This window comes from Astatotilapia calliptera, chromosome 15, assembly GCF_900246225.1.
Source record: "Astatotilapia calliptera chromosome 15, fAstCal1.2, whole genome shotgun sequence".
Lineage (NCBI taxonomy): Eukaryota > Metazoa > Chordata > Actinopteri > Cichliformes > Cichlidae > Astatotilapia > Astatotilapia calliptera.
The window spans coordinates 5,553,037-5,624,166 of record NC_039316.1 but is presented as its reverse complement, the minus strand read 5'-3'; the positions used below and the strand labels follow the sequence as shown (position 1 = coordinate 5,624,166).

At 40.9% G+C, this 71,130-nt stretch overlaps 5 protein-coding genes across 7 annotated transcripts; 2 read left to right on the top strand and 3 right to left on the bottom strand.

The window, feature by feature from the left end:
* The first annotated feature begins 28,827 nt into the window (after positions 1-28,827).
* Positions 28,828-30,958, top strand: pou3f2a (POU class 3 homeobox 2a). The gene has a single exon (XM_026143613.1). It carries the CDS (start codon positions 28,966-28,968, stop codon positions 30,361-30,363), a length of 1,398 nt encoding a protein of 465 aa, XP_025999398.1. The 5' UTR covers positions 28,828-28,965; the 3' UTR covers positions 30,364-30,958.
* A 9,442-nt stretch (positions 30,959-40,400) lies between these two features.
* Positions 40,401-47,413, bottom strand: faxca (failed axon connections homolog, metaxin like GST domain containing a). Its single transcript, XM_026143092.1, has 6 exons — positions 46,941-47,413; positions 43,637-43,772; positions 43,260-43,456; positions 42,951-43,168; positions 42,202-42,318; positions 40,401-41,263 (listed from the first exon to the last, which is right to left on the bottom strand). The coding sequence occupies exons 1-6, from the start codon at positions 47,198-47,200 to the stop codon at positions 40,959-40,961; spliced, it is 1,233 nt and encodes a 410-aa protein (XP_025998877.1). The 5' UTR covers positions 47,201-47,413; the 3' UTR covers positions 40,401-40,958.
* Positions 47,414-48,746: 1,333 nt separating this feature from the next.
* On the bottom strand, positions 48,747-56,693 carry ccnc (cyclin C). The gene is made up of 12 exons (XM_026143105.1): positions 56,532-56,693; positions 56,073-56,179; positions 55,806-55,890; positions 55,517-55,586; positions 55,363-55,414; positions 55,204-55,259; positions 53,858-53,893; positions 53,676-53,767; positions 53,506-53,573; positions 53,330-53,409; positions 52,678-52,796; positions 48,747-50,023 (listed from the first exon to the last, which is right to left on the bottom strand). The coding sequence occupies exons 1-12, from the start codon at positions 56,561-56,563 to the stop codon at positions 49,969-49,971; spliced, it is 852 nt and encodes a 283-aa protein (XP_025998890.1). The 5' UTR covers positions 56,564-56,693; the 3' UTR covers positions 48,747-49,968.
* A 693-nt stretch (positions 56,694-57,386) lies between these two features.
* Positions 57,387-63,967, top strand: ngs (notochord granular surface). Of its 3 annotated transcripts, none has more exons than XM_026143325.1 (11): positions 57,387-57,617; positions 57,748-57,913; positions 58,146-58,295; positions 61,444-61,563; positions 61,669-61,764; positions 62,041-62,175; positions 62,264-62,374; positions 62,452-62,562; positions 62,654-62,778; positions 63,306-63,575; positions 63,691-63,967. In XM_026143325.1, exons 1-11 carry the CDS (start codon positions 57,421-57,423, stop codon positions 63,782-63,784), a joined length of 1,575 nt encoding a protein of 524 aa, XP_025999110.1. In that variant the 5' UTR covers positions 57,387-57,420; the 3' UTR covers positions 63,785-63,967. The 3 variants fall into 3 exon arrangements, with proteins under 3 accessions (XP_025999110.1, XP_025999111.1, XP_025999112.1); XM_026143326.1 differs by having other exon boundaries at positions 57,751-57,913; positions 63,691-63,963; XM_026143327.1 differs by having other exon boundaries at positions 63,696-63,750.
* A 43-nt stretch (positions 63,968-64,010) lies between these two features.
* Positions 64,011-69,486, bottom strand: pgm3 (phosphoglucomutase 3). The gene is made up of 13 exons (XM_026143324.1): positions 69,338-69,486; positions 67,173-67,381; positions 66,887-67,071; positions 66,717-66,784; positions 66,395-66,528; positions 66,055-66,250; positions 65,815-65,972; positions 65,633-65,716; positions 65,445-65,543; positions 65,220-65,339; positions 65,013-65,135; positions 64,607-64,780; positions 64,011-64,483 (listed from the first exon to the last, which is right to left on the bottom strand). Exons 2-13 carry the CDS (start codon positions 67,377-67,379, stop codon positions 64,394-64,396), a joined length of 1,638 nt encoding a protein of 545 aa, XP_025999109.1. The 5' UTR covers positions 67,380-67,381; positions 69,338-69,486; the 3' UTR covers positions 64,011-64,393.
* Between the last annotated feature and the right edge of the window lie 1,644 nt (positions 69,487-71,130).

Below are 71,130 nucleotides of genomic sequence, written 5' to 3'. Positions count from 1 at the left end.
GACCGCATTAGATACAGATGTTGTGATTGTGTTTGTGTCAGTGTGAAATATGATTAGTGTTCTCTCTCATTAGGGAGCTGATCACCCTCTTGCCTGCCACACACACTCACACACGCACACAAACAAACAGACACAGACACACACACACACACAGTTACAGTGGAGAAAGCAAAGCTGCTAAATGGGTAAGAACCTTCAGATGTGTTGAGTGTGACCCGTGTGTGTGTCTGCAAGCCTGCTTTTTGCACATTTTGACTTGTGAATGGGCTCGTCTGCATCTTAGCGTGCGCGTGCACACGTGCGATGTCTCGGATTTTTGTGTGCGCACGCCGACAAGTGTACCTTCTCTTCCCACCCCCCCTCCACTCCCGTCGTGGTAGCTGGTAAGTGATTCCACAGGCTGTTGGCGGAGCTCCAGCACGGCTCAGAGTGAGGGAGAAAAGTGAAGGGAATGGAGAGGAAAGGAGCAAACAGAAGCGTGTGGGAGAGAGGAAGAGAAACAGTGAGAGAGAGGGAGGCAGTGGCTGTGTAATTAGTAGCAGGTTTTCGCAGCCCTCTGCTTCTGTTTAATTAAAAACTGAAAGAGGGAGAGAGGAAACAAGGAAGGAGAGGGAGTCTGCAAGAGTGGAAAAGAGTTTTGCATAGTTATTCTGTTTTTGCCAGGAGCAGGTGCGAGGCTGGCGCTGGGAAAGATGCCCAATAGCTCCAGGCGTCTCCCACTAGGCTTTCGGAAGAACAGTTAAAGGGGTGAACTCCACCAACAATTTCTGATTCAATCTGAAAGTGGTTTTATAAAGTGAGTGTTTGGATTTTCTCTCATAGTGAATGATGCACGTGATGATACTGACAGTGACACGGCTGACATGAAATAATCAGGGTGATGGTTGGGGAGGCTTTCGGTTTCTTTTTTGAATCCTGCAGTTGAGCAAAAGAGGACGATGATGACTCAGCGATATTGGCGGCAGTCAAGGTGCTGATGAAGAGTTCCCTCCGTCTTCTCTAACCCAGGGCTATGGATCCATATTGCTGAGCACGCTCTTTCTCTTTCACGGCAAAACTCCATCTTTTGTCTCTTTACTCCACCTACAGCCAACTTTGTTCCTGTCATCCATCCCAGCTCGTTGGGGATCACTGCCCTGTTTTTTTTCTATTTCTATTTGTCCTCCCCCTCCCCGACTCTGTCCCGCTGCATCTTTCTTTATCTCTCTCCCTCTGGCCTGCCTCGTATATAGAAGCTTCCATTATCTCAGTTGTTTTGTCACACACTGTTTTCTCACTTTCACACAGTCTTCACCTTAATGAAATGCAGTGGCAGGAGCTGGTGTAGCGTTGCTTTCGCAGCCACACGCTGACGAGAAAATTGATTTTTTCCTCTTTTTTTTTAGTCCTTTAAAGATGCACTGTACCTGATTTGCCACACATATTATCACGTTCGTCACAAAGCGGACTCTTCGCTTTGGATTTATTCATTATAACAAAACTAAAGTCACAGAGGAACCCACGCTGATCAGCTGGAGCACTTCTAGTTTTCATTTTGTCCTGTGTGGATCCTTCTGCAAGCGTTCCTGCTTCATCCCACAGTCACAGGTCATGACTGTTAGGTTTGCTGTTAATTCTAAATGGGCCGTAGCTGCACGAATACGAATGTTTATCATCTTTCATCATTCATGTATTGCTCTGTTTTGGTCTCCACCAACTCACAAGAGAAATGCCACATACTTTAGCCTCAGGGTGCTGTTAGGATGGTTTGTTAGGTAGGTGATATCCTTTTATTCAATGAAAGAAGCGAGAAAGAACTCAAAGAAGAACTCATCAGTACTCTCATTAATTATAAGATTTTGCACAAAGAACTAAAGCGCTCTATTATCCACTCTATATAAACATCTCAGCCAGAGGAACAGGTGGAATTCTAGTGGAGAGGAGTGAAGCAAAGCTTTTTGTAAACCACTCACAAGAAATATCCTATCATCTGAACGATCTGACCTGCTGCTTCATTTCTGAGTGTCCTCTGTGCTCATGTAAATGTGTGGGGTACTGTAGCGGTATTTTTTGACCTTTTGGAAATTTCATTTGTGTCTTGTGGTGCCTGTCAGTCAATATAAGAGTAACAACAAAGACATCACAGCTACATTAGAGACATTGGTGACAAGAAAAGGTGCTGCAGGAATGTAAGCATCATTTTATATAATTTTTATTCAACAGTTACGCTACAAGGTATAAACAGTCTCTGGGTGTGAGATGTTTGCAAAGGTGGTACCCTGTTCCTCTGGTCTGATAGTAGCCGAGATATGCTTGTGACCTTTCCAAAATTGGCTGAAGTGTTTCTCTTCCATTTACTTAATAAATAGTCTACAAACTCTAGCAGCTACTGCTCTGAACAGACAAAAAGAAAGCCGTCTTTTGGCTGCTGATCAGTGTCAGACAGATAAGATACCAACTAAGGAAGACAAATGCATCTCTTATTTATCACCTGTAGGAACCTGTCTCTCTGTTCCAATACCTTTAAGTGTGTTTACAGATGTAAACAAGCAACGCGTGTTAAAAATACTGCTAAAACCAGTCCATCTGAAATCTCCAATTATCAGGAAGAACATGTGCATGTAACTGCATCCAGAGACAGTGATAATTTATTACAAGCACTTTGCTTAGTAATGTGATTTATTATTAACGCTAAAAAGCTTTAATACATATACACAGAATCACAAATATATGCCTTAAATATAGATGTGTAGATAGTGTTTAATTCATTTGTCCAGGTTGGACACTATACTGTGTTTGTATTTGGTGGATTTTCAAACACCGGAAGCTGTTGGCTTCATTATTACTGTATGTTAGCTTCATTCCAGTAACACAACCAAGACACACACAAAAATGTGCATTTACAAGCACAGCTTTTTACCTGCTCCTCCACTCTGCTTTCGCCCTTCATTGCTTCTGTTTTTCTTTTGGTCGGTTCAGTGCATTCCCTCAACAAGCCATGTTTTCCTGTTTCATACACCACCCTTTTTTTTCATTGCCAAATGCCTTCGCAGGTTGTCTCTATGATGCGCCCTGCCTCTCTCTCCCATTCTCTTTCATCTTCCACTAAGTCCTCCTGTCTTGAAAAGGCAAATGAGAGCGAGATGAACTGACATTTGGTCAGGTAGGAAAATAAAGACAGGAAGAAATAGAAAAAAAAAAAAGGGGGGGGGGGGGGCGAGTAAGAGAGGGGAATAGAGGCGCAGGAAAGGGGAGATGTGTTGGGGAGTGAGGAGCAGCTGCCAAAGCCAGTCAGTTGGAGGAGAGTGAGGAGCAGGGAGATAAGGAAGACAGCCAGAGAGCGGGAGCTAGCAGGCACCCGGAAGAAAGACACTGATACCCCCCTCTCACACCCCAATACCACAGCCACCACCACCACCAACACCACCTCCTTTCCCTCTTCCCCTTCCTCCCTCCTCTCTCAGCCTCCTCTACTCCTTTGTGCAGTGTCTCAACGGAGCTGCGTTTGAGTGGCAGGCTGTCACAGATCAGCTAGCAACTAAAGCAGAGGGCTCCGAGTGTGTGAGTGTGTGTGTGTGTGTGTGTGTGAGTGTGTATGTGTGTGTGTTTCAACCAAGGCAGGGGGCTGCCAGCCCAAAGCGAACAGATCAGGGGAGAGTCTAAGTGGGTTTATCAGTGCCACCAAGAGCCAACGCACACACACACACACACATCATAAACTTGAGCACACAACTGTCGCACGTTAACACAAAGTAAAGAAACAAAGAAGTGGTGGGTATAAGACACACATGCAGTTGGATTTAGGCATATGCTCACGTGCATACACACACACACACACACACACACACACACACATACAGAGCGAGAGAAAGGGTATTAGACCCAACCAAAGCAAACCTGTGAGCGTGAAAGCGCCTTACTGCCTGCCTGCTAGCAAGAGATGTGACTGGATTCTTAAGCAGCAGCCAGCTAGAGAGTGAGGGCTGCTACACACACACACACACACACACACACACTGCTTATATCCCAAGGTTCAGACGAAGGCTGGTGCTTCATTCTTCTTGTAGCTCGGTGCCTCGGAGCCCCACCATGCTTGTTGAGGTAATGATTAGGTGCGTCTGTGCAGTTGTGTCTGATTTCCCATGGTGTTGTATCTTTATTTTGATCACATTTATTAACTTTTTTTGGTTATTTTAAAGGTGGTAACTTCTCCCTTTTTTGTAGAGAGAGTGTCATTCAGAAAGAAGGAACAGAGGAGGAGGGAACACTAAGCAAGATGTCAGAAGTATAAAGTACACCTCAGCATATGTAAGGGCATGCTGACTGAAGCGGTTTGCTAGATATTGTTAGATATTGTGCCTAAAAGAGCTAAGTACTCAAATCTGCTTCAGTCAATATTTTTAGGTTTGACTGTGTGTAAAGTTAAAGAGGTAGCTTTTAATTATTTCAGTTTCTTTTAGATCTGTGGAATGTTTTAGCCTCCCAACACCCCCCGAACAAGACTATAATTACTTCATGTTTTAAAAAAATAAAGCAAAAAGATTAATTAAATAAACATGTGCATGCATTTCTTTAAAAATGCTGCCAGTAGACCAAGGCTGTAAATATAACGAACATGAGAAAGATGCAAATAATTGCTGAGTGGGAATTTTTGGCACATTTGATGTTTTAACGTCTTGATTGTGCTTCACAATTGTGTGTTTAGGTTATTTGCTGACAAACATTATATGTAAGCCTGAAAGTCATGAAAATGTCTGTGTACTTATAAATGTGGATTTTATTGAAATTAAGATGAGTATGATGAGCTTTTTATGCCAACTAAAGCCACAGCAGATAAAACAGATTTGTTGACATATATGGCCTGTATTTATATAGCGCTTTACTAGTCCCTAAGGACCCCAAAGCGCTTTACATATCCAGTCATCCACCCATTCACACACACATTCACACACTATACAGTTAACATGTTTCAGATCATAAACCAAATATTAGGCAAAGATAACCCGAGTAAATACAAGATGCAGTTCTTAAATAATGATTTCATTTATTAAGGGAAAAAGCTATCCAAAACCTGTGTGGAAAAAGTAAATGCCTCTTAAACCTGATAACTGGTTGTGCCACCCTTGGCAACAAGAACTGCAATCAAGCTTTTGTGATAACTGACAGTGAGTCTTTCACATTGCAGAATTGTTTTAATTCAGCCACAGTGTTGGGTTTTTCAAGCATGAACAGCCTGTTTAGGGTGATACTAGAGTATCTCAATCAGATTTAAGGCAACAACAGTTTTTTTTTATTTTGAGCCACTCTGAGGTGGACTCGCTGGTGTGCTTTGGATCGTTTTCCTGCAGGATAACTCGAGTGACTTGAGCTTCAGGGCATGAACTGATGGCCGGACATTCCCCTTCAGGATTTTCTGGTAGAAAGAAAAATTCATGGTTCCATCAATTACAACAAGTTGTCCCGTGAGATGACAATGTGGTGTTTTTAGTCAGCAGTGGGTTTGGTCTTGGACCTCTCCAATAGATGCCATATTTGCCCAGTCATGAACACTAAATTTAACTGAGGCAGGTGAGGCTTGCAGTTCTTTAGATGTTGTTCTGGGCTCTTTTGTGACCTCCTGGATGAGTCACCGATGCGCTTTTGGAGTAATTTTGGAAGGTTGGCCACTCCTGGGAAGGTTCATCACTGTCCCATGTTTTCTCAATTTGTGGATAATGGCTCCGACTGTGCCATTACAACTGTGACACAAAGCCTTAAAAATGGTTTTGTAACTTCTTCCAGACTGACAGATGTCCATGACTTTGTTTCTCAGATGTTTTTGAGTTTCTTTAAAACGTGGCATGACGTGTTGCTTTTTTAAAAAAAAGATCTTTTAGCCTGTTTCACTCTGTCAAACAGGTTCTATTTAAGGGATTTCTTGATTTTAAAAAATACATTTTGTATTTACTCTGGTTATCTTTGTTTAATATAAACCTGAAAAAGTATGCGTGACATAAATGCAAAAATAAATACATTAAAAATTACATTTAAAAAAATCAGGAAGGGGGCAAATACTCTCACTTTCTATTGTATGTTACGTTAGCGTATGTTCGTTAAAATGCATCTGTGTTTGCATATTTGCCTGACCACGGGTGAACCCTTCCCTCTCCGCAGATGTGGCCTACTGTCATGTCTCTGTGTGCAGCACTCGAACAAGCAGGCCTAATTACGTCTTTAAGTGCATAATTAGGAGCAAGTTAAATTGGCGGGTAGCACACAAGGCACACTCCTGACTGGAAAACACAAATCATGTGTGACACTATGCCTAACATGGCTGTTTACTGCAGAGACGACACGGCAGGCGAAGTTTCTGCAGTAATGCACACATAAGTACAGATTACGCTTCGCTGAAATAAATGCAAAGGCATCTTTACATTCATTTTTTAAAAAGTGAATTAATTAAGGGAGAAAAATGTGGATGTAGGTGTAGGATAGGGGTGCAGGATGCAGCAAATACAAGGTTGTTTGGTCACCTTTGCACCACCTGTACACACAAGTTTTCTTTCTTTTAAACTAATCCTGCATAGTGCATCGAAGAAAATATAGAAACAGATGCTTACATTTAAGAAGCGCAAATATTTGTTTATTTTTCTTTTACCTTATTTCTGCACCTTAGCAGCCATTCACACTCAAAACAGCTGCTTTTTTTCCCCTCCAGATGTTCACAGCAGTTTTCAACATAACACAAACACTGCTCTTGCTCTTTCATTCACAGCACTAATACGCATAAATAATGCACACTCCTCCTACTCACACACACACACAGAGAGAGGCTCATAGAGGAGATAAAGAAGGACAGAGGGAGGCAGAGGCAGAGGAGAGAGGGGAGAGATTGACAGGGCAGACCTTCAGCCTCTCTCATGTCCACAGAAGGGCTGTTTGTTTAGAGGAAATGACACGTGCTGCCGAGGAGGAAATGATCTGCTTGGCCCCCGTGTAAGATCCTCCCTGGCACCAAGACCACTGCACTCAGCTCTTTTTCTCTCCTCCAACGCACCCTCACCCCACCCCTCCCACCTCCTCTTCCTCCTCCACCATCCCTTTCTTCCCTTCATCTTCTCGGCTCTCCATCCATCGCTCGTCTGTCACGGCAGGAGTGCAGCCAATCCATCACGGGTCGGAGCTGGGCGAGCCGTTAGGGCGTGCGTAGGTGTGTGTGTGGATGTGTGTGTGAATGACTGAATATGTGAATCTGAGTCATGTTTGCGCTGTTGTGGCCCACAGCGAAGACCCAACTGTGCTCGAGTCCATTTGGTGTTTGCATGCAAGCTTTTGTACACAAACACACACATACACACACGCTTCCTCGCTCTTTCACCTTTAATAAACAGTGTGACTGGTGCCTGTGTGTTTGTGCATGACACCACGGAAGTGCACCAGCCCTGCCTTCCCCGTGCTCTGCTCACAGATTGTTGGACCATAGCAGGCTACAAAGGAGCACATCACGCTGGGATACAGACTTATGATGAAATATCAAATCATGTAGTGGAGGAGTGTGTCTGCGTGGGGGCTTGCCTGCACACACACACACACTCATGTACACCTAATCGAACTGTTGCTGTATTCAACTGAAGGTCTCCCACTGAGTCATTATGATCTGCTGGTAGCAACAAGGCAGCATTACAGACGGCATGTTGTTTTATTTACATAATACATCTCCTTTAGGCCGCTGATGTGGTCTCTGTAAAATCACTTTAGATTTATGAGGCCACTTTCACGCTTGTTACCACAGGAAATATGAGTGTCTATCAGCGTGTGTTAGTGAGGAAAAGAGTCCTAGCTACGAGCAGCACTGACAGCTTCACACAGGTCGCTCGTGCTTTGTTTTTTGGTGACAGTGAATTGTGGCTGTGTGCCGAAAGCCAAATTCAGCCCAATAAAACATACTGAAGCTTTGTGAGGAGTGTGTGTGTGTGTGTGTGTGTGTGGACATGCACGTACTTGAGTGTATGTTGCAGGTTAACCATAGAGTAGATCTTCAGAGTTTCCAAGCCATCAGGGGCACACTGGGATCAAGCTAAGCCCAGCGGGGAGCTCTTGGCTAGGCATCAGTATGCACCACCACAGCCGCACTGTGCTGGCTTTCATCAGTCGAATGTGTGCAAGTATGGGTGTGTGTGCGCGTTGTTAAGTACCTGAGCGCAGATCAAACGTGTTTGTCTGTAATTAGTTCATATAAAAGCATTAGTGTGTGTTTTTGTGTCCATGTGCTCATGAATGTGCACATGATTTTGCCTGTAAAGGGCTCATTAATGCTGTGAGCTGTGTGGTCATAACCGTGATCAAGAGGCAGAGTGATGCTCTTTGTCCAGAGTCCTGATAGAATTAAGTGGTCAGCTGAGAAGCAGGTCACAGCATCCAATGACTGAAATCCCATTAAAACATTTCATATGATTGCGTGTGACCATGTTCAAATCATCCAAACAAGGGTGTGACTCTGGGCACAAGAGGTGATCATATTTAGCTTGAAGATAAGACGTGCTACAGCAGCCAAGACAAAGCATGCAGTGTAAGTATCTGAACATATCATCCTCGTCTTGACGTCCAAAAGAGCACCCCGGTCACTTTTTCACAATAGATGTCTTATTTTTAAAAGATGTTATCAGGCCAGGCCTATTAACATTTACTTATCACTTTAAACACAGCACAAGTGTGCAGTGTATGAAAGAAGAGGCACACGCTGTAACATTAGGACAGTGCAAGTCAATCATACAAATCTGTGAGTTGGTTAGCACGTTAGTGAATACCTATAAGCACTTTCACCCTCCCTAAACCAAAAGAGCTCTCTAGTCTGGGAGAGGGAGGGCACAGCTTTCCCACCAGTACGATGAAACACACACACACACACACACACACACACACACACACACACACACACACACACACACACACACACACACACACACACACACACACAGAGTGGGAGATCCTCCCATTGTCCCATTGTTTAATATATGGAGCCAACCAAATTGTTTATAAGTAGGGAAATTTTACTGGGGTTAAAACTGACACTGGTTTTGCATGTATCTGAAATACTGTGGATACTCTGGCTTCCTCCCACAGTCTAAAGGCAAGTCTGTGTCTCTGTGTTAGCCCTGTGAGAAACTGGCAACCTATCCAGGGTGTACTGCAGCTCTTGTCCTATCACAGCTTAGTTAGGCTCCAGCCCTTCTTCTTGAATTGGATAAAGTGGGGATAATTGTGGAAATCCTGTTGTTTAAATAGTGCCAATTCCCAACAACAGCTTTATACTGTAAGGTACAAAACTTACAATATTACAAAGGAACCTCAACAATCACATGACCCCCTATGAACAAGAACTTGGCTAGAGTGGGAAGGAAAAACTCCCTTTTAACAGGAAGAAACCTCAGAAACCAGAAACCTCAGGTAAAACAGGCTCACGGATGGGCAGCTGTCTGCTAAGACCGGTTGGAGGTAAGGAGAGGAAGACGAAACAAAGATACACTGTGGGAGATAGAGATGAAAAATGATGGATGATTAAATATAGTAGTGTTGTGTAAACACACAAGAAGGGAAAACACATGGTAGGAAGAAGAAATGCTCATGGGAAGCCCCCAACAGCCCAGGCCTATTACAGCATAACTAAGAGAGGATTTAGGGTCACCTGATCTAGCCCTAACTGTGTGCTTTATCAAAAAGGAACGCTTTAAGCCTAATCTTAAGAGTAGAGACGGTGTCTGACTCCTTAACTGGGAGATGGTTCCACAGAAAAGCGGCCTGGAAGTTAAAGGCTCTGCCTCCCATTCTACTTTTAAATACTCTATGAACCACAAGGAAACCAGCAGTCTTAGAGTAAAATGATCTAATGGAGTGATACAGTACTATGCTATGAGAGCTTTAAGACAAGACGGGGCCTGATTATTTAAGATCTTGTATGTGCGAATTCGATTTTGAATTTGATTCTGGATTTAGCATGGAGGCACTGAAGAAAAGCCAATGTGGGACAAATATGCTCTTTTCTTTCTAGTCCCATTCAGTACTCTCACTGCAGCATTCTGGATCAGCATATTTAATATTTCAGACCAATTTAAATATTTTCAGAACAATCAGCAGAGAAAGTGTATCACAGTTTACCACTGGTTTTGTAACACTTACGTTCCTTATTCTCATAAGCAGCCTGCTACCTGTAAGTCGTATGTTGTGTATCTGGACTTTTTCCAGGTTCTCAGTGTTTTCATATAGTAGAGTTAATGAAGAGTGGAACTGAGCCAACTGTGTCAGTCAGTGATGAATATGATCATTTTAACAGCCTTAAAGCGTAAGGAAAAACACGGGGGCGGTTTGTACGTTAAGGAAAGAAATAATCAAATTCACAAATGTATAATTTGATTTGATAAAGATTCTGTGATACGATCAAAACTCTCAAACAACACCCACTAGGACTTTAAGGTGTGACTGCTTTCGTCTGTATAGGTATTCAGGTCTGTTACATAGTCTGTATAGAATACCATTATTAACCTGGTCGATAAACTTCAAATTTCATTAGTGTTCACTTTCAAAAACAATAGTTGTCGCCGCTGAAAGCGGAGCCAATTTGTTTATTTATTTATTTTTAAATATCTAATATTAATTTGCTTCAAATGAAACAGTTTCTCTAATATAATTCATGAGGTTCTGGATTAATTTATGTGTGCCACAACTGGAAATACAACAACAAGATGACTTAAGTGATAATCAAATCCAGCCTGCACCATTCGCTGGGGAAACATGGGCAAAGAAACCCCATGAATCAAAAGCAGTCTCGGTATTGATGGCTCATGTTTCAATAAAAATCAATGGTGCTTGCCTTGTGTCAGGCGGGGTCAACTCTCCAATTCAATTTCCTCCTGGGGTAGAGCTACACAGGCAGGGGTTACAGAGAGCAGTGTGTGTGTGTGTGTGTGTGTGTGTGTGTGTGTGTGTGTGTGTGTGTGTGTCTGTCCTAATATCACACGTGACGTGGATGTAGCTACTGCTGCAATGTGTGAAATCGTCATAACAGCTTCGATAAAGCTAAAGTCAGCAACAAGCAAACTGTACTTTTTTATTGAATGTACAGCTAGTTTTTAAAGTAGTATGTTTTAAAGCACTTCGTTATGATTTACAGCTGTAGTTCGGAGTTTAAAAGTGGACATCAGTCTGCACTTTTTGTCTGTGTTTCTTCGGTTGCGTATGATTGATGTCGTTTCAAGTTGACTGCACAACCGGCGGTTGCCGTCTTCACTCAGTCGACAGCATTTCATTGCTCATCGTTAGTCTGTTCTGGGAAATCGCTGTGACCAAAAATGAATAAATAAATAATAATAATCTGCAACTGAACTGTCCATTAACATCTGCTTCTGCATTAATTTGGTCTTTCAGTTTCGATTACTCACAGTTGTTTATTCAGGGGCAATTACGAGCATCCACATATGATGGGTCACGTGTTCGGCTGGACACAACAGTTAATGTTTGCTCTCTGTCCCAGTTTGAGGTCCATAGTGGAATTACAAATGTGCAGGCACTTGTGTTGTGAATGTTCCTTCAAAGGGGTGATATACAAATAGAATAGCAGGAGCAATGTGACACACATAAGGAGACGACCTTGGAAGAGAGTTCAAATTCAAATCACGTGTTCCCTGTTTGCTTTATAGGCAACTTTTTTTCTTTCTTTTTTTTTTTTATCACAGCTTGCATTTTACTTGATATTTCAGATGTAAGTAACTCTGACCTTAGCCTACATGCGACACGCATCTTCAGTTTTCTTCACGTACACCATGACTTCTATTCAGAGTAACAACAAGCCTCACAGAAAAATGTTGAGTCACATTAAACAAAAGAAGCGAAATGTGCTGTGACAAAGTTCCCATCGTCCCAACCGCTCATCAGATCGTCAAACAGCCTCGAAAACACGCTTCCTCCACACATTTCTGATTTTGATTTGATCAGATTTTCTGAAGCTTCTTTTTAGAAATGTCAGAAAACAACAATCTGTAAGTTCTGTTCAATATAAATGTCTCTGGTAATGTCTGAAATGATGCGCCACTATGCTTTAACATTTAATTAGTCCATTCCCTATTACATCCTGAATCTTCCCTCACCTTCAAACTCCTTTTATTTGTCATGTACACAGTCACATCTTTACCTGTAAATCCAGCACTGCCCTCCTAATACATGCTTCTGTTTTTCCAGTTCTTACTCAGACTTACATTTTGTAATATCTCATTAACAACAGCCAATGGGTTTCCAGATTTCCAGCTGAGTCTTTAAGAAACTTTGTATGAATGAATGGTGTGTGTGTATGATGTAGGTTAAATGGTGTGGGAACTAAACAACTCCAGTGTGTGAGAACTACCGTCACGAGCACATGGCCACAGCCACTGTGAGGTTCATGCCAACTGTTGTCACAGCTATAAAGAATTTTGTGTACCAGCTATCAAGATGTTGTTAACGTAAAATATTTTTTCTGCTTTGTATATATTGTCCTAAACATTATTCAGATTAGGTAAGGTTAGGTTATTATTTATTTAATGTTTAACATGATGCTTACTTCATGCAGTGGCTTATTATTTATCTTAGATTGCATTGGAAAGTGCAGACCAGAGATTACCGGAAAGTTCTTATAACAGCTAAATGTCTGTTAGCCAAATTTATGTTAAAGAGGAAGTCACTATAGTTTCACTCTTATAAGTTAGAATTTGGCAAAACTCTAGGTTTTTGTAGAAAAAGAGAAACTGCTAGGAGTTCAGAAGATTAACTTTGGGTTGTGTTCACAATAATCTCTGAGATATACCTGAAACAAGTTGAACACAGTGCACACACATTAGTGTAAGAAGGCTAGCGATTAGCCAAGAAATTATGCTGATTTGACTGAAAAAGAGAGGACAGGTGTGCTGTGTAGAAACAAGTAGATTAGCCTTGCTATCGCTAGTTTACTTGCATCAATAACAATGAAACAACAATGTACCATTAGAACCTATTATTTTTTTAAAAACACATGTCCACTTGTGATCACTGCAGAACATGTAAGTTTCTTTGAAATATTAAATAGCTCATCAGAGACTGTGTAAAGATGGGGTCTCATTTCGGGTGCAAAATGTGTTTAATTTCCAAATTATTGCTTATTTAAATGATTTTCATGATCTTAAAAAACATTTTTTGAACATATGTGTTAAACAGCGAATAATCTGTCTTGTGATACAATTATTGATACTAGTATCCGATTTTATTATTTTTATAAATGTTTGCAGACAAATACAGTCACATCTTCATGAGTCAATGCAATGTTAACTTGCAGAAAAAGAAAATGAAGCTAAGTAACTGAACTAACACATTTAATTAAATAGCAATATTAATACAGGCTAACACAGCAATGCCGTTTATCTTTTCTTCTTCAGCTACACAGATACTGTAATGTAATGCAGGTTATTGTGTTGCAATGTATCACTTACAGATACACAGATGACACGGGGTTGTAATGTCACTCAGTGTTAATCTATGTTTTCCATTCCTGGTAAAGGTTACTGGCTAATAACCCAGTAATGGTAGTGGTATGGTAGAACTTGAATGAAGAAGGGTGGCTGTAGCTAAGGAGGTTAAGCGGGTCGTCTATTTATTGGAAGGTTGCTGAGTTTTTTTGCACCATGCCAAAGTATCCTTGGGCAAGATGCTAGCTAGAAAGCAATGAGGCATAAAAAGTGTTTGCGTGAATAGGTGAATGAGGCATGTTGTCTAAAGAATTTTGAGTGCTTGAGTAGAAAAGCACTATATAATAATAACGAGCACATTTACTTGACATTGGTAAGTTGCATAGCGATTTTACTTTACCAAGATTTTAATTAAATGTTTTGTTCATTGAAGCTACAAGCTGTTTAAAGTGAAGTTTTAAAGACTGTCACAAAGAGCTTGCTTTACACTGAAATGCACATTTGTTGAAAAAATTCATAGCAGCACAACCTTACATGAAAATCATTTTAAAAAAGGATCTAGTATTTGAATCCTGCACTTAACAGTGGAATCTGACTTCACCATCACATTTGTGATTGAGGTCAGCACAGATGACGTAGTAACAGTTTGTTCCAGCGCTTGCACCAGCAGAAGGTTTTAAGAAGTTAGGGCATCTCTAAGAATTATTTGCATTTCTTTCCTGGACAAGTTAATTCATCTTTTAATGCCTGAAAATGGTTGTTTTTGTATGAGTTTGAGATGATTCTTTCCTTTTTCTTTTGTTTGCAAGATACATTTGTACTATTTAAGGTCAACCATGGGTTCCCATAAACCATAAGGGATAGAGGTACTCTAAAACTTTTTGCTGGTAAGATAGAACTTTTCTTTTGTCTTTTCCGTCCTGTTTGTTCAGTCCCTGCAGAAAAAAAATGAGGCTTTCTCGAATTCAGCTTCTTTCACATCCCTAGCAAAGCTGATACCATCACTCTGCCCAATTCACTGCCTGTCAAAGCTAAAACAGCATTGGACACAGTCATAAAAGCCGGCATATTTAGGGGTCAGAGTTGAGTTTAGTTAAAATTCTCTGGCAGTGTGCACTGAAACGCCTGACGCAGACACTGGAGAGCTCCACTTTTCACTGAAAATAAGAGTCTTCCTGTTACAATTGATTGTTTAGTAAAAAAGGCATTTATGTGACTATTTTCAATTAAATGTAAAAATCTGGGAATTAATTTTCTCCGCAAGTGGTGAAAATGCCAACAGTTCTTTAGCTGCTGTGCGATTTTTATTAGCTGTACATTCTCATCCAAATATGAAAATGAAGTATAACCCTTCAGAGAGAAGGCAGGAGATCACCTCGTACCTCCACTCATAGCCTCTTCTGTCTGCCTTTCACACACACATACACTTTACACAGGCTACGTGCTGATTGGACACGGGCAGGGGTTTGCAAACAGAACTCACACACCACACACACATGCACGTACACAGAGATGAGAGGAGCCCCTGCAGTGCTGAGGATTGCTACACAGTCCTTCATACTCTTAACTATAAAAAACATTTTTTTTAAAAGCAAGACAAGGCACACAGACAGCAAACATCTTAATACACATATAAAGAAATCTTGTCAGTGGCCTTGAGGCTGGTTGAATTTCATGTCTACGTCATATAAACTGCATCGCTCTGATCATGTGAGAGTTTATTAATGTAGAGGCACTTAACGGACACAGGAAAAAAGAAAAAGAGCGTAGCAAGAGGACTCAAGAAGCATGGCTCACTGACCCTCCCAAACCCATCCCATCGCATTCAGATTGTGCTGCTATTTCCCGACTGATCTATGCCATCTGGCTATGGATCTAAATTTTTGGCACCCCATCCGTGTGGAATGCCCCGGCACACGGCACAGCTCGCAGTGAAATGAAGGGAAAATGAAAATGAAATGAGCTGAGCTTCTCTCCTGATCCTGGTCTCAGCTCTGTCCTCTGCTCAATCTCATCACCCCCCCCTCCTACCCTTCCACTCCCCTCCACTCCTCCCCTCTGTATCATCATCCTCCTCCTCCCACCTCCTCCTCCCCCTCCACCTCCCTCCCGCCACCCCCTGGGTAATCAGTGTGCTCTCTCATTCTGTGGCACACGGAGACACATTGATCTGGCAGCGCGCACTCACGCTCGTGGACACGCACTTGCGCACACACACATGCACACACCCCAGGATTGTCTCTCTCACACACACACACAGACACACTCACACATACATTGATCTGGCCCGCAGGTCAAGTTCAATAGGAACAGCCAAGCCCCCCCCCCCCCCCTTTTTTTTTAACTGACTAGCTCTGCAGTATACTGCAAGGAGCTCTCATTCCTTATCTATCTGTCTCCCTCACACACAAACACACACACACACACACTAATACAAACACACTCTGTCACACTCTTTTACACATATTGATAGTGGCACCTGAATCTGACAATAAAAACTGCACAAAATAAATGAATTCTCACACGACCACATGATTAAATCCCATTCTCGAGAATCCATCACGTCTAATTTTCAGCATGAAACATGTTTAAAATGAAGTTTAACTCACGGTCAAAAGACAAACTGTAAGTTAAAATGAGGTTTGGATATGGTTTGTAACACGGTTTTTGTAACGTTAATGTAAAAAACAAATAAACATAACTCGCCCAGATGGTCTGTTCCGTTTTTGTTCACATCACACGCTGAACATGACTTTAATTTTCCTGACAAATAAATGTGAATTTTCCTGTGAGATCATGCTGATCGAGACACACAAATCCTTTAAATGCATGCACCGTACAACCAGAGACACACAGGGAAACATGCAGAGCAAGACAGCCGAAATCAGAGAAATTCTCACAACACGCTGGAGACGCATCTCAGTAAGCAAAAGCATGCCGGGATTGTTTGGGAGGGGGAATCCCACTTGACTAAAATCTCTCTTTTCCTCTCTCTATAATTTTTTTTTTTACTCTTTTATGATTCTGGAGTAATTTATCCCTCAGAGAGAAAAGGAGACAGACAGACGGACAGACAGAGGCAGAGACAGCGGGGGAGAGAGCGCGAGAGAGTCCCACATTTGGCACTACACTTTGATTTAGCGAAGCAAATTTAATTTTGTTTGCTTTATGCAAAAAGCGGAATCGGCCTCGACTTCTGTTGATTTCCACTGGAGGCAGAAACATCGCTAATGGGAGCTAGCGCCGCACTCACCACAGCTACAGGGCTACGACACTAACTGAATTAGCCTCATGCATATATTTAATACAGACCTACTACACAAATTAGCCTGGTGGTATGTAGCCTAGCACCTCTCCAGTGAGGCTTTGAGATCTGAGCAGCAAATTAATTGGCTAGGTTGCCTCCAAGAGTGCCTCCTCTGTTTTCCCTCCACCCTGAATTATGCTTTTCAATTGCTAAAGCATATTTGATATGCATGGAGGAGAAGCGTGTAAAGCAGTATTCCTTCACAAAAAAATGCAATGTTTGCTTTCATTTCTTCGCTTTTGTGCATCTGCCAATCATATAATGAGACAGCTGCAAGAGAAAAGTTTGTGAACCCTTTAGAATTACCAGGATTTCTGCATTAATTACTCGTAAAATGAGCCTAATCTTTGTCTAAATCACATTTACAGACAAACACAATTTCACTAATAACACACAAAAAGTTCTACTTTTAAAGTCTTGCTGATCTCACTGAGTGATAAAGTGCAGGCTGAAAAAAATAAGTCAATATCTTTGCTAATAACATTACTTGAATTCAGGCATTCCAATGCAGGAGATGAAATTAAGCTCCATCCACACAGGAAGTGAACTGTTTAGTCGCTAGGGGACATTCCAAGTTCTGGTAGCCTAGGTAACCCTATAATATATTTACTACCAGATTATATGGTGGTAATTCATAGTTCTCTCAACCCGTGTTAAAAGGACCCATTTGACGTAGTCTATGTATCTGGTTAGGATCCTCATAAGCCCGTCCCTTTGGAGGTGGTTTGGGCACCTCAAAAGGCCACCTGGGTTAGACCCACAAGTCAGAGCAATTGTGTTCCTCATATGGCTTGGGAATGACTCGGGAATCCCCAGGAGGAACTGGAAAGTGTAGCTAAGGAGAAAAATGCCTGTGATCCTGCAAAGATCACATCAAGAGCACAATAACTGCCAGAAATCTCTACAACTAGCCCAAATCTTTGATTCAGTGTCCACTATAAAAAATACACTTAATAACAACGTTGTTAGTGGCAGATACCACAAAATCACCTGGATGTTCCACACAACACACAAAACCTGGGACAACGTTTTGTGTATTACTGTGACAAAAGTGAAATTCCTTGGCATTTTGGCATTTGGAGGGGAAAAAAGAAAACCTATGGCGCATGGTAGAGGAAGCATGATGGTTTGAGGCTGTTTAGCATATAGTGCAGTCGGGTTGCTTTGTAATCACTGAGGGAACAATTAATTCTAAATCTGAGAATGTCATCGCAGCAGTCTCTGACTAAAAGCTCCGCAGAGTTTGGGTAGACAAAGCAATGATTTATAGCACACATTTAAAGCACAAGTAAAGCAACAATAGAACGGTTGAAAGAAAAAAAATCCTGTTTTTTGTATGTCCAAGTCAGAGTCCTGACCTTAATTCATTAATATGCTGCAACATAACCTGAAGAGGGCTGTTCAGTTGAGGCATGACAGAAATATTGATGAACTGAAACACTTTTACAGGGAGGAATGGTTCGAAATGACTCCTCATTTTCAAGCAGCTATATGAAACTTTCATTGCTGTTTCTTTCTGCCAAAGAAGCTTCTGAAAATTCAGGAGTTCGCTTTCTTTTTCCAACCTGTACTTCAAGTTATTACTTAAATTGGTGAATAAAGACAAATTGTATACTTGCGACTAAGCTAAAGATCAGGTAAGATTTAATCCGTGCAGAAATCCTGGTACCTTGTCTTCAAATTTCCAGTTATATGGTTGCATATGCACAATTGTTTCATTAAATAAGCTGTTACACATCGGAGTACAGCCTTCAATATTAGAGTTACTCCACAAATACATATCCTCTTGGCAAATACCACGTTGCTTTCATGTTTTATTTGACAGTGAATTTGTCTGTTCATTATGAAATTCCACATGCTGAGAGACACTGTAATGAACTTGAGCACATCTGTATCCCATGGTAACTAGAGACTGGAAACACTGGGGGACTAATCCTTTGACGATTTCATACTCAGGGAAAAAAATGGAGGTACATGTAAGGAAAGCAACACAGGAAAGCAAAAAAGAAAAAGAAAAACTTGATTTAAAAGAGCTTTAGAAAGAGAAAACAAGTAAGAGAACAAGACAGAGATTAGTTTGATTACCACACTGAGAACAACCATTACTGCTCCCCAAGGCCTTACCCCTATCCATCTTGGTTCGATTTCTGGACATGCATCTTGGGTAAGTTTCAGGAAAAGATCTTTAAATGTAGTCATGCCTCACACCATCTCTCACATGTTATCCATTCGAACACACAATGTCCTCTTTATCTTAACTTCATGAACATAGCAGCGTGACTGATTTCAGCACAAATTATTTAAAACCAGGAGATGCGGTTGATGCTTCTCACATCACACACTGGTTTACTTATAAACTCGGGGAAATATATGTTACTTGGCCCAAACTCTAGCCTTTGCATCTGGGTTTGGCGTGGGTGCTGCACTGGAGGGGGGGCCTGTGTGTTTGTTGGGTGTTTAAAAAAGACACACAAAAGTAAGAAGTCTATTGAATAGCCCTCCCTCTGCCCTCGTTTCACAACCCCCAACAGCTCGTAGGAGTGATGGAGGACACAGGGGTTAAAGGCAGTTAGATTCTCTGGTAAAGAGATGAGATGCATGCAAGTGACATGATCCACAATAAAAGCACATTTTATAGAATAAATGTGGAGTCCCCTTTTTAATATATGAAATATGCATTATAAATATACATCTATATATTGTGTCCTGTATCTAAAATAGAAATCTAAAATGTTTTTTTTGTAAACTCAACTGTGAGATAATTTAATCTTCTTTAACTACACTCGTTAAAACAAAAGGCATCACAACAAGGCAGTAAACAGAAACCTTGCAAAACCAAATGAAAAGCAGCTCCTCAAACATTTTTGTTGATAAAAATAAAAATGTCCATCTTTCAATTCACCCAAACTTACCCAGCTGTTTTCACAATGCAACTCCCTCTTTATCTTTTATGCCCTTTTCCTCTTTACCCTCTCCTTCCATTTCTCTGTGCACCATTGTCATCCCTTCATCTCCAAAGCAAGAGAACTCACCTTCGCCCCTCTGTTCTGATTTGTAATTGACCAATTTAGTAACTAGTGTTTGCACCTGTGAGTCATCAGTGTGGCCAACTGATCCTTTTGCTTCAGCGTTTTGACAGACAATGCTTTAGCACATGAACACAAGAGAGCTGAGTTGTGAAGACTGTGCCAAATATTGTCAACTGTGTGTTGTGTGTTCGGTGGGGGGAGAAAAAAAAGTATGATTTCACATTGGAGTCTAAGTGAAAAGCGGACAATGTGCTTGTATTTTTTGGTTTCAAGGGGTTTTAGACAGAACTGTCAGGTTTTTGTAAGCGTGTGTTAAATTTAGTTGTTAACATGTAAACAAGACAGAGAAAAAAAAGTATAAAAGCAGTAGAAAAATAACTTTTTGTCTCTTTTGGGTACTTTTTTCCTACCTTCGTGTATTGCACAGAGTATTGAGATTTTGCAGACAATCTCTTAAGACTAACTTTTCCGCTATTTTGGATGTGTGACAATCATGGTGATAGTGCAGGGTCAAGTAATTAAAGCTCAAGTCTTAGAGACTGACCTCCAACCAACTGGCAACCATCTGGAACACACCGTCTTGTTTACACAAAACGCACCAAGCAGATTTTAAAAGGTGTGGCTGTCTCAATTTAATTATTAACATTTTTTGAAGTTTTACCACTGCTTAGCTAGTAATTAGCAAATATCTGCAGACAAGTCAGAATTTTCCATGAAATCTATGGGCAACTGAGGCAATCTGCTGGCGACTAAAGCAATCCTAAGGATATTTTTGGTCCAACACACTTGTTTCCAACTTCTTTGAAATAATAAATTTTTCTTAGTGGCCAGTGGTTGTTTCACTTCCAATATGGTGGATATCTCAAGCAAAACACACATGACCACAAGAAACTTCAGTACTTACTAGATTAAGGTCTGAATTTCACAAACTAGCTGTGGACTCATTGCGAATAATAATAGCAACATCTCATGGATTGTTAAGCTAGCTGCATTAGCAAACATTTGCAAATTGCTAACTCTTTGACCACTCATAAACCTAATTTAACACCACATTAAACAGTAATGTTTGATAAAGACAAAGTTGTTGTTAGCTAGCTAGCATTGGCTAGCAAGTTGTTTGGCCCCCCAATTATACTGAAATTGTGATCAGAGTAAGGTTACAATATTCAACCTTCAAATCTTTGACTGTTAAGGACATCCCAGTAAGAAACTGGTATCTGTACATTTCACTGTGAATCCCCAAATGTATTGAAAATAGCAAATAAAAGTATACTAGCACACAATTTAAAGCTAATATCTCTATATACACATAGTAGTATACACTAAATGTGAAAATAAATGCTAAATGAGACTCACCATAAAGTCTTCTCATCTAATGGCCTAATTGATACGTTTGCTGTTTCACACACAAACAATGACATCACCATAGTCCCATCACAACTGTAATCTTCTCCTGAACACTTGGACTCACTACACAAAGAAAACCTTCATATCAGTGCTGATATAGGAGTAGAAGGAATTGCAAAGAGATTTTTTTCCAGAGTTTTCTACAGAAAGTTTAATCTTTTTAAGCTGTTGCAGCATCTCCCTCTGAATAATCTGAGAGTCTCTGAGTTCTTGTACTGATACATCATTGAAAAGTACAAATCGATTGAAAATGGTGTCTTCAACCTGGCGCATTCCACATTACAAAAAACAAAAAAAGCGTATGACAAGCTGAAACAACACCAAATCACGGCTCACGCTAGCTGATGCGATGTCACTTTTGGTTGACCACCATCCACCCCCATCCCAACCGTCAACATAGTCTTTAACCCTCAGAAACTCCTGACTTAATATAAAATATTTCCCAAACTATTGCTACTATAGCAACAGTTATCAGTTTTTATTCATTTTACTTCTGTTGGTTCCTGTTTTTTTGTGGTCTGTGATCTGTCCCCAATGATTAGAGGAAACCGATAACCATTTAAGAAAGAGACATTAAACTTTACACTAGAAAAATTAGCTGATTGGAATATCGAAATACAACATCCTTTCCTGTCAATACCTGCATTGATCTGTATTAGTAATCAATAGAGAGACCTATGTTTGTAAGATCAGTCTAGACAGCAATGTCCCTCCTCGGTTAGGGTGCAAAGCAGTCAGTCATACATTTCAGCTCTTTAAATTATTCTCTGATTGTGTGTACGCACAAACATGGAAACTTGCTGTTTGTTTCTCAATTTAAACACTCTGCACCTCTTTATAAGGATTTTACTCACTCTGCTCATTTTCATCGACAAACTCCAATTTATTACTTCAATCTTTCACATAAACAGTGTATACCCAGGTACAAACAACCAGTCTCTGTCTTCGCTGAAGGCCTATACAGGACTCATTCATATCGACTGTGCTCACACAGTAACCCATTGTGTGTCCATTTGCATGGATAGCTGTAGATTTATTTGTACTGTAGGGCGCAGTGCAGATTTGTGTATGGACGTTTATGGAGATTTACTCCTGCTTTAACCCCAGGGTTAGCCATCAGTATTGATTGGAACAGACTTAGCCTGATTTTAATCCCTGCTTGGCCCAAGACTATCGATCAAGGCGCTGAGCTTTCAAGTGGGTTTAACGACCTACCTGCCCCTTCTCCCGTCCCGCACTCCCCCTTTTCCTGATGTGCTCTTTTTCTGCTTGAGGAGAAAAGGGAGAGGTTTGTTATCACCCCCCAAAGCAGAAGTGACACGAGGCTTTAAGCTTGTATCCACGAGGCCACACACTCCAATACAACCCTACACCTCCAAACCATTACACCAGGCTGTGACAAGTAGCTGCTGGTAAAATACGACTGCTTCCCCTGACTGGAGTTTGTGTAGGACATTTTAAAGAAGGAGGAGAGATGAATCTGTGCACCTCTACAGCAATGTCACAGTAAAAATACCTGCCGGTGAATTATGACCACTCAGCTAGAGGTAGGAGCATCCCTTTATGTCTTTATAGGTTCTCTGAAGACAGTTATATGGGACAACATGAGAAGTCTTATAGTAGCTCTGGTGTCTTGGGACTTGAGGAGTGTTGTGAATTTATAGATCCACAGAATGGTCACCAGTCTGATTGGTCCACCACAGAAACACTGGAAATCGAGATCTAGGCTTTAGAGGTATTTGACTATATGTGTGTGTTGGCTTTCCACCCCCTATACAGAAATATGAATTTGAGTATTTGAGTGTATTCCTGTACTTTGAAACATTTGTCACTTTTTGTGTAAAATACAGCTAGTGGTGTCTGCATGTGTGTGTGAGATAGTTACTGCGCTTGGTGTTTCTCCTCCATTTGTCCTCCCAGAGGCAGATCAGGCGAAGGGGAAATAAATTGGAGAAAGAGAATAAATCAATGCTAAACTGAGCACCAGTGAGACCTCCCAACCCTGACACCACCTCTTACACACATAAACACACACACGTACACAAACGCACAATGTGAAACGTGTCCATGGAAATTGGTGTATATGTCCATATATCAGTACTTACAAGCTAGGAAAAGAGAAATTGGCTGTTTATATACATGCAAACCATTAGCACTGTGCAAAAGTCTTGAGCTACCCCCTCATTTCTTTGTATTTTGCTAGAAAAATTTAAAATTGGTGCAGTGATTTGTTTACCTCTCAGGCAAGATTTCTCATCATCTCATTAAGTAGTCTTCAGGAATAGTTTTCCAGGCTTCCTAAAGGGCATTTAAAGCTCTTCACTGGATTTTGGCTGCCTTTTTATTCCATCTTGCTCCAGTAATTTTGAGGTCCAAGCTCTGGAGGAAGATATTGTTTGTTTTTTGATCCAGCTGTGTGTGTGTACTGCAGTGTGTTTGGGGTCATTGTCATGCTGAAAAATTAATCTGGTGCCAATCAGACAGTTTCCAGACACTCACTCTTGTACCCCTCTCTTGACCTCTCTATATATTGGCAACAACTTGTACCAAAAATTTCTAATTTGTATTCATCAACAGGTCCAAGAAACCTTTTGTCACTGATTTTCAGTCCAGTTCTTGTGTAATTTGGCATAACTCTTCTCTGCCTTTTCTCCCTGTTTTCCTTCCTTAGAAGCCCACCTTGCATTGAGACCATTTCTGATGAGGTTTCACTGAAGAGTCAATGGATCAACTGATGAGTCAGTTGCATGTCTCAGGTCTTGTGTCATGCCTTTAATGTATTTCTTCATATTTCTTAAAGACTTGACTTTCAGATACGGCTCATCTGCAGCAGATAGTTTTTCATCAGCTGGGAAAAAAACAAGACCTCCTCCAAAGACAGGAAATTCTTGAGAAAGGTTGTTTCCCTATATGCTTGTATATGTAGCATGGAAGGACCAAAGTCTAAGTTATTATAGTCTTCTTGTATGAGCTGTTGGTATGACTGTTTGCACAGCAAGCCATGCCCTAATTCACCCTCAACCAGTCATGGCAGCCTGGTCCTGCCAGAGGTTTCCTCCTTATAAAATAGAGTTTTTCCTTTCCACTGTCACCAAGTGCTTGCTCAGAGAGTCGTTTGATTGTTGGAGTTTTTTCTACAATCTTTACCTTACAATATAAAGCCCCTCAAGGTGGCTGTTGTTATGATTTGGCTCTATATAAAAAACTGAATTAAATGTTATTTACTAGACGACTGCAGCAAAATGACCCAAATTAAACCAACCCTGCAAATATGTTTGATAGGTCCGGTTCAGCAAAAGGTACCTAGTCGGCATCAGTCTGCAACTGAAAACTGCAATGCCCGTAATAATAAAGCAGACGTTTAATCTTTCATAAAATGTAAATGAAAAGGTTATCTTTACAGATTGGTACTAGGCTGTAAACATGGATAATGCTGGTATTTAGTTGAAGATTTTACAATTGATATTTAAGGCGACCAACTCACTGATATGAGTTTTGGTGCCAGCCTCAAATGGCCATTCAGGGAACTGCATTTTGGCACTTCTGCACTGGCTTCATGTTTCAACCCTCCAGGTGACTACACATCAACTGACTCTACAACTATTTACGATGCACTTAAACTATCTGCGGTAGTGGTTTCAATTGCTTTCATCCTTCACACTTCATCTGGCATTTTCAGTGCCCACATGCACACCAGCAGATTAACAGTCATTAACTTGACATTAAAGTTTAATAAACAGCTTTCAGCCTCTGCATGTTAACTCACTACACAACTATACTCCAACTGACATTTCTGTCATTTAGTCCAAACTATCATTGGCACTTCAACTTCAGATTAAAAGTCATCATTTACAGATTAGCTGACATTTTAACGGCTTTCATCTGTAAATTTTCTGAACGACAAACCCACAGCCGTCGTCCTTCACTATTCAACTCGCACACCAACTGCTTTAAATGCCATGCTAAAAATTTACATTTTTTAATTCTCGGAGCAAATGATCATTGACTGATTTCAGCTGCTTTTGGTTCTTGCATTTAAAACTCTTTCAGAGCTTCAGCCTAAATTCCAACATCCATTCAAAATCTCTGATGCAAGCAGTAAACTCTTCCGGACATTTTTAAAGCCATTTACTGTGTTTGTACCTGCACTTTCTAGTATAAGCCATCACAGCAACACATTTTTTCTCTGTCTTTGCTCTTTTTGTTTCAAACACCCGCATTCACTGCAGTGCTCATCATACTGGAGGAAATCCATATCAATCCAGCTGGATGTATTCTCTGACTCCAACCCCCAAAAAACAACCGAAAACACTAAAACATCACCTCCTGACATGTAGTTTTAACAGACCGCACCGAACGGAGCCCAGGCCACGTACTTCAGGCTGCAGATGGAGTCGAGCACTGGTGGTTGGGGGCGCGAGGGAGGGTGTAGATTGGGATTTTGGGGGTGCAATGGGGAATGGCTCTTCTCTGTGTTTTCTATTCAACCTAAGTCCTCTAAGACCTCCTCATCTCTTCTGAGAGGAGCAAGCTGAGATCTGATCTAATGCTGAGTGCCACATCTGAGTGAGTATGTGTGTGTGAGAGCAAGTGAGAGACACGAAACTACGATAAGAGCCTGCTGGGGACAAGAGTGTGTATGGGTAATGAACGAGGCTTGAGTGTGTGTGTGTGTGTGTGTGTGTGTGTGTGTGTGTGTGTGTGTGTGTGTGTGTGTGTGTGTGTGTGTGTGTGTGTGTGTGTGTGTGTGTGTGTGTGTGTGCGCGCGTGAGTGTTTGTGTGCTTACATTTAGGGGTAATGAATTAGTCCAGGGTTTATATTTTTCTGTGTGTGTGCCCCGTGTCTGTGCACTCTCCCTCATCTCTGAAGGGTTGTTTGGGGTATTCTGTTCAGGTTTCACTCAGGGGGGAGGTGGGTTCTCCGAGTCTTGCATTCAGATGTAATTAGCCCAGACAATGGGCTGGTTAAAGCTGGAATCCTCCGAGCCCCCTCTTCCTTTGATTGTGTGGGCCAGCTGTGGAGGAATGGCCATTATCTCCCTGTGTCCGGCAGCATAAAGGAGCCCCCCTTGCCCCAGTTACCCCTGTGTTAGAGTTCCCACAGGGGGAGGGACATGGGCTGGTCACATACTGGTCTAGAGAAAGTGAAAGCAGCCAGAGTACTGGTGTGCTTGCAAACATTCGCTCACATTAATGGCTTCACCTCACACTTGAACTGTTCGTTCTCAAAGCAGTGTGGGAGAGCGGGTGGTACTGTTTACACAGGAGCCAATAAAAAAAGGCTTTTCACATCTGGATTCAAAAAGTGCTGGCCTTTAATGTAGTACTCCTGCTGCACTGCTACACCCAAAAAAATAAATAAACAGAGAGAGTAAAAACAAATTCAAATACAGCAAAAATGTAGGAAATGTAAAAAAAGGAACAGATGCCTTTCTTCTGTGGGTTTTTCCGTGTGCGTGTTTGTTTTCGTTCCATCTCAATCATAATCATTCAATCATAAATATCTCATAAAGAGTTGTGCCTGCGCACAGGGACACTTTGGCCCATTAGACTTGGGAAGAAATTGAATCTTTACAGCACTGGGGCCATAATTACTGTTAATTTAACGCTCAGAATCTCCATCATTAACTTTCACTCGTGAATACAGACAGGGAAACGAAGACTGCATGTGTGTGCAAAAGCGCTGCCTGTGTTGACAGCATAGCCGGCCCTTTGACTGAATTAACAACGACCTCTTCGTCTTGTAAGAACAGGACCCGCATCGTTTATGCGTTATTAAGTCCTGTAATTGGGCAGCCAGTAGTTTGCATATTAGTCTATTAGGGTAATATGTTTTGCCTCTCTCAACACACGGCTTGCCAGAGCCCCTGGCGACACATTTGGTAATTCTCCGAATTACACCCTAATCATAAGCCAGTGTTCTTTCGATCCCTATAAATCTGAGCGCGTCAGTTTATGTCTATGCATCCTCGGCTCAATCAGTTGAAGGATTTATTGGTTAACCTATCAGTTCTTATACGAAATTTTATTGTAGGTCACCTTGGTCTTCAATAACCTTATAAATGCTATTTTCTTTGCATGCCTTAGAGTCCCTCTGGCTTTAAATTTATTTTATATATATATATATATATATATATATATAAAAGATTACACAGATGTTCCTTGATGCCCATGATGCTGCACAGCATCCCTGTTTGAAGGTGAAACATTGATGTTTTTTGGTCCTTTGAGGTTCCTTTAACCTCCTAATAGCTATGATATCTTACAGTCAGTGCCCCACTTTGAGCCAATAAAATCACATCTCCTAAATACCAGTAGTTGCCAAAGTAGGTCCAGGGACCCCCGAGGGGTCTAATAGGGTTTCAGGGGGACTCAGCAGAATTAAGAATAGTTTAATTTCAATATTATTGCATTAATTTAAAGATAGGACCAGCAGATGCTGCAAAAAAATTAGTGCTTTGATGAATTTTCACTAACTTAACTGATATTGTCTTCCCAACACCTTAACGATCCTGTGCTACAATGATAAACGAGGTACTGAAAGCCTTTAGTGAAAGCTTAGTTTCCATTAAAAACACTTTCATGGAGAATTCAAAGTCTTCAAAATGTACACAAAGTAGTGTTTATATGATAATATACATTAAAATCGTCATTACAGCACAGCTTTAATCAAACATCAGTGCATCAGATTATGTTTAAAAGCTCAATCTTCATAGTTACAGGTAACATTAGCTGTCAAATAAGTGTGGGATTTCCTGGATTAGTCTAAAGTTGCATTAATTATCAGCTAAGAGATTTTAAAGTGCAATAAAGTGGATATTTTAAATGGTATTTATGGGACTTGTGGGTATACCATTTAAAACTCATGTTGGAGAGCACAAATTTGCTGAAGGAGGAAATATTTTCTACATTTTGTTCCTCATCCGCACATTAAAGGTCGAGGCCTGCTGTCTGAAAAGCCAAGCCTCGCGTGCCACATCTCAAAGTTTACCCAACAGGCAGGTGGAGGTGGGGGCGGGTGGTGTAGGGTGGAGTGGGCTCAGAGCAGGCAGAGGGATCCATTCTTGTAAGCCTCCTCTATTTTCGGCCCCGATTTGCCCTCTCCTCCTCCCCCTCCCCTCCTCCCTATTATTTGTCCCGTCGGCCGAGAGCGCGGCCCCAATGAGCCCTTTAGAACGGAACGAAAAGAAGGAGCGAATTGCAGCTGTGACGTGGGCGTTGTTGTTCCATTCACTGCGTTCGCCATGGTAACGGGGCAGAAGCTGGAAGCACGCAGCCCCTCTCTCTGGACAGCGTCCTGGGGGCAGAGAGGCAGCTGGAAGTTTCTCGTCACGATCGCTGCTTTGTTTTCGTGGCGCAAAATAACCTCCAGATATCCAACTTCACGCGCGTGGAATCAGACGTGGTCGGAATGTTTGGTAATTTTAAACATTTTGCTCTCTGAAAGTTGCGTTTAAAAAAACTATTAAAACGGGAGTGATGGCTATCCTACAATAAATAATATGTAAAGTCTTCATCTCGTGTGTAACTTTTACGCAGCGTTTTGACGCACAAATCCAACACTTGTGACCCAGTGACCCAGATCAAGGTTATAAAAGTACTTTAAAACAAAGACAGAAACGTCAGACACCCCCCCCCCCCTTTTTTTTTTTCTTTTAGTACAACCCAGGTTCTTCTGCCTATTCTGTGTTTACACTGCCTGATTTCTCCCTCCACTTTGTAGTACTCTAGCATCCTGCAGGACTGCCTGTATTGTTGGGCAGAGTGATTGGGGTTTCTGTACAATCTCCCGTGACCAATGAGCGGGGTGCTGTCAGGGGTAACCACATCTGTCAACCGTTCTTGGCCAATAAAGAGCGGAGCGAGGCGGACCACAGGTGCGCGCCTCTGCGTCCCCTTGGCACAGCGCCCGGGAGATGCTGGAGAGAGACGCCTAGCTGCCCCGTGGCGCAAAAGAGTTACTGTCAAAGGCAGCCTCCTTTTAACTCCAGCTATCACTCTGGCTCCGATAGTTATGGCGACCGCAACGTCCAACCACTACAGCGTCCTCAGTACCCCCAGCAGCGCGCCGCCGCCGCACTCGGAGTCCGGGAGCATGCAGCAGGCGGCAGCGTACAGGGACGCGCACACCCTGCTCCAGAACGACTATAGCACGTTACCGGGCGCTGGGCATCCGCTCAGCCACGCGCACCAGTGGATAACGGCGCTGTCTCACGGTGACAGCGGGGCACCCTGGCCGTCTAGTCCCCTCGGAGAACAGGACGTGAAACCCGTATTGCATGACAGTGACCGAGAGGAGCTGCAGAACTCCAGCAGTCTGCAGCAGCAGCAGCAGCAACAGCAGCAGCAGCAACAGCGACACCCTCACCTAGCGCACCAGCAGGCGCATCACGACGCCAGAGCATGGCGAACCAGCACAGCCACAACGCACATCTCCGGTATGGCGACATCTGAGGGCCAGAGCCTGGTGTACTCTCAGTCCGGCTTCGGTCTGATGCCGGGGGGAGAGCAAGGGGGGATGCACCACCACCCTCTGCGCGAAGAGGACCACCACAGCCACAGTCCGCACCTCAGTGAACACGGAGGCGGCCCCGGGGCCCACCAGCAGTCTCTCACACACCATCACCAGCACGGGGGCCATCAGGATCAGTCTGACGAGGACACGCCGACCTCTGACGAGTTGGAGCAGTTTGCCAAGCAGTTCAAACAGCGGCGAATCAAGCTTGGCTTCACCCAGGCGGACGTGGGACTGGCTCTCGGGACACTGTACGGGAACGTTTTTTCTCAGACGACCATTTGCAGGTTCGAGGCGCTTCAGCTCAGCTTCAAAAACATGTGCAAACTAAAACCGTTGTTGAACAAGTGGCTGGAGGAGGCGGACTCCACCTCGGGGAGCCCCACCAGCTTGGATAAAATCGCGGCACAGGGACGGAAAAGGAAAAAGAGAACCTCCATTGAGGTGGGCGTCAAAGGGGCTCTGGAGAGCCATTTTCTCAAATGTCCAAAACCGGGAGCAGCGGAGATCAACTCCCTAGCGGACAGCCTGCAGCTGGAGAAGGAGGTGGTGAGGGTTTGGTTTTGTAACCGGCGGCAAAAGGAGAAGAGGATGACGCCCGCTGGGGGACAGATACCTGGAGGAGAGGACATGTACGGGGACACCCCTCCTCGCCACGGAGGACAAACTCCCGTGCAGTGACCTCAGTTCTCAATCCCGAGTAAAAACACGGACCCCTTAAAGGAGGTATAACGCCTCCTTATTTCTTTTATTCTCTGTGCTGGACCGCTCGGAACTGGACCTCAGCCAGTTTAGATGTTGGACCCACGGACAGACACAGTGGGGACACGCAGTGGCACGCGAGCGCTAAAAATACTCATAGCAGAGCCGTATGGAGAGGTTTCATGCCGCAGAACTGCCAAACGTATCGGGGTGGTGTGTGCTAACCAGAAAAAAAAGAATAAGAAAAAAACAGCGACATTTTCTTTATGCCAGACCCAGGCGCCAGTGTGCCATCATCAAATATGTTATTTAAAAAAATAGAAGAAGAAGAGATGAAAAAAAGGCAGAGTGTGACACGGACGAGACGTGTCCGCGGGGAGAAAAAACATAAAAACTCGCTTCGGGCATGATGATTTAGTCGCAGTGAGTGTGGGTAAATAAACGCCATCTTTCCATCATAACAAAAGCAACAGGGGTTCTTCGCGGCTTGTGGCAAGAGAGGGCTGAAATGGCAGACACCTGCTGTACAATGTTTAAAATTTTAAGCCAATACCAGCCAGATAATTTATTATTATTATTATTATTATTATTATTATTATTATTATTATTGTAAAATTGTAGGTATTCGTCTAAATTTATTGTGACGACCTGAACTTATTCACAATAAAAATACAGTATTGCTTTAATATAATAAAATGTGAAAGTATTTACATTTTTACATTCCTAATTTATCAGCAAATAATAATAATAAAATAAATAAATAATAATAATAATACAATTGAGACTGAGTATTGGTGGACTTCAAGGCTTTTCCTTTTGTGCAGAAATTTCTGTGCGCCTGTTTACAGTGTGTTTTTGCTGTTTGTTATTTCTGTACTTTTCCAAAATGCTGTGACGAGAAAGACCGAGACTGTCCGGCTGGAACACTCTGAACAATCCAGCCCATTTTGCCTTCTTTTCCTGAGAAGAAGAAAAAAACTGAATATATCCTGGTACCAGCTCTGGCCACAGTGGCTATACTTCTACTACTACTACTGTATGACTCATTCATTCACGGAGAAGGCGATCTGTGGGATGTATCTTCATTCGTTTTTGTATTGCTTCGTTCGTTCGTTCGTTTGGTTGTTTGTATGTTCAGTTTCTTTTCTGTCAGTCTGTGCCAAAGCACAAACACAGACACGTGTTCTTGTGCCACTGAAATCCTGTGATTGATAACCTGATCTGATAGTAGGAGTGTATGTGGGAGGAAAAACCCACTAAAAGGTTCTTTTACCAAATTATGAAGAATAAATATACATATATATATAAAACAGAAAAAAAGAAAGAAAGAAAGTGGAAACTCAAATAAAGCTGAGGAATACTGATGACTGGAGAGGAACATTTTTAATAGACCAAAGCTTGTTAATGTGAGACAGTGTACAAAAAAAATAACAAACCTGAATGTATAAGTCTTACCTAACAACATCAAAGTAGGTCTATAACCTCCCTTTTCATCGCCAATCATAAAAAATAACCATAGCAATATTTTTATGTAACGTTTTGCAATACGCACATGGCATTTTTTATTTATGGGTAGGTATTACATAACAATTCGCCCTCGATTAAAATAAGGCCCCATATTTGTGAAATTTAAAAAAAAATACTGTAATCACACCCTGTTTAATCTTCAGCTGAATTTGAGTTTCTGATGGGTGGAGGGGAAAAAAGAGGCAAACCAAAACAAAATAGCAGTGACCTGAAATCTGTGATCAAACGAAGAGGAAAAAGAAATCAACGATTGCACAATTTCTAAATGCTTTTTGTCATTAAAGCGTATTTGTTTTCTAAAACTCTGCAGTCCTGCACGTTCATTGCGCTTCAGGGTGGAAGAAAGAAGGGGAAAAAGTCGCATTTAACTGTATTTTTTATTGTGTGCGGACTCGCATTAAAATTGGGGATTTTATCAGTACGTCTCGGTTGTTTAAAATGTTTCACCTGCTTCGCTGAAGTGTTTGCTACCGCTGATGTGCTCTGATACTGCTGTGTGATGGATGTTACAGAAGATGCTCAGCAAGTGACTTCAAATTATTATTATTAGGATAAATGCGAAATGTGATCGACAAGCACGGCGAGATAAATTTCTGACCATCGAAGCAAAATTTAAAAAAATGTTATTAGGCAATGAATAAATAAATAAAAAGCAGGCCTGTCTGTAAAGGATGTGAAATGAAGGTATATAGGCCTCACTGCAGGTGAGGTACAGAAGCTGATGTAACAATAGTGTTATTATGTATAACTGGGCCTGCTGCCATCAGCATGCACACTAAAAATAACCATAAACCTGTCCTATTTATCATTTTCATGTACGATGAAGTAATATACAAATAGTTTAAATGGGAAACGTGTGCAAATAAATTAACACTGAAATGTTGTGCAAAAAAAGGAAAAAGAACATATCGACAGGGTTTTTCAAATAGAGATTAAAAGGTTGTGGCTTCAGTCTAAATTACAAAAAAAATGAAGCTTAAACTGTTGTTTCAGAACCTGTGCGAGCCTTCACCAGCTGGAAATGCATTTAACAGTACATCTCTGCACTGGGTTTGTTCACCTCGTGTCTGTACTGTATGTTTTATTACACCTTGGCCTGATCGGTGGTCAAATCGGAAAGTGTCCTGACGCCACCTGGTGGTTTAAAGGAAGCCTCAAGAGCCTTAAGTTGAATGTAAGGTGGTCGATTTTTGAACGGTGAATGCCGATGTTCAAAATTATTATTTTTTTACAGGCCAGTGTGTCCATTATTCCATAATCATCGATTTTCATGAATAATCATTAGGCAATTAGTTATGTGTTGAGGTTACAGAACAAGAGAAGACACACAAGCTTAAAAATGGCATTAAATTTAAAAAAGTAGGTAAAAAGTGAAGAACACATACAGATTTTGAATTTTACTCATTTTTGAGTGAAATTATTATTATTATTATTATTGTTATTATAATTCCTTCTTTACTATAAAGATTCACAATTTTCCCCTAATTTTTAGATCCAGTTATTATGTTATTTTACTAGATTCCTGCATTTCTCCACCACAATCTTGATCAAACATACTCTAAAAAAAAAAGGTTTATTGTAGTATCAATTAAAGGGGAGATGGAGGCAAAGTTTATTTACCTGTGTTAAATTTCTAGGTGAATGGTGGTTAAAAACATTCTGACACTTTGCATTTTGAGAATGTGGAACTGGGATATCTTTATTTAAACAAACTGACAATGCACATTTTTGTAATTTCGAATATTCAATAATAGGTCAAGTTAAAGTAAATGAAAAAATATGTAGATATATAATTTGCTATCAACCTTAAAATAACAAGGAATCTGTCTAACTGTGCACCTGTATTTTATTTTACTATCATTTGATATACACAAGCTTTTATTTTGACACCACTTGAAACTGGTGTGTGCAGTTGAGGGGCAACAAAAGAGAGTGCCTGAAAGAGAAAGAAAGAGATAAGCGTGAATATTTGTGTGTGTGTGTGTGTGTGTGTGTGTGTGTGTGTGTGTGTGTGTGTATGTGTGTGTGTGTGTGTAAACCTGGTTTGAACCCAGCTCTCTGGAGGACCCCGTTGCCTGGATTCCGTCCTATCAGCAAGCGACCATCAGCCCTCCTCCCGGCCCTCACGCTCCTACAGGCATCCTCTGCATTTTTCATATTTTTACACACACACACACACACACACACACACACACACACACACACACACACACACACACACACACACACACACACACACACACACTCAGACACGCTTAGTTCTCACTACACACATTGTCTCACCTCACATATCATGCATTCAGCCACGTGTTAGACACACACACACAGCTGCTCCCTCTGACACTGTATGCCATCTTTGACTCACCAGAGATGATTTATACTCTGGTGTCATTGTCAGTCCTGAATTGTCTCCCCTATCTTGTGTGGAAGCGATCTCCCAGGGATTTTGCACAATGGTCTCAGAAACGCAACCAGCCAAAGCTATCAAATATCATTCATCTGTTCTCGAGCTGTTTGTCTCTTCCCCTTTTCAAGCCCGCTTCGCACCCAAACCCACGCTCCGTCTCTACATTGGTGCTCCCGCAACTTGCCTTTTCTCTTTCTATACCCTGCTTTTTCCTCTCTGTTTCCCTTAGAGCCCAAAGAAAAGGGCAGAGAGCTAATCCTTCAGCATTGTTGGGTGGGCTTAGTATTGTCGTATGGCAGCAAGCACAGAGGGAGAGGGATTATGAGATAGATATGCCAGAGTATACCCAGTTCAACATGTTGATACTGAACAGTTCATGCAGAAATATTCTAATTTTTCATGCATGCAGCAATCCACACAATGACGGAAACAAAACCAGAGGAAAATATGGCAGTTATATTTAATGAAATATTAGAAGTAATCCATTGTCATACAGCATTTATCTCTGTTTATGATACATTCATAAGAATCTCTTTTTTTTTAACCCTTGCAGAGCATGTTCTTTCAGGTCATATTCATTTATCTCACTCTCTCTGTCTTTCTATATATATATCTATATATATATATACATTTATAAATTATATATTTAGTTTGGCTTTTTTCTGGCTCACTTATTTACAGTCCAACAAGATACCACAAGTGTTTTTCCGCACGCACAACATCAAGACAACAGCGCAATGTGGCCTCTACAAGTCTACAAGCAGGAATCGGGGTAGAATGGGAACTGTGACGCGCAGGGCGGGGCTTAAACCCTGACTTCTCACCTCGAAATGCAGAGGAACACTGAGACAGACAGAGTTGGCAACAGACTCTTATCAGGAGGACTTTTGCAATTTGTACTGCCAGAGGTGAAGTCGCACGGGAGAGAGGAGACACTGATGATCAGCCGATCAGCAGGATGACTCACCTCACCCTGCTTACAGAAGATCGAGTGTCAGTTTGGTATCTCGGCTTCAAGTGAACATAAATCACTGCAGGGTGAAGCTGAGTTATTGTGTCTTGTAAAGGCAGAGTCTGCAGCAAATGTCAGACATGCAGCAAACCGCATGTATGAGCTGGAAAACTTTCCAGGTTGTGGATATACATGCAACCACTGCTGTGGATGGACATGTGTAGCTTTTATAAGAGTTATATGTCAGCAGAAGCCTGAAGAAAATCTAGCAGTGCACTAATACACCAATGCATATCATTAGTCTGACAGTGATTTTCAGACATAGAAACGTAACACGTGTAAACATAACTAAAGTGCAAAATGTAGAAAAAAAGTAGAATTGCTTATCAAATTCAAGCACATCAGCCATCTTAACAAATTAATAGAAATAGCATAAACTAAATATAATATATAAATAAATGTAACATACAAAAACAGAAGTCATACACTGGCACTGGTATGAAGTAAACAGTTTAGCTTCAGCGTCCACAAGGCTGAATCTGACTACTAACATTAAAAGGCAATAGCATGCAGGCCAGGGGTTTTAAGACACCAAACCAAACTTTTCAGTTCATTAGCTTCTTAGTTTCAGTCTGTTACTCCACTGAAATTCAGCTGCTGAACACACACACTTACACATACACACACCCATAAAGGCTTCAGTGTCTGCTGTGTCCCCACAAAAGACTTAGATCAGACTCAGAGTTTGGACTAGCAACTTATGGCATTGTTTTATCGAGCAGAATTCAACAGCGAGGCATCATCACATTCAAACTCATGGTTTTAAAATGACATCAGAATCGTAATAGTGCCTTAAGGATCAAAAAAATAAATAAAAAGCCCTCTCATCCTTTGGACTCTTTCCTCATCAGTTCCCTTCGTTATGTAGGATTGTTGCTTCTTCTTTCGAATTAGAGGTAAGTTGATGCTACATCTGTTTTTAATTCTAGTCTTACATACATGCAGCATCCCCACAAACGAAGCCACGCTTGCACATTTTGGAGACAATTCTGAGCATTTGAAAAACTCAAACATACAAAAACAACTTATTATAGCATAAAAGACATTTTTAATGTTATCCTATAAATGTGGTTATTAGAACTGAGAGCAGCAGGAGTTGTGAGCATATTTGAAAAAATTGCTTCCAGTGCTCTCTGGTGGACAAATGACTAACTGGAGACGCAGTTTTTAAAATTACGCCAAATATATTTTAGTGTAACTTACTGGCTGACATCATGTATACACCCATTAAAGGCCTCACATCAGGGTTTAAATTACAGTTTTTCCAACTGTAATTACTGATCACATCCACAATTTGTTTACTGTGAGATCTGTAATTTCCCCTAAAGTTCCCTAACAGAACTTTTAGTTTCAGCAACTCTGTAACTCCGTTATGGACAGAGTGTAGGACAGGTCGAATAAAATGTCTGGGACTGACTGTGATTGCTGAGTTCACCTAACTAGCTCAGGTACAGTCGTGTGAAAAATAAAGAACACCCACACTAAGTTTTACAGTTTTGCACATCTGGTCCTTACCAGATCCTTAAATGAGGTAACTACAACCTGATGTGAAAAATAACACATGCATTATTACACCATGTCATTATTTACTTAACTAAAACTAAGCCAAAAATACAGATGCAGTGTGTGTACACCCTCACTGCTTCCACAGAAGTAGCAACCGGATGCTGTTAATCAAATGCACTTCATTAACTGATCATCAGGAAGTGTGAGCAATTCTCTGAAAGGAAAAGGTTTTGCCGCTTGTTTGCATTAACACACTGCCAAGGAGCAAAGACTTCTGCAAAGTTCATAGAGAAGAGTTATAATGCGATTTCCAAACAATTTGAAGTCTGTCATTCAACAGTGAGAAAGATTAATCTCAAGGGGAAAACATTTTTCAGTCGTCCCAGGAGTGGACATCCTGGCAAATTCACCCCAAAGTCTGGCTGTGCCGTGTTTACAGAAACTGAAAAAAACAAAGAGCTAAATCTGAGACTCTACAGGCCTCAGTTAGCATGTTAAATATTACAGTTCACATGTAGATCACAGATCACAAGACATCTGGAACAATGCCGTTTGGACAGATGAGACTAAAGTGGAGGTGTTTGGCCATAATGCACAGCACCATGTTTGGAGAAAACCAAACAAAGCAAATTAACACAAATATGTCACACCAACTGTCCAGTACAGGAGTGGAGGTGTGATGATGTTGGTCTGTGTTGCAGCCACATGAAAAGATTTTCACCACAACAATGTGAGAGACTGATTCCGTCATGGAGAAAACAATTACGTCCGATTACTGATGCTTAAAGATGGCTACTGGACCATGGGGTATACTTGGTTATTCACATCCTGCTTCTGCATTTCAGCTTATTTTTTTTAATAACAACACAGTGTAATACGTCATGCGTTGGTATTCACCTGAGGCTATATATACATTATTTTAGAATCTGGTAAGACCATGTGACTTTTTAATATGTCCTGACGTGTTTTCTGACCTTAGAGTTGAAAGAGGGTGTGCTTTCTTTATACCAGGACTGTAAGTACAGACAACAAACTTCTAGAGCTAAATATTTTTAAAATGATGTGAGGCTAATGTGCACAGGAACATAAATAGTATTTCGCCCTTTCTTCCATGCAGAGGTGGGACCAAGTCATTGTTTTGCAAGTCTCAAGTAAGTCTCAAGTCTTTATCCTCAAGTCTCAAGTCAAGTCTCAAGTAATGTCAGGCAAGTCAGAGTCGAGTCTCAAGTCACTGGTGTAAAAGTCCGAGTCAAGTCACAAGTCTGAAACTTTGAATTTCAAGTCCTTTCGAGTCATTCAAAAAAACGAAAAAAAGCATGTTGCAGTTATATGCTAAATGTAAATATTAGACCATGTAATTTTTAAATCTGTGTTTTTCTCAACACATGACAAAATAGTGAACTTAGAAAATATACACAAATTGTGAAATTGCACCTCTTTAAAATGCAGCTCAATTAAACTTAGCTCCAAGAATAATTTTCACCGACAGTTCTGAGATAAGCTGCATGTTATTCTTGGATGCGCTTGTAGGACCGGCTTTAAAATCGCATGACAAAAATATCATACACATTAAAAAAAACTGCATCACCAACGTAGCCTGGACAACATTTGCTAGTTAGATGAAGTCAGCTATCTCATCGTAGCATATTTATATGCATATTTATAATCATACGGTTCTTGGAGTGAGTGCATACACTCATGAAGTTTAGTAACTTCCGGTCACTGCAACAAGCCCAGGTACAGTTTACCGACGGATGGGTGCAGGACCAAGAAACGCACCGTGTAGAACGAAAGACCATCGTACGTATCATAAGTTTACCAGTCTCACAAACTGTCGTCATAAATACACATTCCTTAACCGTTTATTAATAGGACCTTTGAGCTCAACGATAATTAATTAGTAGTGGAAATAATTTCTGGTAGCATCACAGAAATGTAGCAGTGACAATAATATTGTATGCTGTAATCGTACTGGGCAATTAGTGATACAAAAACCTGTTTTATCCTGTGAATAAAAGTATGTGTTTTTGTCAATGTACCATAATAACAGAAGCGAAACGCAATATTGTGTCAGGACAATTCACTATTTATGCACAATAAATAAAGGAGCATAGCGCGACAATTTCTGTTCAGTGCCAGACTTGCTTGTAACCTATATCACCAATTATGTTATGAAAATGACGTATTAACTACTAAAAAACACTGACCTTCGTGTAAATGCTTGGAGCAGACTAACCTGTGAGCTGGAGGGTTCTGGGACGTTATATTTGATCTTTGAATGGCTGCAATCCAGGCCATCCGTCGCGTCTTTGTTACTTCGGAAACATGGCTCGAACAATTTCTCTTCAACGACGTAATCCGATAACAACCGATCTCTTTACCCGTCGGCTTCCCGTGGCTGTCATGCGACCGGCTATTGCAGTTAATAATACAACAGCTTCTTGACATTTTTGTGTTTCTTTTTATCGCTGTATAACTGATTTCAATTGAAAGTCTGTGTGCGCTAGTACCTCTTGCCACGAGTTCCCAGAATCCTTTGCGGTTCTACCCGTGAATGACGTCACATTTTCAATCTCTATATAATATGCATGTTAAATTTTATATTTGGGGTAAAATATCAAGTCTTTTCAAGTAAACAGGTTCAAGTCCAATTCAAGTCCCAAGTCATTGGTGTAAAAGTCCAAGTCAAGTCACAAGTCTTAGAACATTTTTTCAAGTCAAGTCTAAAGTCGTAAAATTAATGACTCGAGTCTGACTCGAGTCCAAGTCATGTGACTCGAGTCCACACCTCTGCTTCCATGCATACAAAACGTTGTCGGTACGTGCGCTTGATGAACGACAAGCGCACATAGAGCCTGCTCCTTACCATCACACACCACAATTATCACAGCCTGGCATAAATTGAACCTGTGTCTGTGTCTCTTATTGCTTTACGTAACATTTTCTGACAGAAATGCTGAAAGAAAACAAGTGCTTTTTTTCCATAATCCATTGGATACATGCTCGCACGGCTGATTTGGCCAGAGGCACCGACAAACAAGCTACATCGTTCCATCACACTAGGCTTACTAAGAAATGTAGCTAAAGATTATCAATGTGGGGTGCTAAGAGAGACTTATGGGCCTGAATCAGCCATGCACTTTGATTCAGACTGTCTTCTATCTATCGCTCTATATCTACACGATTGTTTGGCGTGCGCTCAATGCTTGAATGCATGTAAAATCTCCTAAAAACAGCAGCGTACATTAAGATTTGGGGGATTTTTTGGAGGCAAAATAATTGCCTCAGTTAGACAAGATGTTAATGGAAACTGGGAGTTTACTACCTATTATGTTTTATGAGTTTTCTTTTCTCAACTGTTTAAATACTGTAATATCCCTGTAATCGGATACATACAGTAAAAGAATTCACAGGGTTCCTCTAGCTGATCTTAGACCAGCAGGGTAGGAATTCATAAGATAAACACCTAGAATATTTACACCATATGACAGACGACATAATACTATAGTTCCAGCCTATCTATATTATTTATACTCATATATAATACAGTTTTTATCTATTAAATCTGAGAATGAAGTCAGATTCGTTTATATATTTACACTGAAATGTTTTCTTTCTGATGGATTCTGTACAGATCCTTTCATGTATTAAAGGTTCATTTGGTACACGCACACACACACATGCACTCACAAATACTCACACACACAGACGCAAAACGCTGCTGGGTGGTGCGAGCTGCTACGAGGGACAACAGTGGGCACGCAACAGACAACAGGTAGAAGGTTGTGGTTGCAGTTGATGTGGAGGAGTTTCTCGGCAACTGCGTCATTTACTCCTGATTTGAATGCGTCTAGTTCTCACTTTTAAACCTACATTTCTTTTTTTTCTCTTCACTTCTTTTCCAGTTTCATCTCTGTTGTACCTTTTTTTCCTTGTTCTGCAATCTTTCCTCCACTACAGTTGGCACTTTACCCTCCTACACCCTCAACGTCCCGGCCGGCGAACACCGAATACACCCCCCTGTTGTTTTCTGTTCTAAGAGGTAGAACATAGGTGGGATGCAGCTCCCTCCTGCGGCGTGCCTATATGTAGTGTGTACTATAAGTGTGTGTGTGTGTTTCGTCAGCACTTTGGCTGGTCTATTTCAGAACACTCTGTGTCCATGTCAGAGTCGTACAGCGAGTGGCCCGTGGGGTCACTCTGAGACGATGGCGGGTCTTGTGGCGTGTGAGTGTGTAAAGTGTTTGAGCGCGTATCGTCCTGGAAAGTGTCCGTGCGGGAGTAGAGGCCGAGGTCGGGGAGCTTCGAGGGCGAGTCGCTGCCCTCTGTGGTGTCGTTGTAGCGGAAGTCCTCCAGGTCGACGAACCACTCGGGCCAGAATCGTCGGCGGATGCGCTCGCAGTACATGGCGAGGTTGATCAGCTCACCTGGGTGGAACAAACATCTCAGTAGGTACAGCGCCCATAAGGTATCTCACTGAGACACCAGTGATATAAGTGAGTATAGGATTAGATCTCACAGTCCATAAAACAGCAAATAGCAACGCCAGCTGATAGCTCAGGAAACACTTTACTGGGGATTTCTGTGCAACTGCTCTAGCCTGCCTACAAGCTGCTTTGCAACCCACCTAAACACCAGTTGCTCATTTTAATCCCATCTTGGGCTGTTGTGTATACACATATATTGCACTGCCTAATGGAAATAACACCTTCTTTTGACTAAAGTGGCCCTAACTGAAATATTATTTTCCAGTAATGATGACTTAGATTTAAAAGAAGAAGAAAACAGATTTTTATGTATAAATAGTAATAAAATGATAATTCATCACTTTTCCATTGGTCCTTTTAGGCACTGATGAGCTTTAAAGGTTAGCAGAAAAGGTTAAAAAAGTTTCTAAGTCAAAGATCAGAGAGTTTCTTATTATTAATTTTATTCTTATTCTCTTAGATAAACAAATAACTTGATTTACAGTTTAGTGAATTTCATTTTCATTTTGATGTTTCTCATCTTGCATCAGTTGATTATGATTTTCGCTAAAGGACATTGTGTTGTTTTCCTCTCATACATAGTGTTCAAATGTATGAATTCTGTGCTGAATGTGTAATTAGAACATGCAAAAGTTCACATTTCTATATTTCTATATTTCATATAAAAATTCAGAAAGAAAAAGATTAGATATGTTTCCCGTGTTCTATTATGAATCAAATATGGATTTGAGAGATTTGCAAATCATTGCATTCTGTTTTGATTTACACTTTATGCATCATCCTGACTTTTTTGGAATTGGAGTTGTGTATACTGTACATACATCACTCAAGTGCAAGTTTGCTTGAAATTAGGTAGACTGCCTTTCTGGTGAATTCACCTTTGATTAGCTGCTCTGGCCGCGATCCCGGTAGCGTCCACATAGCAGGGGCCAGGTGACCAAACACTGCGGCGTCTACTGTTGAAAGCTTAGAGCCCATAATGTACTTCTTATCACCTTAGACAGCAGACAGAAAAATATAAGTCAAACAGTGAAGCTTTCCCCCCTTGAATTCCATTTTCTTCTGTTTTATAATAAATAAACACATACTGGTAACAGATTAACTGACACCTTTAGTGAAAAACATTTAACCTGAGAAGCCACCTGTCATGGCCAAACAACTGCAAATTGTCTACCATGAACTACCCGGTTTGACAGTGATTGCAATGCTAAGTTTCTACCACAGCAGGTCAGTGTTCAGCAATCCCTTCAGTTTTTTTCCATCTACTGCTGCTAACAAAAGTGATGTCTCTGGTTATAGGTCTCAAGGCGCATATTGAAAAGCCACTGATCTGGCCCTGGGGTAAAATATGCAACCAAAATGGTGACACACACTGAGATCGAGCTTCACAATACAAAGTGATTTGTAGATTTACAAAACAAAGCAAAAAAAAAGGAAGAAAAAAAAGTGTTTTCCCACTGAAGACTCGAATGTGACCACATCTAAATCTGGGTGATTTTCTGGATTCCAAGTTTTGAATCCATTTGTCTTCTGGATAAACATACTTCTAACCTTAATGCATACTTAAATAGATTCAGTTGCCCATAGGCTGACTCACACTATTTTAAATTGGAAAAAAAACCCTCACCTAGCAGGGTGGCCAGGGTGCGCATGTCCTTCTCCATTAAGGCGTACACCTCCTCGGTAGAGAACCGTCCAATCCCGTGACCATACATCTCCCTCTTAACTATCCCACCTGTCAGGTGACTCAGGATCCACTTGAGTAGGTCACTCAGTGGACCGCTCACCGACAGCATCTTCTGGGTCTCCTCCAGGTTGTCCACCCACTGACAGTAAGCTATGGTCCTGTGAGATGCATATATATTTATATATACAGACACACAGATGCACTCATTTAATACAAAAACAATCAGCTTGAATCTCAGCGGTCCCTCACCAGTAGAAGTGCTCATCTACCATTTTGGTGATGGCGCGTGATAAGGCCTTCTCCTGGGGTGTCAGGCTCTTGTTGAGGCTCACGCCCAGCTTCTCCTCCAAGTAGTCGATGATGAATTCTGTCCCACACACTTGCTCCTGGTTGTACTCGATCCATGGCATCTTTCCCTGCGGCGAAAGCTTCCCATCAAAGTAGTTCTAGAAGAGGATTAAGGAAAGGGGGTGGGAAGATGATGAGAAAATTCTCAAAGTGGTTGGTAAATGCTGCAAAAGAAACTGAGTGACCTTTGCAGGAGAGATTATTTTTAATAAATTCATTTTATTATATAACAGACAAAATATTGTTTTTCTTTTGCAGCCACATAAACACAGTCATACCTGGTAGGGCAGGTCAACCATACGGAGGTAGGTCTCCAGCTTAAGGCAGAAAGGCGACAGAGATGGGGCGCCAGTTTTGGGCCTGGAGAACTGGTGGAGTATGATTGCATCTTTAGAGTCCAGCTCTTCCTCCTTTCTGTATGAGGCAAAGAAGGAAAGAGCTGCATGTCACATACACTCCAAGGGTTGTGAAAAAACAACAACTAAACACTAAAATGTAGAGTGTGGGTTGGGTGTGAGTCAACTGCATACATGGACATAGCACTCGTCTTCTATATTTCTACATAGACATTTAGTCCTTTGCAGTTTTCAGCATTTTTTCATTTGGATTGTGTTCTTCATCAGAAGTTTAGCCTTTTCTCTTGATGCTACATTGTAAATATGATGGATTAAGACCAATCTATCAGCCTCAAATACATCCCTGCTTTTCACTTTGATTAGAAGACTGATACCATCCTCATAGCCGCCTGTTAGTAGTCTACTTCATATTATAGCTGAAAACAGGGAAGCAATTAGGCTGTTCCCGCTTTTAGGGAACAAAAAGGAAGTCGGCATGACACAAATCTTTAGATCTTAGATGTACAAACACTTGATATAACATTAGACCATGTTTAAATTTAAGTTAGGATGAGTGTTAACCAAGTATTTTGTATCAACTATATAGAGAGTGTAGTTTTTTCTATTATTTGATGTTATTAGCCCCTCTGATGTCAGTGAGAGTGGGCATCATTGAATAGTCAGTTTTGGCACAGGCACACGGGTTTACAAAGGGCAGCCAATCAGAGGAAATCTGGCTTGGAGGGCGGCCTTAAAGGGAGAAGAGCTATTAGCTTCATACAGTCGAAGTCTGGCCAAAAGCCCATTACAAGATAAAGAACTATACTGCAACTGTAGAAGAGTCCATGAACAAAAAAATATGGAGATAGCCACCACAGTTGCTCATAAAGCACTTATTTTTGTGGTTATTGTTAGAGTAATAAGGTTGGTGTATGTATTTAGCCAGTTTTGGGGAGCATACAAAGATAGACTTAAAGTAGTTTAGCAGATTTTATGGTTAAGGTAAGTCTCAGAAGCACAGCACATTTTTATTTAATTTTAGCCATATTTTTTTCAAATCTTTTACTTTCAGTCTAGTTTTAGTTGGCCAAATATCTAAAGATTATAGCAGACTAGATCTGAAGCTGATTCAGGTGACAAAATATAAAAATGTTGGTGTAAAAATTGTTGTGTTTTTACTGTTGAGAGTTTTTCCAGCGTCCTGTTTTCCTTGACATCAAATGTAAATTATGTCCATATGTCTACTCTTCTCTTCCTACCAAGCATTAGAATTTTGTTGCATTTCCGTGAGAAACGGGGGTCATGGGCGCTAGCTGTACCTAGTAGTGGGCAGATCGATCCAAATATGGATAGCATCAATACCAACGCTGGAACTGGTATTGGATTGATACTAGCACAAGAGGGCTGATACTCTGTTTCTATCCTCTAAGTAAGGTATGTCGCCCTCTGAATTGTGTTTTTGAAACCTTTTTGTTTTAACTGTCATGGATTTATTTACAGAGTAAAGCACACTTGAAAAAAGTCCTTTAGAGACAGGAACATTTGCACTCCAAAAAGTTTCCAAAAAGCAAACAAACAAAAAACGACAACAACACAGTTTCATATCCATGAAAAGGTGAACGTTGTGTTTTTATTGTGTTAACTAATTATTGTGGAAAGTAAAAATCACAGCGATTCAGTGGTCTAAAATTTGAAAATTGATAGTGATTTGTCTCATTAGTCATGACACACTTACTCTCCCCTACATAAACTGCCTTTATACACTGAAATCAGTATTGGTACTGATATTGGTATCGGCAATAGTGGCCCAGTATTTACTTGGTATTGGATCATACCAAAATTAGCAATTTTGCTACACTGTTTCCGGGGCCAGATCAAATTTGCGACTCTAACCTTCTGACTGAATCACTTCCATACTCATCGGCTGTTCTGATTGGCTCTTCGCTCTCCAGATTATTCTGATCTGGTTTTTATTATTTGAGGAAACTGTCAGTACATTTCCTCACAGTTAATGTCCTCCTGCTTTAGTTTTTACTAAGTTACTCTCTTGCTTTCGTCAGCAAAATAAAAAATGAAAATGAAAAGGTCGTAAGTATGTGCATCACGTGGGCTGTCTGCATGAAAACTGTAACATTATAATAACGAATCACCGACCGGTTAATGTCAAAACTGCCACAACCACAGCCAGACGAAAAGCAGCACATTCACGCGGAGAGGATGCAGAATTAGGACAAGGAGCTGTCCGCCGTGTAAAGTGCTGAAACGACAAACAAGCAGGCGGCTGAGTGCAGAGGAGCTGTCTATTTTCAGTGCGGTGCTTAAATAGCCGCTGACACCAGAATAGAAGAGGATCGCCTACAGCACGCATGGCTGCTGACAGGACGATGTAGAGAAAGGGAGGCAGGGGGGAAACTGCAACATATCCGCTCATACAGGTACAAAAAAACAACAACAAAAAAACCGCAGAGGAAGCTTCCGTTTCCTCATCTTAAAAGCACATCGTCAGTGCCATTTGCAGTAACACTAAGTACCCTTTAAACTGTAACATAGCACAGACCCTGGCCTGGACTGCGGGTAAATCGAAGAAATAAACTCGCTCAGTCAAAGCTTTCACCCTGAAAATGAATAATCAAGCACACAGCGCTTCTTTCTACTTTAAAGCTACCATATCCCCTCCCGCAACCTTCATGATTCAAGGTGTTTACATCAGAGGTTATAAAAGACCGACACACCACTGCAGCGTTTAGACTGGACCTAAACACCAGCGGGAGTGTTAACCTCCATCACCTCCCTCGTCCTTCTAGCAGAGACTAATGAAAGCGACCTACTGCCTCTAATGTCCTTTCATTTGGCAGCAGAGCTATGTGAAGGCCGTGGTAGCACACGGACATACAATAACACTAATAAACTATTATCATATCACTAATCACAGAAATAAGCTAGCGAAGATGGAAATCTCCCCTAATATGTGTGTGTTTATGAGGAGGAAGCTCAAGGGGTGGAGGTTCCGTTACATCACAACACCCCCACCCCCACTCACGACTCCTTCTCCCCCGTCTCCACTCTCACCCAGCCCAATCAGACGAGATTAAGTAATATCAGACCTCAGTGGAAAATACAGCTTTGGAGTGAAAATATGAGCAGATCAAATCCACACGGATTGTGCTCTGGCCTGGGAGGCCTGCGTACAGGGATCCTGAGGTCTGCCTCTCTCTGGCAGTCCCTGTGTTGTTGTTGTTGTTGGTACCTGATGGCCAGCAGTTCGTGCAGCAGATAAGCAGCGGCAGCGAGCAGAGCCCCTCCGGTCAAATACAGTGTTTTCCGCCACCACGAGTCCGAGCCCAAAGCTGACATGATCCCGCCGCAGTCCTGCAGTGGGTATGCGATGATGTACCCGTAAAACGAGAGCTGATCATCGGACCCCAGCAGACCGGAGGAGAGGCTCTGGTTCGGTCCGAGATCAGCCACACACGACCGAGTCCAGGCGAACCCGACACGCCAGTACATGCTCTCTGTCTCTGGCCACTTTCCGCCTCACCCTGGCAGCCAAGAGCTTCATCAGCGGGGGCTTCATGGGTGCACGCGGATGCAGGTGAGAGGCGACGGCACGAGGACCAGCCGACCGGACACAAGCATCCCGCCCGGAGCCCGTCCCCGTAGCGGGGTTGACTTTCTCTGAAGCCCGCTCGGAGCTCCCAGGTTATGTCCCCCTTTTTATAATTACTGTCAAGAGTAAGTGAAACACAAAAGGGTTTCCGGTTATGTTTTCAATATAAAAGTGGATTTGCGGGTCATCCTTTGCAAAATAATTCGAGTAATGTCAAGAAAAGTGCCGAACAAAAATAGATAAATCCAAAGCTAAATACAAACCATTATTAAACTACTACAAAATAATAAGGCTACTTTACTGGTGGACAGCCAAATGAATGAGTGGCAACAGGACAAAATTCCTTCCCTTTTGACAATACTTTGTATCTAACCTTTTAAAACAGATAAAACTCTTATAAATGAGGCAACAGTGCTAATAAAAATATTAGAAACAGCACAATATTTGTGGCAATAAAAGGTCACAAAAATGAACAGGTGTGCCACAGAGAATGAGAAAATATGAAGATTTGTTTCAAGTTTACTGAAGCGTAGTAGCTTTAAAAGTCGAACTTCAAACAGGCTTTTGTATCTTTTGACCATGATTAATTCTTTGGGGTTACACTTATTTTAAACTTAATTCCTTGTCGGTGCGGTTGCCAACAGATTTGTCACAGACTTTACGTTAAGGTTATGATTAAGTACTCCTGAAGAAGCACTTAAAAATAGTTTTGCTTCCGCATTTTGTCAGTTCATGTGTAATCTTGACTTTAGACCTTTATTTTGAAGGAGACATCACATAGCTTGCCATACTACCTCCGCTGCCCTTATGCAGCTAAAGCGACGTCACGGGAACTGACTGTACCCCGAAGGCGTCAACTACCAGAGTTTACTGCACCTTCAGTGCTTCATTTTCATAATCATAACGTACAATTTATCCTCATTTTTAATGTCGCCACTTGGAGCCCCAGGCTGTGCACATTCCGAATTTTCTACCAGTACATGTCAGCTGTCACTCTTTGTAATCAACACTAGGGGTCCCACCACAGCCCCTGCTCTGAGCAGACACTGCTGTTGGTAAAAAGGATTTCCTATGACTTTTGTAACATGCTGGAAGATGCCTCAATGTGCATTACACAAAAACGAAGGCCCACTTTGTTAAGTAGACAATACACAATAGACTTTATTACCATAACTGAGCTTCGAAATGAGCCTTAAAATAACATTTTCTTTGTTCTTTAACTAGAACTAGATATATCCATGTAGGATCATAGGATCACACCCTATTTTAAAGTGGACACCAACAATAGAGGAGTTGAATGGCAGGAAAAAGGCCAGAGGGCACCGTGCCACATCTGTTTTTCTTTCTTTTTTTAAAGGAAAAAAAAGAAAAGGCCTGAAAGAAAAATAATAATAATAAGCAACAATAGCAGCACAATATGCAGTTCACCTGAATGGGACAATGTGCTTTCATGAGGGGTTCTCTCTTTAACCAGCAGCTTTTATTTTGTAAGGCTTTCAAGCACCTTGTTTTAAGTACAGCCACACACACAGCTTCCGCTGTATTACATCACAAAAATATAGAGACATTTACACACACATATTGCCACAACTCAGTGATTAAATTCAGGGAATAGAGTAAATTAAAATAAGGTACAACCAAAACTTTGCAGATAAACATTTAAAAAAAATATGTTCCTTGACAAATTAAAAGGTTTTTCCAAAAACAAAAAAAGTGTTAGATAATGCACTATACAACTAAAGTAGGGTAAATGGAAAAAATATTTACTATAAAAACAAACAGGGGCACTTTTATCTGAAGCACAAACCAGCTCATGATTTCCATTAAATTTTTCTTATATAAGCAAAAGCATGAAAGATAAAAGAAAAGTATCATAAGGCTATTTACAAGGAGGTGGGGGTTGGTGGGTTGTCATAATTCAAAACAGTAAATTCTTGTATTCAAAGAGCTCATTTGTGCCCTCATGAGGAGCTTCTCTTGGCATTTCTCCAGCCACAGTTTACCAATCAGCCAGCAGAGACACTTAACAGGGCAGGTGCATCCCATCACAGCTGAACAGGGTGATAACCAATAAGATCCACCCTGTAAGCTCAAAATCAATTAACAGGAAAAAAAAAAAAGTCTACTGCAATCCCTGAGGAATTAAAACCCACCCAGAGTGGCCGCTCACATGTAGTACACACAGACACAGACATGCACGCACAGTGCTCGTGATCAAGTTTTGTTTTTTCAAATCCCACGGAGCTCGACGTGTAAACACTCACTCCTCTGGACTGTTCAAGGATGTCAGGATCATCACAATGACGAGTGTCTACTGAACCATTACATCTGTTCCCCCTACATTCCCTTCCACCCCCAAAATGTTCCTTGGCTTTTAAGTTCGTTTCAAGTTGGAGCCTAATCGAGACAACGTCATGGCTTGTTGTATTCGATTTGCTGTTCACTGCAGGCATTTCCGTGTTTCTCGCTCAGTCCACAAACCCATAATGATCAGACAAGGAGGAAAAGGTAAAGACACTCAGTTTGTTGGGGAGTGGGGGTTGATTGAGGATCAAATTTCTGATTATTGTGACTGTTTCCAAGTGACACTGTAATGGTTGCACTGTGACATTACAAGAAGATCCTCCACGTCGACATTATGGATTCCCACGGAAATACAGACGGCATGCTAAGACTGACTGTAGGAGTTGCTCTGGTTCCCATTGGAGCTCTGATCACTCTCACTGCAGACAGAGAGAAAAATGAAGTGCATACAGGTCACTGAGATAGACTGTGAGAAGTCCAAGTGTACAAGAACATACTGTACTAATGAAAGCAGACCCACAGCAATTAAAAACAATTAACTTGTGAAACCATTTCCAGAGAAAAGAAGCTCAAACCTCATCTTCACATGTACAGTAATTTTCTACCTACACTTTGCACAACCTTTACATATTTCTTAATTTCTATTCTAATATCTGTCGGTAGTTAGCGTACGTACGTACATATGTACGTACATACATACATACATTTTTTTCCTGTTATGAGGATTAATAATAATATTTAAAGATACTGTAAACACCATATATTCCATTTCTGTACCACAGTTTGATTTATTTTTTTTTGTACCATGACACCCAAGACAAATCCTCGTTTGTGTACAAACGTGGCAATTTAAAAAAAATAAATAAAAAAAATAATACAGATTCTGATGAGACAACCGTCTACAATCATTTTCACCTGAGACTATTTTTTAATCATCTCCATCTTTTCAGCCACCTCTAACATGGAAATCCCCATGTCAGTGTTACGTCAGTATGACACTAACTACAGTGGCTTGCAAAAGTATTCGGTACAAAGTGGCATACACGTGAGAAGTGGAACGAAAATCATACATGATTCCAAACATTTTTTACAAATAAATAACTGAAAAGTGGGGTGTGCGTAATTATTCAGCCCCCTGAGTCAATACTTTGTAGAACCACCTTCTGCTGCAATTACAGCTGCCAGTCTTTTAGGGTATGTCTCAACCAGCTTTGCACATCCAGAGACTGAAATCCTTGCCCATTGTTTTTTGCAAAACAGCTCCAGCTCAGTCAGATTAGATGGACAGCGTTTGTGAACAGCAGTTTTCAGATCTTGCTACAGATTCTGGATTGGATTTAGATCTGGACTTTGACTGGGCCGTTCTAACACATGGATATGTTTTGTTTTAAACCATTCCATTGTTGTCCTGGCTTTATGTTTAGGGTCGTTGTCCTGCTGGAAGGTAAACCTCCGCCCCAGTCTCAAGTCTTTTGCAGACTCCAAGAGGTTTTCTTCCAAGATTGCCCTGTATTTGGCTCCATCCATCTTCCCATCAAATCTGACCAGCTTTCCTGTCCCTGCTGAAGAGAAGCACCCCCAGAGCATGATGCTGCCACCACCATATTTGACAGTGGGGATGGTGTGTTCAGAGTGATGTGCAGTGTTAGTTTTCCACTACACATAGCATTTTGGCCAAAAAGTTCCATTTTGGTCTCATCTGACCAGAGCACCTTCTTCCACATGTTTGCTGTGTCCCCCACATGGCTTGTGGCAAACGGGACTTCTTATGGTTTTCTGGTAACAATGGCTTTCTTCTTGCCACTCTTCCATAAAGGCCAACTTTGTGCAGTGCACGACTAATAGCTGTCCTATGGACAGATTCCCCCACCTGAGCTGTAGATCTCTGCAGCTCGTCCAGAGTCACCATGGGCCTCTTGGCTGCATTTCTGATCAGCGCTCTCCTTGTTCGGCCTGTGAGTTTAGGTGGACGGCCTTGTCTTCGTAGGTTTACAGTTGTGCCATACTCCTTCCATTTCTGAATGATCGCTTGATCAGTGCTCCGTGGGATGTTCAAGGCTTGGGAAATCTTTTTGTAGCCTAAGCCTGATTTAAATTTCTCAATAACTTTATCCCTGACCTGTCTGGTGTGTTCTTTGGACTTCATGGTTTTGTTGCTCCCAATATTCTCTTAGACAACCTCTGAGGGCGTCACAGAGCAGCTGTATTTGTACTGACATTAGATTACACACAGGTGCACTCTATTTAGCCATTAGCACTCATCAGGCAGTCTATGGGCAACTGACTGCACTCAGACCAAAGGGGGCTGAATAATTACGCACACCCCACTTTTCAGTTATTTATTTGTAAAACATGTTTGGAATCATGTATGATTTTTGTTCCACTTGTTACGTGTACACCACTTTGTATTGGTCTTTCACATGGAATTCCAATAAAATTGATTCATGTTTGTGGCTGTAATGTGACAAAATGTGGGAAAGTTCAAGGGGGCCGAATACTTTTGCAAGCCACTGTACAGGCAGCACTGTGTTGTTCACATTATTAAAAAAAAAAAAATTGCATAAAAAAGGAAAAACACTGTAAAATGTACACATGAACTGAGATAAAAGTCATTTCAAAATCACTTAAACACTGAAAATATGTAGCGGCAACAAACCAGATGTTAAAACTAAAACTGTGTTGATCAAACCACTTTATCAAAATCTCTGTTTTTGCACCAAATCCTTGCATTTTTGTTTTATTTGCACAAAGGTCTAACCTCCCAACTTCTTTTATAAATTGGTTTGTAAGAATCAGAATACTTTAATAATCCCTAAGCAAATTATGTTAGTTACAGTTGCTCCAAAACAATAACAGTAACAGACTAAACTAATTAAATTATACAATATATTACGAAGTTTACAAAATATAAAAAAATAGCTAAAATATATACACAAATGGCTCAATTTAAATATCAAGAATATTACAGAGGTGAAATATATATGATTGATATTTTACTCTACTTAATCTGTCCTGTGTGTTTTAAAATATAGGATTTTTTTTTTAAAGAGAAAGAAACAAGTACACTACATACCTGTTTGGAGGTGGTTTGGGTTTTGGCATCTTATTTAGGACAGCAGCTATCTCCTTTCTATCATCAAAATTTTTCCACTGGTCATACAGCTTCAGAATGACACGGATAATCTCCAGGATCTTTACAAAAAATAGACACACAAAAAACACAAGACAACGTGAGGCAACGCAACATCAGTAATGAAAACTCACAAATGTTAAATCAAAGTAAAATGGGTCATTTTCCTGTAAGTAAAATATACAGTAGTCATTGAACAAAATGAACATTTTCTTATGTAAAATCATATACATGAAGTGAATGACATGATCCGTCTGTGTCAGTATGTTACATGCTCAAATCCATAGCAAAAATATCACTTTATGTGGTTAATATTTGAGCACAAAATATTACTAGCACATACACATACAGTACATAAAAGGATAGCAGTGATTTTAATAACTAGGTCAATCTCATGACCTCGTGCTACTTAAACGCAGATAACTCATCAGCAGTTAATGGTGGCAAAGTGAGAATAAATATGTAAAAACTTGATTTAAACAGGCAACAATGTGCCTGCCATATCACAATGTGTGGAACCTCAAGTTGCTATATGTTATGAGGCTAAGTACGAATGGGTAAAACTCTACAACACTGAAACTGATATCAAACTGACTTTGTCCATGTCGACCGAGAGCTCTGCAAACCACTGTCTGGCATCTTTCTGCTGCACCACACAGGCAACATGCAGACAGGCTGTGGGAGGAAAAGAAAAACTGATCAGGTTAAAGCTTATTTAAAATCAGTAACTATATTAGAGAACAATCTGAAATGCATGGGTACAAGTCTTACCCAGGGCGATCATGAAGGGAGGGTAGAGCAGACACAAATCTGTCCTGTACGTGTCATTCACTATTCGCCTGGTAAAGAGACATTGGCAGGGCAGGCACAGAGTGAGGACACACAAAAACAACTAAATCGAATAAACAAAAGCGACAAATGTCAAGCAGATGGTATCGTACCAGGCCAGAGGCAGCAGCATGTCCTCCTGTCCCATATCCTGCACATACTGCAACAGTGGTCTGTAGGGGTGGTACACAATCAGGCAACAGTCCTGAAAACATAGAAAAATATTACATCAATAAATCAGTAACACAACACTCAGTCAAGCCAGCACTAAAGACACAAATCTTTCTGTACTTACCATCAGCTCCAAAAGGTAAAATTCACATTCTAATATCTGTAAATACACAAAGCAGGACTGGGTTTAGGACACAACATGCATGGCAACATAAACTAGTTCAGAGAAGACTCCAAAGAAAACACATGGCAGCTTCTTACAGAGATAACTTACTCACAAAACAAATTAAAAATGCTTAAAAACCAAGACATCTGAGAGAAGACCATCTGGACAGTATAATATATTATACACCTTTAAAAGCTTGCAAAGCTTTTAAATACTATTCAACATACGTGACATAGTGTGTATGTATATATATATATATATATATATATACACATACATACATATACACACACACACACACACACACACACACATACATACAGTGTATATATAATAATTAATAAAGCAATTCCAAAATTTCTCAATTAACATGCAAAATAACAATTTTATTTATCCCTCTTTGTTTATTTTCTCTGACTTATAACTTGAGGAAGTTAAGCTACCCGTTCTTGAATTTTTATGGTTTAGTAAACATTCAAATAGATAAGCAGTCACTTGTAGCACAATTAGAAATAATTAAACTTGTGATAAAAACTCCACCAGCAAATATTAGACTGCTCACAATCTACACCGCTTTTTGTTTAGAACTGTCTGTGTGCTACTCCATCATTCTCTTTTACTATGTCTGCAAAAGCAGACACAAAAATTTATGTTTATGAGTAGCATCACCTTGCAAATTCCCTCCCTGCTGTGTGAACCACTCCCTCCTTTTATCACTTTGCAGTGGCCCTCTATAAATAATAATTTACACACTTTTCTGGTCAGAGGGCATGTCAAAGCTGTGCTGGTGATGTCCCGGAAACCCTGCAGTGATGCTAGATAAATAATCTTGTGGCAGCTCACTGCATTTGCCACCACAATGTGAGATGCTGTGCACAACAACTGTGCGTACTGTAGCACACAGTACAATGCTATCTCTCAGAGTAACTGAGTTTTCATCACAAGGGTGTGAACATTAGCTGGGGAATCTCACATATTAATAGACATTAATGCCATGACACTGTGATATAGAGTAAAAGGTTCTTGTTATGTTGTAAAGCGGCATGGCGGTTAATAAATAACTTTTCAGATCAATTGAATTCTGTCCATTTTTTCCTCAATCTCTGCTTTACTAAAATATCATGTACATAAGACAACAACTTAAATGTTTTTCATGTCTAATGTCCTCAACTCTTTCTGTCCTGTGCAATTTACCATCAAAACTCAAAACGGTATTTTTGACTGTCCTAAAAAAGATCACTTTACCTCTTTATATTATGATGCTGTGCCTGTTATATTAACTTCCGCAAGGATATTTTACTTACATGATTCATTCTGTAGGGGAACTCCTTTGGAAAGGCAAAGGAAAATCTTGTTTTCACTGTTTGAGAAAAATAAAACAGCATTATACAACCTACACTGCAGGAGAAAAAACACATTTATTTTTAAATTTAAAGAATATGTTGCTGAACACAGTCACTTACACACAGATGTTGCTGCAGAGATCAGCCTGGTGTTGGATACAACTCCAAATTCCTAAAAGGACAAAAATGATTAAGATCAGATCAGTTAATAAGTGGGAACCTTAAAGACAGTAAGGAACTTCGAGGCTTCGTGGCAGCACAGAAACACTCATACCTCAACTTTAGAAGCCAGGAAAACACAGGTAGGAGCCATGAGAACTGGATCTATACTTTTCAGAGAATACCTACATAGAAGAAGACAAAGAAAATTATTTGTTTGAGTAGTAGGTATTAAAGTAAAAAAAAAAAATAATAATAAAAACAACTATTTAAAAAACTGAACACAATAACCTAAAACATTTTATATTGAATGATAGATGTTTTTGAATGGAGTACATTTCACTGCCACTCCCACAGGAGTATAAAAATAAGATTTTTAGTCTATTTGGATGGGATCCGTTTACCTGGCATAGAAGCGTTTAAAGTAAACAGTTGCAGTAGCAATGACCTGCTGACGCAGCTTCAGGTGTTCACCTAAAGCCTGGATCACTGAAAGACACAGAATTAAATATGAAAAGAGGTATAGCGCATTTTATTATACCAATATAGATTGGCTATAAATAACTGTTAAGCCTGGAGATGTTTTTTTCTTAAGCAAACACAGCTTACACGAACAATACCAACATAACTTGGTAGGCTATCAATTACTATCAGCCAAATATAACAAATACCATTGGCAAAGAAAATCTGTAGCTTCCAGTACTCCTCTTCTGTGAGAAACTTCAGGTCCTTCTGGCGCTCTTTCATCAGGTCCTGCTTATCCAGGACCCACTGCAGACTGACAAATACATGAAACAATATTGTTTTAAACCGCTTAGACGTCAAAACGTGAGCAATGAAGCTAGCAGGCAAGACAACAATAACAACATAAAGCTAAGCTTTAGCCGCCGGCTCTGGTGTCGCTGACAACATAACAGAACGCTTGCATGATTACGTTTTATGGCATATACAATCTTACTGAGTTTTCTTTCGGTCTTATTTATATTGACTATTTTAGATCCTAGCAGCAGTTTAGGAGAAACTGTTAGCGTCGTCATACGATGCATCCGCAAACACAGCTAGGCCTCACAACAAAGAAGGCGAATTCATAAACAAAACCGTAACATGTCGAAGTTTTAATAAAAACTTACTAATGAGAACTCTGCCAAAAATTCCCCGCCATATCGTAGCAGCTGAGGTAGAGAAGTAAGCTTTAAACTGATATTACTCGCTTGCAAAGGAGTGAATACCAGACGGAAAGTAGTTAGGCTAAGCAGAAGCTAGAGTAACATCAAAAACCTTCCGGAAAACGAAAGGGGATGGTTCCGGATTGTATTTAAAATCCTTTAAAATGTCAAAAGTGGGATTTTTTTTCTTCAGACAGTGTTGATTTGAGTTTTAAATAATTGATAATTAATTTGAATAAAGTAACATTATTCAAAGGACTAAAGCAGTCCATGTCCAGTCAATATCATTGTGTTAATGATACAGTTACCATTTACAGTAATACAGTAACATGATGCAGTAACATTTTGATATTTTATATTCAAGCTAGCCTGATTCTATTAACATTGCACTGTACAAGTAAAACAAAAATCACCAGACACAAGACAACACTAAGAAACAGTGAGTAAGTAAGAAACACATGTCAGTCGTCGTAAGTCTGTCCTTCTGTCTGGAAGTTTTTATCCACCAAAATGTGTGACTGGTATATTGCTGAGAATAATATGGGCTCTAAATTCAGATTTCAGTGCACTGCATATACACGTTGCTTTAAAGGAGGCTTTAAAAGTAGTTCAGCAGAAAATTCTGTCATTATTGTCAGTAATATTCTTTCAGCAGTCCATAGGTCTAATAAATTATTTGGCGTAAGCTTGACAGATATTTGTAGGGACATGCACCCTTTGGTTGGGGAGGTTCTACATTCCTCTTTAGGTGCTGAGGGAAGGGCTGAGGAGAATATAAGACCCCAGCACAGACTGTGAGACAAAGTAAGCGTCCGGTTTCCAGTGTTCAGCTCCATAAGTGAAGTCTGCCAGGATGAGCCGCAGTCCAGAGAGGATGTCTTCATACCGCCGTCATTTCGAGGGCACTTTGGCAGCCAGCTCTGCCTGCCAGCTGCGGGCTTCCAGTCCATCTCCCACCCGGAAGGAGACCCGGCATCGGTCAGCAAGCTTCACCCGGAGTGGTGAGACAAGGGGGCGCATGGCCCTCAGTAACAAGGCTCGACTGACCAGGTGGGTAACGTGTAAAAATGTATTTATTGGTTATTTATGTTAGTTGTGTTCAGATTTGTCTTTTTAAAGAAGTGTGAAACAAAAAATACTAACATCAATCAGAAAAAAGTTTTCTCTTCCTTTCCTAAAGCAGTACAAGTATGGGAGCTCTGTGCTTTGGTGTGTCTAAGGATGGTGAGCTGGAACTGGACCTGGATGTGGCTGCAGAGGAGAACCGGGCCTTTATGCTGACTCGTACCCACGAAAGGCAGGAGATGGTCATCCTCAATGACCGTCTGACAGTGTATATCGAAAAAGTAATCTGCAGTCCAACCATATTCTGCTTCTGTGTTTATAATAAAACCTGAAACACATACACACAGGTCTGCTCTGTTGTCTGTTTTTCTTATTCAGAAATGAACAAGAACATAAAAGTTAATATTACACATAGTGCTTCATAACCTTTTAAGATGAAGCACATTGTACATTTTGGGGGTTTTTTTGGGTTTTTTTTTACTTTTAACCTGTTTCTCATGCTCCTTGCTTTAGGTGAGAACACTGGAGTCAAAAAACAAGCAGCTGGAGGCTGAGATTGAGGCCCTGAGAAGCAGCTATGACAGATCATCTGGGCTTAGGAAACTCTACGAGTCTCAGCTGAAGGAAGTGAACAGGGACGCAGAGAAAATGAGAGAGCAAAGGGTGAGAGAGAGAGTCAAGTGACTTTTTAAGTGGCAAACTGAGAGAGCTGGTGTGGGTCCTTATTGTAGTCACCACTGCATTATTTCACTCCCTTATTTGTTCAGTTCTTACCCCTCAGCAGTAAAATATTGATGGAGTGTTGTTGTCGTCCTGGGGGACGGGGCTATGGCTCCCCACACCCTCTAGCAGATTGTTACATGGGCAAACCTTTTGAATACAAGCACGCTCATCCACACAGGTGTACGCACAGGTGCACACACGGGTGTTCACTGCTCACAGACACAAACTACACCTTTGTTGACTGCTACCTCAAAGGACATTGTGCGCTGCCGGTTCTGCGTGCTGCACTACAACATTCAATATTTAGTATTTACTGTTATTTACACTAAGCTACATTATTGCGATGGTGTTGTGTTTATTATGTTGCTCTCTTTTTTTCTCTCTCAACAGGTGATCCAGGAGATTGTTTCTTTATAAGTGCCCCTTCTTACTGTCCCTCTTCCCCTCTGTTTTTCTTTCCCTCCCCCTCTCTCCTTTTCTTTCTCCCTTTCCTGTCCCCCAGCCATGTCTATCCCGTCTGTAACAACTGAAAATAAAATAAATAATAATAGCAGAGGTCGATCAAATGGACCAATACGGCAAGGCCTTCAGACAACAATTCTGATGGCTAAAGAACCAAACGGGACAGGCAAAAAACAAAAACAAACAAACAAACAAAAAAAACCCACCAGCCTCTATCAATCTTGTACTTAGAGCTTGTTCTTGTGCTGTCATGATTCCACAGTCTCTCTTTTTTCTTTGTTTTTTTTCTTTCTTTTTGCAGAAACTCTGGTGTGGAAAATAAGTACCCTGCTGGGATAAGCTGGCCAAAGTGTTAAAATTTTATGTGTGTGCGTGTATTTGTAATATTTTGTTGCACATAAATGATGCACACCTCCTCTATTCACCCTGCTCACTCCCCCCCCACCCCCAACAACAGCATCCAATACACACTCAACACAAGGCTCCAGCCTGTCTCTCTCAACCACCCAGGTTAGGAGGGAACTGAGGAGGATTAATGGCAAGAAGGCAGCGGGCCCAGATGGCATCAGCTCGAGGGTCGTCAGGTCCTGCGCGGACCAACTGTGTGGGGTGATGGAGCACCTCTTCAACCTGAGCCTGAGGTTGGGAAGAGTCCCACAGCTCTGGAAAACCTCCTGTGTTGTACCAGTGCCAAAGACTTCACGCCCCAAGGACCTCAACAGCTACAGGCCAGTGGCTCTGACATCCCACCTGATGAAGACCCTGGAGCGGTTGGTCCTGGCTCAGCTTCGGCGCCTAACAAGCTCATCACTGGACCCACTTCAGTTTGCCTACCAGCCTGGCATTGGCGCGGATGATGCCGTCATTCACCTCCTACATCGTTCCCTCGCTCACCTGGAGACCGCTGGAAGCACTGTGAGAATCATGTTCTTTGATTTCTCCAGTGCCTTCAACACTATTCTTCCCTCGGTTCTGAAGGACAAGCTGGAGAACTCTGGAGTGGACCATCACCTCACTACCTGGATTTTGGACTACCTCACCGACCGACCACAGTATGTGAGGACTCAGGGCTGTGTGTCGGACAGGGTCGTCTGCAGTACGGGGGCCCCACAGGGAACGGTTCTGGCTCCGTTCCTCTTCACCATCTACACTGCAGACTTCTCCCACAATTCCACCCAGTGCTTCCTGCAGAAGTTCTCTGATGACTCTGCAATAGTCGGCCTCATCACTGATGGGGACGACAAGGAGTACAGAGGACTGACTCAAGACTTTGTGGACTGGTGCCAGCTGAACTACCTCCAGATCAACGCCAGTAAAACCAAGGAGCTGGTGGTAGACTTCCGCAGGCACAAGCATTCTCCACTGCAACCACTGAACATCCAGGGTACGGACATTGAGGCTGTGGACAGCTACAGGTACCTTGGTGTTCATCTGAACAACAGACTGGACTGGACTCATAACTCAGACGCCCTCTACAGGAAAGGGCAGAGCAGGTTGTACCTGCTGCGGAGACTCAGGTCGTTTGGGGTGGAGGGCCCACTCCTGAAGACCTTCTATGACTCTGTGGTGGCTTCTGCTATCTTTTATGGTGTGGTCTGCTGGGGCGGCAGCATCTCTGCTGGGGACAGGAAGAGACTGAACAGGGTGATCCGAAGGGCCAGCTCTGTTCTAGGATGCCCTCTGGACCCAGTGGAGGTGGTGAGTGACAGGAGAACGGCGGCTAAGCTGTCATCCGGCTACCCTGAGGTACCCCTGAGCAAGGTACCGTCCCTACACACTGCTCCCCGGGCGCCTGCTTAGTGGGCTGCCCACTGCTTCACTGAGTGAATGGGTCAAATGCAGAGAAAAACAAGTAATTTCCCCATGGGGATCAATAAAGTATCCATTATTATTATTATTATTATTATTATTATTATTATCCCTGTTGGACAACGTCTCCCACCCCATGCAGCAGACTGTGACAGCACTGAGCAGCTCCTTCAGTGGGAGACTGCGGCACCCACGGTGTGGGACGGAGAGATTTCGCAGGTCTTTCCTCCCCACTGCTGTCAGACTCCACAACAAAGACTTTAACTGAACAAACACACACATCCACACATGTGCAATAACACTAAGTGCAATAATCTTTTCTGTCATCGTTGTATTTTTACTCAGTTGTATATAGCATTCGTATTCTATTTTTATCTTATTGTATATTTTTATTCTATTTTATTCTACTGTATATAGTATATTATTTTATTCTATTCTGTACAGCTGTGTACTGTATTTATTCTTATTGTATTCTAATTTTTGCGTCATAACTTTTGCACTGTCCACTTCCTGCTGTGACAAAACAAATTTCCCACGTGTGGGACTAATAAAGGTTATCTTATCTTATCTTATCTTATCTTATCTTATCTTATCTTATCTTATCTTATCTTATCTTATCTTATCTTATCTTATCTTATCTTATCTTATGCGGTTCTTTTTCATGTTCTTGTTTTTTTGTGTATTGTCAAATGGTTTGCAACTGTGTCCTGTTTTCCTCCTTTACCTCTTTTCCCACATTGGGTAGCGCTAGCGCAGAGGGGTAGCACTGTTTTTTGATTCTACAGGAGTTTGACAGTTGTATCTGTGGCCTGTACAGGATCTGTCTTTGGCAGCCAAGGCGGCAATGTTGGGCCAGTTGGACACGCTGAAGGCAAGATATAATGAAGCCCTGGAGACCAGGAAGAAGTCAGAGTATGAGATTGAGGCTCTACGCCCGGTATGACACAATGAAAAGTCAATTTGTAACTTTGAATAAAGACACTTAGCAGCTGCTTGTGAAAATAAATTACATTTATATCCCTGTTGTTTCTGTTCTTCTCAGAATGTGGACAAAGCAACCTCAGCCCGGATTGCGCTGGAGAGGCAGCTGGAAAATCTGGAGGTTCAACTCTCCTTCCTGCAGAGAGTTCACAAAGAGGTAACACATAGCTGCCTCGTGGTTGGCACGTCATTCATATTCCCCATCAGTGGTTTAACGGGCTGTAAATTTGCTGGTTATTGTCAAATCCAGCTCGTGTTGATGGACAGAGTGAGTAAGACCATAAATATTGCAGTTATCTATTTGGTGTGAAAACTTCAGAGGAAGTCAAACAGACAAGTTCTGATTTATCTGTGGGGCAGAGTGGTAGATTTGAAAATGTTCCTAGCTCATTTAACTGTCCCCCACCCGTGTTTGTTTTTGTTCTACTGAAAGGAAATTGAGGAGTTGATCCTGCACATCTCTTCAGCATCCTCTGAATCTGACTTCATGTTTGGCCTCCCAGACCTTTCCCCTGCCCTAAAACAGATTCAGTCTCAGTACGACAGCATTGCTGCCAAAAACCTGGAGGTAAGTGGCATTGATGAAGCTGAAGTATGCCCCCGACTCTGGAGAATTAGTCTCTAGATCTCTTTGCATCTCATTCTGTGTTGTCCAGGAAATGGAGACCTGGTATAGAACCAAGTTTCAGGATCTTGATAACACCTCCAGTGAACATATTCAAAAAGTCCGAAGTATGAGAGAGGAAATTGCTGCCTATAGGAAGAATGTGAGTGTTACTTTCTGTTCTTCTTGTGGTTCATTCTGCAACTTTTCTGGATACTCAGTGTACATATGCACAATTAGATCCTAGACAAAGAACATGAACTGGAGGTACTGAAGACAAGGAATGAGTATTTGGAGGCCGAGATCCGTCACAGATTGGAGAAATATAAGAATGAAGAGAAGGGCTTAGAGGTAACTAACTGACTGACTTATAGAGATATTTTTTGTCATCCTATGGCCTGATCACAACAAAAAACATACACCTCTGATGTAATTTCAACAGGAGCACATTGAGGGAATTAAAGTGCATTTGAAGGTGAGCAAGGAAAAGACTGCTCTGCTGCTGCGAGAATATCAGAACCTCCTGAATGTCAAGATGGCTCTGGAGATTGAGATCGCCACCTACAGGTGAACAAGCATTACAATAGGTTTTAAGCACTTAGAACACTTTAAACTGTTAATGTGCACACACACAGATGTGGGTGTGTGGCTTTTACATCAAGTAGAAAATAAATAGTATTATGCAAAAGTCTTGAGACACTCCTTTTTTTCTTTACAGTTTGCTTCCAAAGAAACAGATTTCCCTTCTAATTTTCTCAAGGCTTTTTGAAGGTTTTCAATGTTTTTCTTTGGACATTGCCACCCTTTTTCACTAATTTTCAGTCCAGTTCTTGTACCTGTCCTTATTTGGTAAACCACTTAACACTGAGCTATTAATCATTCATTTACAACTGATAAATGAAGCCTCATTAGAAATGGCCTTAGTGGAAGGGTGGCTGTCAAGAAGGAAAACAGGAAGAAAAGGTGGAGGTATGCAAAATTACACAAGATGTGGAAAGAAAATCGGGCAACAGATCAGATGGATGTAAACCGGTAAAACTTTGGTTCAAATTGTCATCAGTTTTCCTTTCTTTTTTCGTATGTTTGTGTGTTAGAAAACTGATTGAGGGGGAAGACAGCCGATTGGGCACCATGGTCCAAAACCTTTCCTTGACTGGAGGCTTGCAACTTCCTTCCAGTGATAGCAAATGTGCTCTCTCAGCACCTTCAAAGCTGGGTGGATCTTTGAGTGATACAAGCGGTAACAGCACTGAGAGAGCTGCAGGTGCTGGCCGAATAGCAGCAGCCTCATCAGACATCCAGGCTGATGGTAACTTAGAGAAGCAGGCAACAGTGATGTCCAAGAGAAAGACGGTCCTCATCAGGTAGAGGATGACTTTGGCACGGAATGCATGACACATAAAACCTGTAACATTTTCAGCCAGATCTCTAGTGACTACACAGTAATCATATTATTCTGTCTGATCTCCCCTTTCCCAGAACAGTTAAGACAGATGAGGACATTTACGAAAGTGACACACAGGAGTGCACCATCGTCATTTCCGGAGCAGCCGATGACACAGATGAAGAATAAACCCCCAGCTCTGTGATTCTTTTTGAGTACATCTGGTGTGCCGTCATCACTCCGCTCTGCCTGGTCCTAACTCGCTCTCAGCCTCTGCTTATCTAACCCTCCTGTGTGACATGAGCATGTCACTGAAAGTAAGAAAAATAAACAGCAAGCAAAAATAGTTGTGGTTGTCAATTCAATCATAGAATTCTATCAGTGTTACTTCACTGTAATTAAAAAAAAACCCCACTCTCCTTTTTTCCATTATTTAATTCAAATAATAGCAGCAAAGCCGATTCAACAGTCATTATGTAAACTTACATGATTTAATGAAAATTAAGGGAATTATTTAAAATAACTGTTCACAAATATCTGGGACCAAGTGAAATGACCACCCACATTAAAACCAGCTGTTTGACTGTTTAAATTTTATATACACACACACAATTCCCCCAACCTTTATTAATTCCCCTCATGTGTACCCCATCATCAGAGTGACAGAAATACAAAGAAAATAAGGACAATATAAAATCATTTGGTATCACCTGACTTTAAAAAAATAAAAAATAAAATAATGATCAGCAATTCTGTAATTCTGATCGATCAATATGGTGTGTTTGTGTGATTGTGGTTCTAATGCAATGGTTTGGGTTCATCCCCAACTCCTCCAGCAAGGCGATACACTGCAAGGCTGACTTCATGTGCCAGGGCGTCAGCACTCTCCTGAAACAACACAGAGAGCCAGAGTATTATTCACAAAACCCTTCCCTTCCAGATATTTTTTAACCTCAGTAACACTGGCTTGAGAATCAATAACAGAGAAAACTTGGAAAATAGATTTCTCACCTGCGTGTCTGCCTCTGCATATACTCTCACCACATCCTCTGTGCCAGAGGGCCTCACGAAGGAGCGAGCCTGTCTGTATTTCTTCACTAAATTGTCGATGGCCTCCTGCAGGCCTGCTGGGGTCACCGCCCGCCTCTCTGCGTCTGTTGTGTCTATCACCCTGCGGTCCGCCACCTACACAAAAAAAGAAAAAGAAAAAAGATCACCCTCAGGAGCCACTATCTCTAACTGGCTATGTGCAGGGTTATAGTAGACAAACGTTTATCTAAAAAAATAAAAGCCTCCTTAGTTTGGTTCGGCACTGCTGTATCATACTATGGAATAAATTAAATGTAAAGTGCGTATTTCTTTCTATCAGTCACACTTTATATCCTGGATATAATACATAACTATACAATATGAGCACCTTGACTTTAAGTTGCCTATTTGGCAGGTCGGTATAGATGGTGTCCCACTGCTGGATAGTCATTCCTTTGATGGCCAGTATGGCTTCAATCAGCAGCATGTCAGAAATGGCATCTCCTACAGTCTTTAAAAGAAAATATCAACGTTAACAACAGAGCTCCATTGTCTGCATGAGCTCAGTTCAACATTGATGTCAGCGTGAGCGTGCCTGGTTGATGACGTTGATCGTGTTTCGCAGCAGGAGAGCTGCTTTCTTCCTCTCGTCGTTGACGTTTGTGTCCTCAGCCAGCTGCTGGATTTTCTCTTCAGCTGCCTTGCTGAACAACACCTGATCCAAACACAAACAAACGCAGGATGACACATTACTTCTGATTTTTAGCCTTACAGGTGATTTTCAGTGCATTTAAATATGTGTGCATATGTGTGTACTCACTGTTCCGTGGCCATTGGCCTCAAAGTACACACCGACATCAAACTCCTGGGCTACATGGTGAAGATGCTTCACTCCAGTCTTCGTACACCTCACTAAGACCTAATTGTCAAATAAATCTGTGAGAACCGTCCTCTCCATATAAATACTAAATAAAACACCTGAATTCTCTGTGGAATTTTTTTTGTCACCTTCATTGTGTTCTCCAGATAGTGTGTTGAACTTCCATTAGCATAAGCAGTTTGCACTACTGCTATCTTCAAGTCTAGTCCAGCCTGTGCATTCCAAGGGAGAAAAAATACAAAGAACAGCGATTCTTGGTAAGTGCGTGCCCGTATGTCATTTACATGATTTTTTTTTTTTTAGAGTATACCTGTGTGAGCAGCTCTTTGAGAAAAGTGCTGATGAGGGTAGCCATCTTGTCTCCATCCAGCAGGTGAAATGTTCCTTCAGAGTCTGTGTAGTAATAAACTATTCGATCGGCGTCGCCATCAAAGGAACAGCATCGCTCTCCTGGGTTAATCTTAATGCCTTCATGTGAGAATGCAAGACAGGTCTCGCATATTAAAACGATTACAGTACATTCAAGTAATTTAACTGGCCCTATGCGCACCTGTTGGGGGTTTTTGCTGCACCTTCACATAGTCGGCTCCGCACTGGTGGTTCAGCCTTCCTTTGCTGCCATCATTATTAAGAGAAATTTGTAGCTCTTTCTTCAGGTGACTCTCCATCTCACGTACCTTCAGAGCCCCAATGCCATTAGCGCCATCCAGGCAGAGGTGCTTCTGGTCATCCGTACGGTTGGACGTCTAATGGAAAGAAAACCATGGAGGAGAGAAAGAAAGGAGTAGTTCCTGGATGAATGAATGTATCATAAAACACGTTGACACAAACAAACAAAGAGTGACTGAATGCAAGCGCAAAATAACACACGACACACTTCTGCTTCTTACATTCTTGGTGAGCTGAATGAAAGCTTGGCAGAATTTAGTGTAGTATCCTTCCACTGTGGCCTCTCCATATTTACCCTGCGTGTTTTGACAGCAGACCATGTAGTGAAGCTGAGGGGTGGTCACCAAACCATAGTCTGAAAGGACAGATGGAAAGGATAAAAAGGCAGATAAGGAGCCAGAAGAAGAACCAACAATAAAAGAACAAAAACAAAAAAGCCAAGCAAAGAAGGAAACTAATACATTGCAAAGCATATATTTTAATGCAACCCAGCTGAGGGGCAGCCAATCACAGGAATATCTTTTAGGTATCCACTTCTCTTACCTTTGCTGTGACCACCAAGAGCAGAAACTCCATCCAGTACTGCTTGTGAAAGGCTGGCACTGCTGCTCCTACAGGCAGAGGACACGACTGTAAAGAAGCTATTCTACTCATACACACAGGTTTATATTTGATCAGTTTTTGATTTATTTGTTTGTAGTAAGACATTATACCTAGTATCTTTTCCCACAAACACATTAGCCTCCTGGCTCATGTTAATGGCCTCCTTTTCTATAATGTTCTTCAGAGCAGTGAGCAAGTCTTCCTGATCTGCATTGGCCAGCTGGGTGGCATGCTCCTCCCAGTCCTGTGTCACCATCTCGCCCATCGGGTCAACGAGCTTCACACCGTTGTCTTCCTACACAAGTACAGACATGATGAGACAAACAGGAATGGGCTGAAGTTGTAATTTATGATGAAAATAAACCATAGCTATTTGCGCTTATGAATCCCTCTAACCTCTGGGTTGTGCGATGCAGTGACCATGACACCGATGGTTGCTTTGGTCTTTTTGGAGCGCACTGTGGCCAACAGACCCATCCTGAACATGATGTGGTCCAGCTGTTTGGCGTTGGTCCTGAAGCCAGAAGTACCATACTGCAAAACAAGCCCTGCGGGCTTCGGGTGCAAAGCGGACAGCTTTGATATTTCTTGAAATTCGGCCATTGCTGAAACATATCAGAAAAGCATCAGTGGCAGAGAAAGTGTTAAGATCTTCCTTAAAAGCCCCGCCATGTTAACCTTACTTGAATTATAACATGTACAGTTATTATTATGCAATAAAAGCAGGGGATTCAAGCTACCGATGCATACCATAACACTTATCAAAAAAAATGATTATCTGTTTATTAACAGATAATTTTTAAAATAAACTCTTTAACAAACAATGGACTATTTAGAGGAGTTCTGAAGTTCCCTAAAAGTTCCCTGATATTGTTTTTAAATAAGGAATTCTCGAAAAATGTTCTTTGGAGAATTTTGTACAAGTCTTTGTTATTAAAGAACGTTCCCTTTGAAGTTTGTCTTTAAAGTTTCACAAATTAATTTTGAATGAAAGTTTTATGATGGTTAAATGAAGGTTTTACAAAACAAACCCTCAGAGAACATTCCTAAAAAAAAGAAAATTGCAAACACTAAATTTGTAGGAAACACTCTACGCATCTTCTCTCAAGACTCTTTTTCATAAAGTCCTAGAGGGAATCTTCAGGGTGTGCTCCCTCTAAACAATAGTTTTCACAAAATAATTTCTGGGTAACTCCTCAGGTAGTGTTCCCTGGAGGTTCCTGAAGCCTCTCTGAAGGTTTCAGAGAATTACATTTTTCAGGGAACCTTTGCTAAAAAGGTTCTTCACATTTTTTGTGAAGAAAAAAAGAATTCCTTTTACAGAAGTTTGCACTGCCAGATTAGTAAATCCAGCATACACTTTAGCTGTATTAAACAGAACTATAAAACCAAATTCATTGGAGTAATAAAGAACATCTTATTCAGAAAAGCAATGTTGTAAAATCGGTAGAAACGAGAGGTATGAATGTCATCGAGCTTGAAGTAACTCATGTACTAAGTACTATGTTAAAATGGTTGGAGCATTTGTAAAAAATTAACATTATGGTTTAGTATCCTGGCATATCTTTTACAAAAAGCTGGAGGAATAACATTAATGTTGATGTAATTAAAAGTTAGTTAAGTTTCAAGTTTTCTGATTATCACGCTGTTAATTAAGTTACATAGACACTGTTCATTAATGGTTGTCGTAGAAAAAAAAAAAGCATTTCCTGTGTTAGAATATGATATGATTAAGTTTCGGGTTTCTATAAAGAGCCAAGGTGGAATTTCGGTGTGTAAGCCTTTTGATTATTGGAAAGTTTTATATTTATAAGTGTAGTTTTGTTTATTCCAAGTTTTTCTGCATTTAAAAATTATGCAATTTATCTTCAGTGTATAAAATGATTGGAAAAGAGGAATGCTTTAAAACAGAAATACTTGGAATGAGTTAATTTAAGGTACTTCATTTATTTGTTTATATTCTGTTTTTCTTTGCTGGCTGGAATATTTGATGAACATGTTTGACAGCAATGCCTGTTTGTTTACTTGAAGGCAGTTTAGTAAAAGGATAAATAAATAAATACAATTTTGGCTCTAGCAAAGGTAATACTACCTGTATATGTTATGTGTGTGTGTGTGTCCCAGCTTTACTGTTTGAACATATTTGCAAAACAAGCCTAACAAACCATGAAGGTTATTACTATAAATAATGGTTCGCTAATCGTAATTTGGGTAAAATGTTTTAATTAGTCGTGATTTTGATTTGAGGTCACATGCCCAAGCCCTTGTCTGGAAATGCTTACTTTATTAAAATGCTGTTTATCATATTTAACCATATTTAATAGATTAAAAACACGGCGACTGGACTAAACACTGACAGCACTTAATGAGGGCAAAGTATAAAGCTCAATAAAATGAAGCACAACAAATGAATGGCAAAGAAAGTTACGTGCTTCTCCCAAGTAAAATAAGTTACATAAAATCGTCTCAAGCCATATAAACAAAGAGACTACAATAAACGCGTTGTGTTTAAACCAAAGGTTGCGCTGTGCAGCAGATTCGCTTAATTTTAATTTACTTACTGTTGTGTTTTCTGAAGTATCTCCACTACAGTGCAGTCAGTGAAAAGCTTCCTGGATCTAGGTTCCTCCTTCTCCCTTCTCACGGGAGACGTGGCTTCATTTCCGCGTACGTCACGTGTTGCGAATACACAGCGCATGCTCAGCCAGAGTCGAGCGTTTTTTTTTGTTTGTTTCTTTTTTATACTTTACTGTCGGTACATTTTATTTTCCTAATTATTGTATTTTTTCCCCCAGCTCATTTTCACAATGAGAAAGACAACAAAAACAAAAGTAAAACAACACAGAAGCAAAACAAAATTAAAATACAGAAGTGATACAACTGAGGGTTCTATTTAGAGCTCTGCAGAGCACTGGATCGTGACGTCGCCGACGTCATGCATTATAGTGCCCTGACTGGGCACCTCCCGTACACTTCATATCAGACATCTCTTTCATGGATACAGGCTGCAGGACAGCTGCGAAAGCAAAATCTTTATTCCTTTGTTTCCGGAAAGCCAGCTTTTGAAATGCGACAATGAAATCTGGGTAGGATTTTACACCTCAGACACACAGAAGTCTCTGCGACTCCCTCTGACTGGCATCACCACAAGCCCTTCCACTTGCTGCTGCACCAAAACATGAAGTGCTGTAATGAAACACTGTACCATAATAAAATACATGAAAAACAATTTAACGAATGAATTACTCTAATTCTGAAAGATTCACTGTACAGTTTAGTGTAACTATAGTGTAGAAACGTAAGGGCATTATGACACTGCAATATTAAAATTCCAAGTAAAACCTTTTGCCTAATAAAGATGTATGTGGTGCTATAAGATGTAAAATTATAAACTGGAAAAGAAAAGAAATATGTAAACCTGCAGCATTAAAAATACCAAGTAAAAAGAAACTATGCAAAGTGTCTTTGCAGGGCCAAAGATCCAAAAAATGTTTTTCTGCATGAATCACAGAGCCAAGCCTCACTGGTTGCCTGACTGAGTCCCACAAATGTTTTGTTGAGAAAATGTTGCATTCTGTGTTGATCTTATAGTAAAGAATGCTAGTAACCCAGCTTCTACATTTAAATCAGCATTATGGGTGGGTAAGTACTGTACATCTGTGTGGTTTTAAAAGCATTTTATGAATGTCTGTGTACTTGAAATGGTTTGGCCTGTAAGAAAGGGGAAAGAGTTGCTGAACTAATAAAGTTTAGCCTATATGAAAGCGGGAAAAAAATGTCAACTGTGTGAGTTAAAAGTTTCAAGAGTCTAGACTTTATTGTCATTATGCAAGCATAACAAAATGAAGGCAATACTTCTTCACACAGTGCAATAAAACTTAGATAAGCTAAAAATACTGACATAAATATGAATATAAACGATATATATAAACATAATTTATGACATGCGTTAAAATGTATAGTTTGAATAAGTGTGTATATGTCTACTCACAACTATATAAAACCATTCCAGGTGACGACCCCATGAAGCTCATTAAGAGAATGCCAAGAGTGTGCAAAGCAGTAATCAAAGCAAAGAGTGGTTATTTTGAAGATCTAAAACATGTTTTGAGTTATTTCACACTTTTTTGTTTCTGCATAATTCTATATGCTTTAAGTGAAAATCTACACTGTAATAGTCATCAAAATATAGAAAAAACATTAAATAATTAGGTGTGTCCAAACCTTTTACTCATATTATATTTAAATATATGTATGTGTGTAGTTTCACACCTACTGATCACTAGTTCGGCAGCGTAAGTCACCATGGCAATTTAGCCTGGCAAGAAGTGAATCCAGGGTCAACCTTGAAGTT

Coding starts and splice junctions, on each gene's coding strand:
- pou3f2a (XM_026143613.1), top strand. CDS start 28,966: ATGAGCGGGGTGCTGTCAGGGGTAACCACATCTGTCAACCGTTCTTGG.
- faxca (XM_026143092.1), bottom strand. CDS start 47,200: ATGTACTGGCGTGTCGGGTTCGCCTGGACTCGGTCGTGTGTGGCTGAT. Junction 43,773..46,940: donor CACGAACTGCTGGCCATCAG/GTACCAACAACA, acceptor TGCCTCATACAG/AAAGGAGGAAGAGCTGGACT. Junction 42,319..42,950: donor CACCCTGGCCACCCTGCTAG/GTGAGGGTTTTT, acceptor CTGCTGTCTAAG/GTGATAAGAAGTACATTATG.
- ccnc (XM_026143105.1), bottom strand. CDS start 56,563: ATGGCGGGGAATTTTTGGCAGAGTTCTCATTA. Junction 55,415..55,516: donor TCCTGGCTTCTAAAGTTGAG/GTATGAGTGTTT, acceptor TTGTCCTTTTAG/GAATTTGGAGTTGTATCCAA. Junction 55,260..55,362: donor CTCTGCAGCAACATCTGTGT/GTAAGTGACTGT, acceptor TTTCTCAAACAG/TGAAAACAAGATTTTCCTTT.
- ngs (XM_026143325.1), top strand. CDS start 57,421: ATGAGCCGCAGTCCAGAGAGGATGTCTTCATACCGCCGTCATTTCGAG. Junction 57,914..58,145: donor TGACAGTGTATATCGAAAAA/GTAATCTGCAGT, acceptor TCCTTGCTTTAG/GTGAGAACACTGGAGTCAAA. Junction 62,176..62,263: donor TTGCTGCCAAAAACCTGGAG/GTAAGTGGCATT, acceptor TGTGTTGTCCAG/GAAATGGAGACCTGGTATAG.
- pgm3 (XM_026143324.1), bottom strand. CDS start 67,379: ATGGCCGAATTTCAAGAAATATCAAAGCTGTCCGCTTTGCACCCGAAG. Junction 66,529..66,716: donor TCTTGGTGGTCACAGCAAAG/GTAAGAGAAGTG, acceptor CTGTCCTTTCAG/ACTATGGTTTGGTGACCACC. Junction 64,781..65,012: donor ATAGGCAACTTAAAGTCAAG/GTGCTCATATTG, acceptor TTTTTTGTGTAG/GTGGCGGACCGCAGGGTGAT.